The sequence below is a fragment of the Lonchura striata genome, chromosome 32 (assembly GCF_046129695.1).
Source record: "Lonchura striata isolate bLonStr1 chromosome 32, bLonStr1.mat, whole genome shotgun sequence".
In the NCBI taxonomy this organism is placed as follows: domain Eukaryota; kingdom Metazoa; phylum Chordata; class Aves; order Passeriformes; family Estrildidae; genus Lonchura; species Lonchura striata.
In genome coordinates, this window is record NC_134634.1 from 3,661,724 (window position 1) to 3,730,869 (window position 69,146).

Consider the following 69,146-nt stretch of genomic DNA (forward strand, 5'->3'; position numbering starts at 1 on the left):
GGGTGCGGGGCTGGCCCGGGGACACCGGCGGGGTGTGGGCACGTCCCGAGAGCCGCTGGGCCTGAACCCTCCCCGCGGGTCCTGAGCCCACCCCGCGGGTCCTGAGCCCACCCCGCTGCCCCTGAGCCCACCCCGCGGGCCCTGAACCCACCCCGCGGGTCCTGAGCCCACCCCTCTGCCCCTGAGCCCACCCCTCTGGTCCTGAGCCCACCCCGCGGGCCCTGAACCCACCCCGCGGGTCCTGAACCTACCCCACTGCCCCTGAACCCAACCCTCTGCCCCTGAACCTACCCCACTGCCCCTGAGCCCACCCCGCGGGTCCTGAGCCCACCCCTCTGCCCCTGAACCCACCCTGCGGGTCCTGAGCCCACCCCTCTGGTCCTGAGCCCACCCCTCTGCCCCTGAGCCCACCCCGCGGGTCCTGAGCCCACCCCTCTGCCCCTGAGCCCACCCCGCGGGTCCTGAGCCCACCCCGCGGGTCCTGAGCCCACCCCTCTGGTCCTGAGCCCACCCCTCTGCCCCTGAGCCCACCCCGCGGGTCCTGAGCCCACCCCGCGGGTCCTGAGCCCGCCCAGCACCGCGGGAGGGTCGGGAGGAACGGGCGGCACCATCCGCGCCCAGCCTGAGCTGGACCCTGAGGGATCCCCGGGCAGCGGAGCATGGCCAGGCTGCTCCTGCAGCTCCTGCAGCTCCTGCAGCTCCTGCAGCCCCTGCAGCATCCCCAAGTGCATGGCCAGGCTGTTCCTGCAGCCCCTGCAGCTCCTGCAGCCCCTGCAGCTCCTGCAGCCCCTGCAGCTCCTCTGAGTGCACGGCCAGGCTGTTCCTGCAGCCCCTGCAGCTCCTGCAGCTCCTGCAGCCCCTGCAGCACCCCTGAGTGCATGGCCAGGCTGTTCCTGCAGCTCCTGCAGCTCCTGCAGCCCCTGCAGCCCCTGCAGCCCCTGCAGCCCCTGCAGCCCCTGCAGCACCCCTGACTGCACGGCCAGGCTGTTCCTGCAGCCCCTGCAGCCCCTGCAGCCCCTGCAGCCCCTGCAGCACCCCTGACTGCATGGCCAGGCTGTTCCTGCAGCTCCTGCAGCCCCTGCAGCTCCTGCAGCCCCTGCAGCACCCCCGAGCCCGGGGCAGCCCCGGACCTCACCAACCATCGGAGTCGCTTCCCTGGATCCGCACCCCTCGCGGCTTCCCCTCCTCGCCCCAGCCCAGTTCCCCTTTCACTCCCGCAGGGCCTCGCAGCTGCTCAGGTGAGGCACGGCAGCAGGTCCAGGTGGGAACGAGGGGCTGGGGAGCTGCAGCATCCATGATATTCCCACATCCCTGATATTCCCACATCCCTGATATTCCCACTTTATCCAGGCGTTCATCCCTGATATCCCTGATATTCCCACTTTATCCAGGATTCATCCCTGATATCCCAAATATTCCCACTTTATCCGGGGTTCATCCCACATCCCTGATATTCCCGCATTATCCAGGATTCATCCCTGATATTCCCACTCTATCCAGGATTCATCCCACATCCCTGATATTCCCACTTTATCCAGGGGTTCATCCCACATCCCTGATATTCCCACATCCCTGATATTCCCACATCCACGATTCATCCCTGATTTTCCTGATCTTCCAAATTTATCTAGGATTCATCCCACATCCCTGATATTCCCATATTATCCAGGATTCATCCCTGATATCCCTGATATTCCCACTTTATCCAGGATTCATCCCTGATATTCCCACTTTATCCAGGATTCATCCCACATCCCTGATATTCCCACATCCCTGATATTCCCACATTATCCACGATTCATCCTTGATATCCGTGATATTCCCACATTATCCAGGATTCATCCCTGATATCCCAGATATTCCCATATTATCCAGGATTCATCCCACATCCCTGATATTCCCACATCCCTGATATTCCCACATTATCCAGGATTCAGCCCACATCCCTGATATTCCCACATCCCTGATATTCCCACTTTTTCCAGGATTCATCCCACATCCCTGATATTCCCACATCCCTGATATTCGCACATTATCCAGGATTCATCCCTGATATCCCAGATATTCCCATATTATCCAGGATTCATCCCACATCCCTGATATCCCCACATCCCTGATATTCCCACATCCCTGATATTCCCACATCCATGATATTCCCACATTATCCACGATTCATCCCACATCCCTGATATCTCCACATCCCTGATATTCCCACATTATCCACGATTCATCCCACATCCCTGGTATTCCCATATCCCTGATATTCCCACATTATCCAGGATTCAGCCCACATCCCTGACATTCCCACTTCTCCAGGAGTCCCTCCCTCCATCCCAGCTCATCACCCAGTGGGGAACCTCAGCCTCTCCCATTTTTTGGCCTCCCCATCCCTGGAAGTGCCCAAGGCCGGCTGGGATCAGCCTGGGATCGTGGCCACTTTGGGGATGGGATTATCCCTGAGGCCAGCCCAAAGCATTCCAGGATTCCCTTTCCCTCCCTCACTGCCCATTCCCCATTTTTGGGGGTGCAGCCGGCCCTGGCTGCCCCACACCCCGCTGATCCCCAGGATCCCAATTCCCCGATCCCGCCCGCTGGGCACCAAACATCGCCTTTATTTTAAAATGGGGCCAGGACAGCAGCCAAAGGCCGCGCGGCGCCCTCGGCGGAGCTCCCTGGCTCTGGAATTCCCCTTCCCAGGACGATTCTGCGCTGGCAGCAGCTCCGGGACCTGCTTTGTCCCTGTGAGCGCCGCGCACGCTGAAATTCCGCTGATCCTGGGGAGCCCCGACAGGCACAGGGGTGTTCCCCCCACGCCGTGCCCGGGGGGTTTGGGCTCTTCCCAGGAAAGGGGGAAAGCCACAAACCCCCAAATTTGTGCCGTGGCCACCAAACCCCTCCAGGTTTGCTCCCAAAAGAGGACAAGGGGTCACAGAATCACAAAATCCCAAACGGGGGCCTCACCCAAGCAGTGGTAAAGACACAAAATCCCAAATTTGTGCCGTGGCCACCAAACCCCTCCAGGTTTGCTCCCAAAAGAGGACAAGGGGTCACAGAATCACAAAATCCCAAACTGGGGCCTCACCCAGGCAGTGGTAAAGGCACAAATCCCAAATTTGTGTCATGGCCACCAAACCCCTCCAGGTTTGCTCCCAAGGGGTCACAGAATCACAAAATCCCAAAGTGGGGTCTTGCTCGGGCAGTGGTAAAGACACAAAATCCCAAATTTGTGCCATGGCCACCAAACCCCTCCAGGTTTGCTCCCAAAAAGGGTGAGGGGTCACGGAGGTACAAAATCCCAATCTGGGGCCTCACCCAGGCAGTGGTAAAGGCAAGAAATCTCAAATTTGTGTCATGGCCACCAAACCCCTCCAGGTTTGCTCCCAAGGGGTCACAGAATCACAAAATCCCAAACTGGGGTCTCACCCAGGCAGTGGTAAAGGCACAAAATCCCAAATTTGTGCCGTGGTCACCAAACCCCTCCAGGTTTGCTCCCAAAAAGGGTGAGGGGTCACAGAGGTACAAAATCCCCACGGGAGGAGCCGAGGGGTCCTGGGCAGGAGCAGGACAGGTCTGGGGACCCTGAGGCTGGGAAGGGACAGCAGGGACATCGCCGAGGTCACTGCTCCAAAACTGGCCTGGAAAGGGATCGGGGGTCCTGGAAAGGGATTTGGGGGTCCTGGAAAGGGATCGGGGAATTCTGGGATCACTGGGATCCTGGAAAGGGATTTGGGGGCCCTGGAAAGGGATCGGGGGACCCTGGAAAGGGATTGGGGGCTCTTGGAAAGGGATTGGGGGTCCTGGAAAGGGATTGGGGAATTCTGTGATTAAAGGGACCCTGGAAAGGGATTGGGGAATTCTGGGATCACAGGGATCCGGGAAAGGGATTGGGGGAACATGGAAAGGGATCAAAGGAATCCTGGAAAGGGATCAGTTGTCCTGGAAATGGACTGGGGGATTCTGGGACCAAAGGGATTCTGGAAAGGGATGGGGGATTCTGGAATTGGATCAGAGGGATCCTGGAAAGGGATTGGGGGATACTGGAAAGGGATTGGGGGATCCTAGAATCCGGGAGAGGATGGGGCTGAAATTCAGGAGAGGATGGGGCTGAAATTCAGGAGAAGATGGGGCTGGAATTCAGGAGAGGATGGGGCTGGAATTCAGGAGAAGATGGGGCTGGAATTCAGGAGAGGATGAGGCTGGAATTCAGGAGAGGATGAGGCTGGAATTCGGGACAGGGATGGGACTGGAATTCAGGAGAGGATGAGGCTGGAATTCAGGAGAAGATGGGGCTGGAATTCGGGAGAGGATGGGGCTGGAATTCAGGAGAGGATGGGGCTGGAATTCGGGACAGGGATGGGACTGGAATTCAGGAGAGGATGGGGCTGGAATTCAGGAGAGGATGAGGCAGCACAGGCAGTGGCTTTTCCCTGCTCCGGGATGTGTCAGACAGAGACACTTCCACGCCTTTTGGGGCCCTCTCCAGCCCCTCCAAACCTGGCTGCCGGCACCCTGCCCAGCCCAGCTGCTTTGCATCCCAAAAAATCCACTTTGCACCTTTATCCCCTAGCCCGGGCATGGATAAAAATGCAGTTCCAACATTATTTCCTGATCCCGAGGGATTGGAGCACTGGGATATCTCCCGTCATTCCCGGGCTGGGAGGAGAGGATGGATCAGATCTCAGATCCCAAGGGACTTGAGCACTGGGACATCTCTCCTGATTTCTGGGCTGCCAGCAGAGGCTGGATCCCATCCCGAGGGATTGGAGCACTGGGACATCTCCCCTCATTCCCCTCATTCCCGGGCTGGGAGGAGAGGCTGGATCCCATCCCGAGGGATTGGAGCACTGGGACATCTCCCCTCATTCCCCTCATTCCCGGGCTGGGAGGAGAGGCTGGATCAGATCTCAGATCCCAAGGGATTGGGAGCACTGGGATATCTCCCCTCATTCCCGGGCTGGGAGCAGAGGCCGGATCCCATCCCAAGGGATTGGGAGCACTGGGATATCTTCCCTCATTCCCGGGCTGGGAAGAGAGGCTGGATCCCATCCCAAGGGATTGGGAGCACTGGGATATCTCCCCTCATTCCCGGGCTGGGAGGAGAGGCTGGATCAGATCTCAGATCCCAAGGGATTGGGAGCACTGGGATATCTCCCCTCGTTCCCGGGCTGGGAGGAGAGGCTGGATCAGATCTCAGATCCCGAGGGATTGGGAGCACTGGGATATCTATCTCCCCTCGTTCCGGGCCGGCGGCAGAGGCCGGATCAGATCCCAAGGGATTGGGAGCACTGGGATATCTCCCCTCATTCCCGGGCTGGGAGCAGAGGCTGGATCAGATCTCAGATCCCTCAGGATTCGGAGCACTGGCATATCTTCCCTCATTCCCGGGCTGGGAAGAGAGGCCGGGTCCCATCCCAAGGGATTGGGAGCACTGGGATATCTCCCCTCATTCCCGGGCTGGGAGCAGAGGCTGGATCCCATCCCAAGGGATTGGGAGCACTGGGATATCTATCTCCCCTCGTTCCGGGCTGGGAGCAGAGGCCGGATCCCATCCCAAGGGATTGGGAGCACTGGGATATCTCCCCTCGTTCCGGGCTGGGAGCAGAGGCTGGATCCCATCCCAAGGGATTGGGAGCACTGGGATATCTCCCCTCGTTCTGGGCTGGGAGCAGAGGCTGGATCCCATCCCAAGGGATTGGGAGCACTGGGATATCTCCCCTCGTTCCGGGCCGGCGGCAGAGGCTGGATCCCATCCCAAGGGATTGGGAGCACTGGGATATCTCCCCTCATTCCCGGGCTGGGAGCAGAGGCTGGATCCCATCCCAAGGGATATCTCCCCTCGTTCCGGGCCGGCGGCAGAGGCCGGGTCCCAGCCCGGCCGTCGTGCGGCGATGAAAGGAGCAACCCGCGGCTGAGAGGAGCCATCGCCGCGGCCGCCTCCCCTCGCGGCCTCCCGGAGCAGCTCCGGGGGCTTTGCTCTGCCCCAGCCCCGCTCCGATCCCTCTCCCTCCTCCCCTCCCTCTCCAGTTGCCGCTCCGCATCTCCATCCCGCAGGGATTCCCAAGGCGAGGAGCCGGAGCGGGAATCGTTCCTCCTGCCGTCGCTACAACGTTTGGCAGCGATCCCCGCTGTCCTTCAGGCGCTCCGGGATTGATTTTGCATCAGCTGCATCTGCCCCGGCTCTGGGGCCCGGCAGGATCGCACGGACAGCCCGGGGAGGGAAGGGAAGGGAAGGGAAGGGAAGGGAAGGGAAGGGAAGGGAAGGGAAGGGAAGGGAAGGGAAGGGAAGGGAAGGGAAGGGAAGGGAAGGGAAGGGAAGGGAAGGGAAGGGAAGGGAAGGGAAGGGAAGGGAAGGGAAGGGAAGGGAAGGGAAGGGAAGGGAAGGGAAGGGAAGGGAAGGGAAGGGAAGGGCTGGAGAAGTGCTCAGCTCCTCTGGCTCCGGGCTTTTCTCCCTCTTGGAGAGGGGGAATCAACCTTCCCCTCTCCACGTTTATGGGGTAGATATATAATGATGGCTCGACGGAGGTTTTGGGGCTGTGTGTGAAAATCCGTGTAATTCCAGCCCTCAGGAATGGCCGGTGAGGCTCTGCAGGGATTCCCAGCCACAGACCTCAACTAAAACACCCCCAGATCAACCCCACAGATCCCGAACCCCAAATCCCCACCCCAAGCTGCAGCCCAGGCATGTCCCAGACCCGAGTACGGATTACTGAGCAGATCCAAGCCCAGCTTGCCAAGACTCCCAAATCCCCATCCTGGAGCAGGAGGAACCTCCCAAATCCTCATCCTAGATCAGGATCCTCCCAAATCCCCATCCTGGACTGGGACCATCCCAAATCCCCATCCTGGAGCAGGAGGAATTCCCAAATCCCCATTCTGGAGCAGGAGGAACCTCCCAAATCCTCATCCTGGATCAGGATCCTCCCAAATCCCCATCCTGGATCAGGACCATCCCAAATCCCCATCCTGGATCGGGATCATCCCAAATCCTCATCCTGGATCGGGACCATCCCAAATCCCCATCCTGGATCAGGATCCTCCCAAATCCCCATCCTGGATCGGGACCCTCCCAAATCCCCATCCTGGATCGGGACCCTCCCAAATCCCTATCCTGGATCAGGATCCTCCCAAATCCCCATCCTGGATCGGGACCATCCCAAATCCCCATCCTGGATCGGGACCATCCCAAATCCCCATCCTGGACTGGGACCATCCCAAATCCCCATCCTGGATCATGAACCTCCCAGATTCCCATCCTGAAGAAGGAGGACTGTCCAAAATTCCCCTCCTGGAGCAGGACGGTCCCAGATCCCCTCCCTGCTCCCTGGGCCGGGGGAAATTCGGGATGCGGGTTTGGGCTGCGGCTGCAGGAGGGGTTTTGGCCTCCTGAGCGTGCCCCGGGGCGAGCGGGCAGAATTCCAGCCCGGAGCGATTCCAGGCCCTGACGAGCTCCTGAATCCTTTTCCCGGATTTCTCCCCGCATCCTTCCCTGTGCGCGACTGACTCCTGCCACCTAGCGCTGCTCCCGGCCCCAAATCCCGCAAATCCCGCAATTCCCGAGCTTCCTGCAAATCCCGCAATTCCTGCAATTCCCGCAATTCCCGAGCTTCCTGCAAATCCCGCAATTCCTGCAATTCCCGCGATTCCTGCAATTCCCGCAATTCCCGAGCTTCCCGCAAATCCCGCAATTCCTGAGCTTCCCGCAAATCCCGCAATTCCCGAGCTTCCTGCAAATCCCGCAATTCCTGCAATTCCTGCAAATCCCACAATTTCTGCAATTCCCGCAAATCCCGCAATTCCCGCGCTTCTGCAATTCCTGCAAATCCTGCCATTCCCACACTTCTTGTAATTCCTGCAATTCCTGCAAATCCTGCAAATCCTGCCATTCCCACACTTCTTGCAATTCCTGCAATTCTGCAATTCCTGCAAATCCTGCAAATCCTGCCATTCCCACACTTCTCGCAAATCCCGTAATTCCCGCAATTCCCGCTCCCCACAAATCCCGGCTGTCCCGGGGGTGCCGGGAAAGGCTCCGGGACGGCACCGCCGGGAGCGGCTGCGGGAGAAACGCAGGAAGGGCACCGGGAATGGCCGGAGAGGCCAGCCACAGGGACCCCAAACCCATGGGTGACCCCAAACCGCAATGGGTGACCCCAAACCCCAATGGGTGACCCCAAACACCAATGGGTGACCCCAAACCCCAATGGGTGACACCAAACCCCAATGGGTGACCCCAAACCCCAATGGGTGTCCCCAAACCCCAATGGGTGTCCCCAAACCCCAATGGGTGACACCAAACCCCAGTGGGTGACCCCAAACCCATCTGGGTCATCCCAAATCCAGTGGGATGACACCTAAACCCATGTGGGTGACCCCAAACCCGGCTGGGGAACCCCCAAATCCAGTGGGGTGACCCCTAAACCCATCTGGGTGATTCCAAACCCAGTCGGGTGCCCCTCAGACCCTGCTGGGTGAACCCAAACGTGGCTGGGTGACCCCAAATCTGTCTGGCTGAACCCAGACCCACCTGGGTGACCCCAAACCCATTTGAATGATCCCAAACCCACCTGGGTGACCCCAAATCCACCTGAGTGACCCCAAACCCACCTGAGTGATCCCAAACCCACCTGGGTGACCCCAAACCCACCTGGGTGATCCCAAACCCATTTGAATGATCCCAAACCCACCTGAGTGATCCCAAACCCACCTGGGTGACCCCAAATCCATCTGAATGATCCCAAATCCATCTGAATGATCCCAAACCCACCTGAGTGATCCCAAACCCAGCTGGGTGACCCCAAATCCACCTGAGTGACCCCAAACCCAGCTGGGTGACCCCCACTGACACCCCCACCCTCGGGATGCCCCTCCCCATCCCAAGCCATCTCTCTCCAGGTGCTTTTCCAGGATAAGTGGGACCATTAGGTAAATTTGTTATTGACTGCATCACATTAAGCTGCATTTTTTTTCGGACTTTCATGGCAACAGGAATAATAAAAATGCACTTTATGCTGCCGGATTTATGGGTTTGTAAAGCAGCTTTGGTGCCCCCCTGGGAATGCGGGGATTGGAGGGGCATTAAACACCTCCAGCGAAAATTCCACTCAGGTGAAAAGGGGGGAATTCAAGGGCGAGGAGTGAAAATAAAAGTTTAATTTATTATCAAAGGCATAAAAGCCTCGTAAAAAAATAAAAAATAAAGAAAAATTTTTAAAAAACATTCTCACCAGGCAGGAGGAATCCATAATCCCACTGCTTGTGGATTCTGCCCGGGAACTTCTGGAGAGAGCAGGCACGGAGGAAAAGCGGGATCAAAACGTGAGGGGAGAGCGGAAAATTTGGGGGAAAACTCGTGAGCACCAACCCCTCCTCCCTCCCAGCCAAACCGATCTTCCTGCAGAGCCGGGGAGAATTCCAGCCGGGAAATTCCTGGATTTCCAGCACAGCTCTGTGCTGCGCCAGGAGGGGGGTGACAAAGGGCCCCAGGTGTCCCCAGGTGTCCCCAGGTGTCACCAGATCCGTGTTTTGATTCTCCTGGACACCTTGTCTGGCACCGGGATCACTCTGCTGTTAAACCATCCCAATTTTGGGAATTTGAGGTGAAAATATCCAGGGGAGACCAAACCTGCGAGGGAGTTTTGTTCCCGTAAGGAATCGCTTCCCGTGGGAGCTGAGCCATAAATCCCATAAATCCACACGGAGCCTCTGCTCGGGGCTGAAATCCCCGTCCCTGCAGCCGCTGATCCCACCCCGATCCCGAGGAGTTATTTGGGATTTTGGAGCATCCAGAGGCGAATCCCCAGCGCTCCTCACAAAGCGCTTCAGGATCCGCCGCTCCCACCTGAGCCCGGGTGTTCAAAATCGCTTTTCCAGGGATTGCAGCAAAAGGAGAAATTAACGGGGTGGTTTTTTCCATCCGCCCTGAATCCTGCTGGTGCCACAGCCTGGAATTCCTCCCTCGTCCCCCTGCAGCGTTTTGATGCCGTTTTCCTCCCCTCCTTTGGCGAGGAACCCTCGGAGAAGTTTTCCCAGTTTACAAACCCCTGGCTCGAGCCCTAATTAATCCTCGGAGGGCACTAATGGCACGGAAAGCTCCGGAGCAGCTTGAATTATCCAAGGAGAAGCCAATGAACACCCCCGGGGATGGGCAGAGCTGTTAAACACCCCGTAAATCTGCCGGCAGGAACATTCCCGGCTCCTCCTGAACGCAGCCGGGCTTGGGAATCCCCTCCAGGCTGGGATTCCCCTTTCCTTTTCCTTTTCCTTTTCCTTTTCCTTTCCTTTCCTTTTCCTTTCCCTTTCCTTTCCTTTCCTTTCCTTTCCTTTCCTTTCCTTTCCTTTCCTTTCCTTTCCTTTCCTTTCCTTTCCTTTCCTTTCCTTTCCTTTCCTTTCCTTTCCTTTCCTTTCCTTTCCTTTCCTTTCCCCTTCCCTCAATTTCCAGCAGGAAAAGAGAGGATTCCGCTCAGGATTCTCATTTTCACCACATGGAATTCCTTGCCAGACACAAGGCCTTTAATGATAATTATTTTAATTAACAGCAAACCCCGCCCAGCAGAAGCTGTCCCATGGCAGGGGGTGGGATGGGATTGAATCCCACCCAAACCATTCCATGATTCCAGGGCTGCTCTGAACTCCTCCCAGCACCTTTTTCCAGGAGAGTTTTTCCCTCCCTCTCCCCTTCTCCCCCTCCCTGGGCAGGCCAGGGAACATTTCCATCATTGGGCTTTAATTCTGGCAACGCCTCAATCACAGCCCGCTAATTACAGCCCGCTAATTAATCACAGCCCGGCCTGTGCGGGCCCTTCCTGGTAGAAAAAGGCATCAACCAGCCCTGATCCAGGTTGGAATGTGGCTGGGAATTCTCCTGTTCCCTGTTTTCCAGGGGGCCCATCCATGGGTGAGCCTTGACCTGGGGAATTGGAGGGGTTTTACCTGGGGGGGCTCAGAAATCCCCCCACGCCGTGCCCAGGGGGGGTTTGGGGCTGGTTTGGGCTCTTCCTGGGAAAGGGGGAAGCCACAAACCCCCAAATTTGTGCCGTGGTCACCAAACCCCTCCAGGTTTGCTCCCAAATAAGGGTGAGGGGTCACGGAGGTACAAAATCCCAAACTGGGGTCTCACCCGGGCAGTGGTAAAGGCACAAAATCCCAAATTTGTGCCATGGCCACCAAACCCCTCCAGGTTTGCTCCCAAGGTGTCACAGAATCACAAAATCACAAACTGGGGTCTCTCCTGGGCAGTGGTAAAGGCACAAAATCCCAAATTTGTGCCATGGCCACCAAACCCCTCCAGGTTTGCTCCCAAGGGGTCACAGAGGTACAAAATCCCAAACTGGGGTCTCACCCGGGCAGTGGTAAAGGCAAGAAATCTCAAATTTGTGCCATGGCCACCAAAGCCCTCCAGGTTTGCTCCCAAAAGAGGACAAGGGGTCACAGAATCACAAAATCCCAAACTGGGGCCTCACCCAGGCAGTGGTAAAGGCACAAAATCCCAAATTTATGTCATGGCCACCAAACCCCTCCAGGTTTGCTCCCAAGGGGTCACGGAGTCACAAAATCCCAAACTGGGGTCTCGCTCAGGCAGTGGTAAAGGCACAAAATCCCAAATTTGTGCCGTGGCCACCAAAGCCCTCCAGGTTTGCTCCCAAGGGCTCACAGAGGTACAAAATCCCAAACTGGGGTCTCACCCAGGCAGTGGTAAAGGCACAAAATCCCAAATTTGTGCCGTGGCCACCAAACCCCTCCAGGTTTGCTCCCAAAAAGGGTGAGGGGTCACGGAGGCACAAAATCCCCACGGGAGGAGCCGAGGGGTCCTGGGCAGGAGCAGGACAGGTCTGGGGACCCTGAGGCTGGGAAGGGACCGCAGGGACATCGCCGAGGTCACTGCTCCAAAACTGGCCTGGAAAGGGATCGGGGGTCCTGGAAAGGGATTTGGGGGTCCTGGAAAGGGATTGGGGGTCCTGGAAAGGGATTGGGGGAACCTGGAAAGGGATCAAAGGAATCCTGGAAAGGGATCGGGGAGATCCTGGAAAGGGATCGGGGGTCCTGGAAAGGGATTGGGGGAACCTGGAAAGGGATTTGGGGGTCCTGGAAAGGGATTTGGGGGTCCTGGACAGGGACTGGGGAAATCCTGGAAAGGGATCAGGGGAACCTGGAATTCATGAGAGGATGGGGCTGGAATTCAGGAGAGGATGGGGCTGGAATTCAGGAGAGGATGGGGCTGGAATTCAGGAGAGGATGAGGCTGGAATTCAGGAGAGGATGGGGCTGGAATTCAGGAGAGGATGGGGCTGGAATTCAGGAGAGGATGAGGCTGGAATTCGGGAGAGGATGGGGCTGGAATTCGGGAGAGGATGGGGCTGGAATTCGAGAGAGGATGGGGCTGGAATTCAGGAGAGGATGAGGCTGGAATTCAGGAGAGGATGGGGCTGGAATTCAGGAGAGGATGAGGCTGGAATTCGGGAGAGGATGGGGCTGGAATTCGGGAGAGGATGGGGCTGGAATTCGAGAGAGGATGGGGCTGGAATTCAGGAGAGGATGAGGCTGGAATTCAGGAGAGGATGGGGCTGGAATTCAGGAGAGGATGAGGCTGGAATTCGGGAGAGGATGAGGCTGGAATTCAGGACGGTTCCAAACGGCACCAGCAGCCTCTGGCGGGCGAGGCGCGCTCTGCAGCGGAGTTTGGTTTTATTTAATAAAGTTCCAGGTGAGCGCTGGGACTGGGCTGGGATGGGAAATTCTGGAGCATCCCAGCTTTCCCCGAGATGGGAATTTCAGCTCTCCTGCCTCCTCCGGCCCAGGCTGGGCTTAAATCAAGTTGAAACCAGCTTAAAGGGCTCTGGAGAACCAGCAGAGAGGAAAATCTGCTCAGGCTTTGGCTGTGATTTAGTGAGACCGGCTCAAATCCGTGTTTACGCAGCGCCGGGCTCAATAAATCCCGGAATTACTGCTCCTCCTTAGGCGTGATTTAAGTCACTTTAAGGGCTTGGAATTTGCAGCAGCGCAGCCAAAAGGGTTTTTCACAGCTGGGTGAGGGAAATGAGCAGACCCCAAAGGTCCCAGCCCCCCCAAACTCAGGATGTTCCTGCTCCAGCCCCCAAATCAGGATGATTTCAACCCAATTCCAGCATCTTGTGTCGGAGCTGGGGTCAATCCTCATTTTCCGAGCTCTCCTCCAGTGGAACAAGGATTTCATCTGGCATGGAGAGAGCTGGGAATCCTGGAATGGGGTGGGAAGGGCCTCCAAACTCACCCAGCGGCAGCCCAGGGTGCGGTGAGCGCATCTCCCTCCTCCAGCTCCGCCATGAATTATTTATTCCCGGAGTGCAGCAGCTCCGCTGAATTATTGAGGAGGATTTGGATCTGGAGGCCGATGGAGCAGAAACATGGAATGCCTGAGGGGAAATCCAGGCCCTTTTCCTGCTGGTTTTATCCCTGGAAAGCAGCAGGAGAGAGGCCTGAGCCGCCCTGGGGTGAATCCGGGCAGGCAGAGCCAGGCAGGCAGAATGGAGACAAGAATTGCACAAGTGGTGAGTAACGAGAGGAGGGGAGGAGGAGGAAAAGGCTGAGAAGGAAGAGGAGAGGAAACTTTTCTTCTGAAAAGGAGAGAAAACTTCTGCTCCAGAGTCCCTGGACTGGGGTGACACTGGGGTCGGGATATCTCACCCACGATATTCCCATTTCTGACCCAAATGTGACACCTGTTTTGGGATGAGAGTTTGGGATATTGGATATCTCATCCACCAGTATTCCCAGCTGTGACACCTGGGTTGGGATGAGAGTTTGGGATATGGGATTTCTCATCCACCAGTATTCCCAGCTGTGACACCTGGGTTGGGATGAGAGTTTGGGATATCTCATCCACCAGTATTCCCAGCTGTGACACCTGGGTTGGGATGAGAGTTTGGGATATGGGATTTCTCATCCACCAGTATTCCCAGCTGTGACACCTGGGTTGGGATGAGAGTTTGGGATATTGGATATCTCATCCACCAGTATTCCCAGCTGTGACACCTGGGTTGGGATGAGAGTTTGGGATATGGGATTTCTCATCCACCAATATTCCCAGCTGTGACACCTGGGTTGGGATGAGAGTTTGGGATATTGGATTTCTCATCCACCAGTATTCCCAGCTGTGACACCTGGGTTGGGATGAAAGCTGAGCCCAAAGCTGAGTCCTAAAGCAGAGCCCTCAGCAATCCCAAAGAAAACATCCCAGTGCTGAAATCCCAAATCCTTGCTCTGGCACTTTGGGATCAGCATTTGGGATCAGGTTTTGGGATCAGCCTTTGGGCTCAGGTTTTGGGATCAGCCTTTGGATTCACCCTTTGGATCAGTTTTTGGGATCACCCTTTGGGCTCACCCTTTGGGATCAGTTTTTGGGATCACCCTTTGGGATCAGTTTTTGGGATCACCCTTTGGGATCACCCTTTGGGCTCACCCTTTGGATCAGTTTTTAGGATCACCCTTTGGGCTCACCCTTTGGGATCAGGTTTTGGGATCACCCTTTGGGATCAGGTTTGGGGTAGCCTCACAGCCACTTTCTCCCCCCTTGGAAGGGAAATTCCCGTCCCCGCGGTTTTGGGAAGCAAACCCATCCTCCAAACCAGGAGAGCTGTGCCAGCCCCGTGTGTCCCCCCTGCCCAGCCCCAGGGACGTCCCTTCCCCGTCCCCCAGCCCTTCCCACCCCACATCCCGTGCCCGGATCTGTTGAAAATCCAGGTGGAAAAATCAAGGAACAATTTATTTCCCTGCCACCCCCGGGTGCCATCGGAGCCCTCCAGCCCCGTGGAGCCTTTGGAGGTTTTGTTTCCTTTTCCAGCCTCTGCCTCACTCCTCCCATCTCCCCTCATGGCTCTGTGGGGGAAAAAGTCATTAAATACACACCTACTTCTCGCTTTTATCACTGATCTGATTATCTTGTAATTCCCTCCCCGAGCAGCAAACGAGTGTGAACCGACTTCTATCCAATTTCACAATTTCAACGGATTTGTAAATAACCTGGGAGTAAGAAAAAAAGAAAAAAAAAATGGAGCGGGGGTGGGAGGGGGGAATCCTGTCTTTGTAATTTCTGCTTTTCCTTTATAGTGAAATATAAGGGATTTTATTCCATGTAGCCATGCAAATCCACTTAGGGCTGCGCCCAGAGGGATGGAGGAAGGAGGGGTGGGAGGGAAGAGGGAGGGACTCGCTCCCCACCTGAGCCACGCCCGGAACTTTTCCCTGCCGGAATTCCCTGCAGGGAAACAAATCACCCGTGGTTCACCCTCCATCTGCAGCCAAAGGACAAAAAGCAGATTTTTGTGATTTTTTAAAAAAATTATTTATTTATTTATTTATTTATTATTTTATTTTATTTATTTATTGTGGATGGGTTTTGCTGGAGGAATTTTGAAGCAGTTAAAACGTGGAATGTTTGCGGGGGGATTTTCACAACAGGTCAGGTCCCACCATGGGGAAATCCAGGTGGATCTGGGGAGGCATTTCAGGACCTGGCCTTCACCCCACGCTTCTCAAGAACCCAAACCTCCCCCGGGATCCTTCCCAGCTCCTCTCCAGGGCTCCCCTGCCCTGGGAACGCTCCCGGCTGACTCGGCAGGTGAAGCAGCACGGCGGCGGCAGGGGCGGCTGCAGGGGAGGGCACGGCACCGGAGCGAGCTCCACACGACTGGGGTGGGATCCATGGGATCCATGGGATCCATGGGATGGGATTGGGATCCTTGGGATGGGATCCATGGGATAGGATCCATGGGATGGGATTGGGATCCTTGGGATGGGATCCATGGGATGGGATGGGATGGAATCCATGGGATGGGATCAGTGGGATGGGATGGGATCCATGGGATGGGATCCATGGGATGGGATCGATGGGATGGGATCCATGGGATGGGATCCATGGGATGGGATCCATGGGATGGGATCCATGGGATGGGATTGGCATCCTTGGGATGGGATCCGTGGGATCCATGGGATGGGATCAGTGGGATGGGATCCGTGGGATCCATGGGATGGGATCAGTGGGATGGGATCCATGGGATGGGATCCATGGGATGGGATGGGATTGGGATGGGATGGGATGGATGGATGGATGGATGGATGGATGGATGGATGGATGGGGCAGCCAGACAGGGCAGATTCCAGCCCAGAGGATCCAGGCAGGGTGAGTTCCAGCCCAGGAGGAGCCGAGCACGTCCTCGGGGACAGCCAAGGGACAGCCAGGGGACACCGCGGGGCTCTTCCCCCGACCCCCCCACGGTGGTGGAATGCTGCGCTCCCAGGCCGGAGGATTCCTGGGAGCTGCCGCCGGCCCGGCTGGAGCGGATCCCTCCTGCTTGTGGTTTGCTATAGGAACACGGAGCTGGCTGGAGATGAATCAGCACCGTGCCCCTGGGCCCTTGCCCCTGCTGAACCCTCTCTGTGCTCACGGGAACTCGCTTTCTCCTTCCTCTCGTCCCCTCCTCCTTCTGTTCCTACTTCTATTTCTCCCTCTCCCTCCTCTTCCTTCTCCTCCTCCTCCCACTCCTCTTGCTTCTTCTCCTCCTTGTCTTCCTCCTCCTTCATTTCCTCCTCCTCACTGGCTCTTCTCTCTCCTCTCCTCCTCCCTCCCTCCTCCTCTTCCTCCTTCATCTCCTCCTCCCTCTCTCTCTTCTCCCACTTCTCCTTCTCTTCCTCCTCCTCCTTCTTTCTCTCCTTCTCCTCCTCCTCCTCCTCCTCCTTCTCTCTCTCCCCCTCCCTCTCCCCTTCCCCTTCCTCCCTTCACTTTGGCGTTCCCAAAATCTCCGATTCCAGCCGCGGGGCTGTGGGAGCGCTGCTCAGCCCAGCGGAGACACGGCGGGAGCTGCCAGGAAACGGCGTCCGAAAAAGGCAGGGGGAGGATCCGGCCTGCCGAGCGGCAGCGCCGTAAATCCCAGAAATCCCAGAAATCCCAGAAATCCCAAAAATCCCAGAAATCCCAGAAATCCCAGAAATCCCAGAAATCCCAGCAATCCCAGCCCCGCAGGACTGCTCCCGCTCCTGTCAAACCCCGGGAGGGAAGGACCGGGATTGGGGTCGTGCCTCCCGCCCGGTCCTGGGGCGCTGGCCCGGCTCCCACTGGGAGAGCGCCCAAATCCCAGAGCTGAGCTCCTCGGGGTGTGCCAGAGGCTGGAGATCCATCCCCATAAACACCATCCCAACCCATGGACACCATGATCCCAGCCCCATGGACACCATGATCCCAGGCCCATGGACACCATCCCAATCCCATGGACACCATGATTCCAACCCCATGGACACCATGATCCCAGCCCCATGGACACCATCCCAACCCCATGGACACCATGATCCCAGGCCCATGGACACCATCCCAACCCCATGGACACCATGATCCCAGCCCCATAAACACCATCCCAACCCTATGGACACCATGATCCCAACCCATGGACACCATCCCAACCCTATGGACACCATGATCCCAACCCATGGACACCATCCCAGTCCCATGGACACCATGATCCCAACCCCATGGACACCATGATCGCAGTCCCATGGACACCATCCCAGCCCCATGGACACTATGATCCCAGCCCCATAAACACCATCCCAACCCCATGGACACCATCCCAATCCCATGGACACCATGATTCCAGTCCCATGGACACCATCCCAACCCCATGGAGACCATCCCAACCTCATGGGACATGATGATCTCAATCCCATGGGACACCATCCCAACCCCATGGACACCATCCCAACCCCATGGACAACATGATCCCAGCCCCATGGACACCATCCCAACCCCATGGACACCATCCCAATCCCATGGACACCATGATCGCAGTCCCATGGACACCATCCCAACCCCATGGACACCATCCCAACCTCATGGGACATGATGATCTCAATCCCATGGGACACCATGCCAACCCTATGGACACTATCCCAACCCCATGGACACCATCCCAGCCTCATGGACACCATCCCAACTCCATGGAGACCATCCCAACCCCATGGAGACCACCCCAGCGCCATGGAGACCATCCCAACCCTATGGGACAAAATAATCCCAATCCCATGGGACACAATCCCAACCTCATGGACACTATCCCAACCCATGGGACACCATGATCCCAATCCACACAGGACACCATGATCTCAATCCAGTGGGACACCATGGCAACCCCATGGACACCATGCCAATCCCATGGGACATAATGACCCCAGTCCCATGGGACACCATCCCAACTCCAAGGGACACCATGCCAATCCCATGGGACACAATGATCCCAATCCCATGGGACATCCCAACTCCATGGGACGCACGGATCCCAATCCCACAGAACACCATCCCAATTTCTTGGGCACCCACCAGCCCAGTGTGAGACTGAACAGGGATGCTGGGATGGAATGGGAACCCTGGCCTGGAATGGGGGATCCTGGGCTGGAATGGGAATGCTGGGCTGGAATGGGAATGCTGGGCTGGAATGGGGATCCTGGGCTGGAATGGGGATCCTGGGCTGGAATGGGGACCCTGGGCTGGAATGGGGAATCCTGAGATGGAATCAGGGATCCTGGGCTGGAATGGGGATCCTGGGCTGGAATGGGGATCCTGGGCTGGAATGGGGAATCCTGGGCTGGAATGGGGGTCCTGGGCTGGAATGGGAACCCTGGGATGGAATAAGGGATCCTGGGCTGGAATGGGGACCCTGGGCTGGAATGGGGATCCTGGGCTGGAATGGGAACCCTGGGATGGAATAAGGGATCCTGGGCTGGAATGGGGGATCCTGGGCTGGAATGGGGATCCTGGGCTGGAATGGGGATCCTGGGCTGGAATGGGGGTCCTGGGCTGGAATGGGGACCCTGGGCTGGAATGGGAATGCTGGGCTGGAATGGGGGTCCTGGGCTGGAATGGGGATCCTGGGCTGGAATGGGGAATCCTGAGATGGAATCAGGGATCCTGGGCTGGAATGGGGATCCTGGGCTGGAATGGGGAATCCTGGTCTGGAATGGGGGATCCTGGTCTGGAATGGGGAATGCTGGGCTGGAATGGGAATGCTGGGCTGGAATGGGGATCCTGGGCTGGAATGGGGGTCCTGGGCTGGAATGGGGACCCTGGGCTGGAATGGGGAATCCTGGGCTGGAATGGGGACCCTGTTCCGGCTCAGGTGACCCTCCCTCCCCGCATACCGGACCGGGCCGCTCCGTGCCCGGGACGAGCCCAGATGTGCCCGGGACAAGCCCAGATGTGCCGCCAGCTGCCCGGCGGATTCCTGAGCGCTGCGTCAGCGCCCCGGCCCCGGGGCAGGCGGAAAACTCCGGGCAGGAAAAGTCCGGGTAGGAAAATTCCGGGCAGGAAAAGTCCGGGCAGGGAGCGGCTCCCCAGGTGAGGGGGAGGAGGCGAACACCCCCACCCAGGGCCGGTGGGCAGGGACGGAAGGGACGTGGCGATGTCGCTGCACCTCCAGCCCCGCTCCAGGCTGCCAGCGAGCAACGGGAAGGACACGGAGCCTGGAAAACCAGGAACGGGACAGACCTCACCTGCGGCACAACCCGCTTGGGCGACAGAAATCGGGGCCCAGCCCCAAGGGATTGAGCAGAGACCTTCGGGGTTTTCCTTTAGAGCGTCCCTCGCCCTCCAGCGAGCCCAGGAGGGGCCAGGTCCCCCTTGGAGCAGCAGCTCCAGCCCCCCGAGCGGGTTGCCGCGGGTCGGAGGCCCGGGGATCGTGTCCCCGGTGGTGCCACCGGGAGCGGCTGTGGCGTGAGCACAGCCCAGCCCGGGATTTTGGAGCCTCTGCTCAAAGTCCTCGCTGCGAATCAGGCAGAACAGGAACTTCAGCCCGGACCTTTCCCGGCTCCCGGCGGCTCCCCCGGGCCTCGGCTCCATTCCCGCAGCGCTTCCCCGGCGCCGCCGGAGCCCGGACCCGCCCGCGGGCCCCTCTCCCTCCGCATCCGAGCAGAAATCCGCGCTCCCGGCCCAGCCGCGGCCCGGGGCGCGGAGGAGGGGCGGGGGGCGCGGAGGAGGGGCCGGGGGCCGGCGCACAAAGCCGGGGGCTGCGCCGGGGCGGGCCCGGTGCGCGGGGTCCAGGCTCCTCCTCCGCCGCCGCGCCGGGGATGCTGCGGCCGGGCCGGCTCCCGGAGCCCCGCGGAGCCCCGCGCCGCGCCGAGGAGCCAGCGGCCACCCGAGGTGGGCACGGGGGGACAGCGGGGGGCCGTGCCCGGGGGGCTCCGGGCAGGGCCACGGCGGGGACGCGCGGGGGAAGCGCTGGAGGCGCCGGGGGACGCTGCCCGGGGAGCTGCGGGGACACTGACGGGACACCCAGGGGACCCGGAGGGGCTGAGACGCTCGGTCGGGGCTCCCCACAGTGCGATGGTTTCGGGGTGACCCCCCCGCCGGGCACAGCGGCCCCGGGGGTGCCCCTCACCGGCCCTCCCCCGGCCCGGCACCGCGGGGACCGGGCTCGGGGCTCGGGGACCGGGCTCGGGCCGCTCACAAAGGGTCGGGATCGCCCCGGCAGAGCGGCTGGACTCGCCCCCTTTGCCGGCTCCCATCCCTCTGGCCGCTCGGAGCCGCCCGCGGCTCCCCCGGGGGCTCGGCTCTGGCTTTTCGCTTCCCTCTGAAGTCTGGAAAACTTCTTTTCACACGGCAGCGAGAAAATTCTGCCTGTTCAGCACCTCGGTGCGGGCTGCCTCGGGTTACAGAGCCCCGCGCTGCCCGGCCGGGAGGGGAAGGAAGGGAAGGAGCGGATGCCTTTGGTTTGTTGTCATCAGCTCGGAGCCATCCCGGCGAGGGGCTGCCTGCTCCTGCAGGAATTCTGCGCCGCTGGAGCTGCGCGGGCAGCGCCGGGTGCGTGGGAGGGGAGGAAGGAGCGCGGGGGGGAAACGCCGACCGCACCGGGAGGGATGCGGCAGCCCCGGCCCGCCGCCTCTGCAAGGGCTCCGGCTTTCCCCGGGGCCACGAGGGGCTGGCCCCGCTCCGGGCCGGCTTCTGCAGCCCGGGGAAGGCGTGCGAGGGAGCTCGGAGCTGCCCGGAGGCCGCGCAGCTCCTGGAAAACCGGGGATTAATCTCGCCTGGAAAAGCGGCGCTGGAGAGCTGCCACGGGCAGAGGCAGCGCCGGGCTGTCAGCGCTCCGCCGGTGACACCGAGTGCTCGGGGGCAGATCCGGTGCTGCACGGCGGGGCCGAGCACGGGGACGGGTCCTGGCAGCGACATTCCCGTCCTGGCTCGCGACATTCCCGTCCTGGCACGCGACATTCCCGTCCTTGCTGAGCCACCTGAGCTCTGTTTGCGCCGTGACATCCCCCGAGGGTCCTGGGCTCCCCCTCCTGCTTCAGGGGTCCCTCCCACGGGGCAGGTCCCCCCCGCGCCTGGCAGGAGGGTCCCACACCCACAGGAGGACCCGAGGTGCTGCGGGACCCCCAGTGCTGATCCCCCCCTACCCCAGGGATGTGCTCCCATCCCTCGGTCCCGGCTGCGTCCCTCCTGTGCATCCCTGTCACCCGGGGAGCAGGGCTCGGTGTCCTGCTGTCCCCTGGTGCCACCAGCCCCCCGTGGGCACCCCCTTGGCCTGAGGGGTTTCTGTCTCTGTCCTGTGCTCACAGTGGGGTCCATGCGCCTCGGGGAGCCAGGAGGGACCAGCGCTGGCCTCATTTTTGGGAACAGGCCCGTGCGTTTCCACAGGAGAAACAAAAATCCTCCCCAGAGCTCCTGCCCTGCGCCGGAGGCTGCAGCGAGGGGAAAACGAGTGGGGAAAAAAACTCCCCCACCATCAACCGGACACCGATTTACCTTCCCTGGGAAGCTCCGCCAGGGATTCCTGTCCAGCCCAGCCTCGCACAGTGTCACACCCTGTCCCCTGCGTGTGTCCAGCTCAGCTCTGTGGCCCCAGCCAGGCTGTTCCAGTGTCCCCGTGTCCCCAGCCAGGCTGTTCCAGTGTCACACTGTCCCCAGCCAGGCTTTTCCAGTGTCACACTGTGCCCTGAGTGTGTCCCCGTGCCCCCAGTCAGGCTCTTCCAGTGTCACACTGTGCCCTGTGTGTGTCCCCGTGCCCCCAGCCAGGCTTTTCCAGTGTCACACTGTGCCCAGCCAGGCTCTTCCAGTGTCACACTGTGCCCTGTGTGTGTCCCCGTGCCCCCAGCCAGGCTCTTCCAGTGTCACACTGTCCCCAGCCAGGCTTTTCCAGTGTCACACTGTCCCCAGCCAGGCTTTTCCAGTGTCACACTGTCCCTTCCGTGTGTCCAGCTCACCCCCGCGCCCCCAGCCCGTTTTTCCCGCGGCTGCAGCGCCGCTCCGCCCAGGCCATTAATTACCAGGGTCATTAATGAGCGGCACAAAGAGCTGGAAGTGCGAGATCCTCGCAATCGGCGTTGGGGGCAATTAATGGCAGCTGCAAAAGCGCCAAAAAAGCGCACAGAACCGCGGCTCCGGGGATGCTCCCGGCCCTCGCTGCGGGACCCCCGGAGCCCCCGGCTGAGCCCGGCCGAGCCCCCCAGGCCCGGCGGGGCTGCGGGATCGGCCCGGAGCCGCTCCGTCCCTCCCACCCGTTAGTCACCGCTCCTGGCAGGCAGCGCTGCCGAGGGGGGAGGCGAAGGCAGGCGAGCTCCGGCAGCAGAACGAGAGCTGCAGAGCAGCCCCGCACCCCGCGGAGCAGCCCCGCACCCCGCGGAGCAGCCCCGCACCCCGCAGAACAGCCCCGCACCCCGAGGAACAGCCCCGCACCCCGCGGAGCAGCCCCGCACCCCGAGGAACAGCCCCGCACCCCGCGGAGCAGCCCCGCACCCCGCAGAACAGCCCCGCACCCCACGGAGCAGCCCCGCACCCTGCGGAGCAGCCCCGCACCCTGCAGAGCAGCCCCGCACCCCGCGGAGCAGCCCCGCACCCCGCAGAACAGCCCCGCACCCCGAGGAACAGCCCCGCACCCCGAGGAACAGCCCCGCACCCCGCGGAGCAGCCCCGCACCCCGAGGAACAGCCCCGCACCCCGCGGAGCAGCCCCGCACCCCGCGGAGCAGCCCCGCACCCCGAGGAACAGCCCCGCACCCCGCGGAGCAGCCCCGCACCCTGCAGAGCAGCCCCGCACCCCGCGGAACAGCCCCGGCAGAACCCTCCGGCCGCGGGCACTGCCAGGGCTGCGCTCCCGTGCCCAGGGCAGGAGGGGCAGCGGGAGATGCTCCGCTCTGGAGGGGACAGGGATCTGCCCCAGGGATCTGCCCCAGGGATCTTCCTCAGGGATCTGCCCAGGGATCCGTCCCAGGGATCTGTCCAGGGATCTGCCCCAGGGATCTGTCCAGGGATCTGCCCCAGGGATCTGCCCAGGGATCCGTCCCAGGGATCTGTCCAGGGATCTGCCCCAGGGATCTGCCCCAGGGATCCATCTCAGGGATCCACCCCAGGGGCTGCCCCAGGGATCTGCCCCAGGATCTACCCCAGGGATCTGCCCCAGGGTCTGCCCCAGGGATCTGCCCCAGAGATCTGCCCCAGGATCTACCCCAGGGATCTACCCCAGGGATCTGCCCCAGGGATCTGCCCCAGGGTCTGCCCCAGGGATCTGTCCCAGGGATCTGCCCCAGGGATCTGCCCCAGGGGCTGTCCCAGGGATCTGCCCCAGGGATCTGCCCCACGGATCTGCCCCAGGGATCTGTCCCAGGGATCTGCCCCAGGGATCTGTCCCAGGATCTGCCCAGGGATCCGCCCCAGGGGCCGCCCCAGGGATCTGCCCCAGGATCTACCCCAGGGATCTGCCCCAGGGATCTGCCCCAGGGATCTGTCCCAGGGATCTGCCTCGGGCATCTGTCCCAGGGATCTGTCCCAGGGATCTGCCCCATGGGCTGCCCCAGGGATCTGTCCCAGGGATCTGCCCCAGGGGCTGTCCCAGGGATCTGTCCCAGGGGCTGTCCCAGGGATCTGTCCCAGGATCTGTCCAGGGATCCGCCCCAGGGGCCGCCCCTCCTCCTGCAGCCCGCGCTCTCTCCTCGGCCCCAAATCCCTCTCTCCGCTCTCTGGGAAAGGCTCTGCCCGCAGCGGGCAGGTCCGGTCATGCTCAGGTGAGGCTCAGGTGAGGCTCAGGTGAGGCTCAGGTGAGGCTCAGGTGAGGCATCCTCGGCACGTAGAGATGGGCAGTGCACAGCAGCAGGGCCCGGCCGGGGCTGGGGCGGGAATCTGATCCTTGGGAGCATCCCCAAAAATCCCTGAGAGCCAGAGCCGAGCTCCAGGGTCCCTTCCCGGGACACCGAGTCACCCGGGGCCGCCGGCAGAGCTGGGTGCCTGCGCTGCGTGGCCAAGTGTGAAACCGTAGTAGCACTGCAGCTATTCCGGGAGCTGCTGCGAAACCTGCTGCGAAACCTGCTGCGAAACCGCTCCTGAAGCTGCTCCCGGAGCAGCCCAGCCTGGCACAGACACGGCTCTGGCCCCGCATGGCTCCGTGTGGCACCTTCATCCTGCAGGGCTCAGGGAAAGCTCAGCCCCCGCAGGAAATCTGGAAGGGATTTTTCCTGGCCCCCCCTGACCACTGCCTGGCGTCTTTATAAATATCCCTCTCTCCTGGGAGGCCCCAAATCCACCCCCTGCCTGATTTATTCGGTGTTCCACGCTGGCCAGCTGCCCTTGGGGGGATTTTTCCAGGAGCTGCAGAGCAGCAGGGAAGGAGCAAGGCAGGAGCCCCGAGCAGGGTTTCCATTCGGGATTAGTTAAAAATAGCAGGGAATGCACAAAGATCCGGCACGTGGCTCATCCACCGAGGCTTTCCTTGCCGCAAGCCGGGCTTTTGTGCCGCTCCCTGGGCTGGGAGAAGCCCGTGCGAGCAGCAGGGCCGAGCAGTTCCCGGGATTTTTGTGGGAAGCTCTGAGTTCCCTGGATTTGAGGAGCCAAACCCTGCGGAAGGAGCAGCGCTGGGGTTGCTGCAGCGGCAAACGTGCAGCGTTCCCAGCCAGACCTTCCTCCTCTTCCTCCTCTCCCTCCTCTTCCTCACAGCCAGGACTCGTCCTGCTGGGCTGAAATATTCCCGTTTTCCCCCCATGGCAGCAGCAGGCCTCGGCCAAGGCAGCTCCTGCCTGAAAGGAGTTTTTATCATTTTTGAGAGAGCTTCATCCCCGAGCTCTGCCTTTGGGAGGAGAGAGGATCCTCCGAGGCCTGGGAGAGGGAGAGGACAGAGCTGGGAGATCCTGGGAAGGGAAAACCTCCCAAAAATCCCGGCTGCCATCCCGAGGTGTCCCCTTGGAGCTCTCCTGCATGCAGGGCTGTGCATTTGGCCCCTTGCCCAAGGCAGGATCAGGGGTTCCAGCTCGGGATCCAGGAACATCGGGATCTTTACCTGCCCCTTTTTCCAGCAGCCGTCTCCTCCTGCTCCTCCCGATTTTCGGAACAACTCGGTGACATCTCCGTGAGCCACGTAGGGAAGAGCTCCTTTAAAGGTTAATTAAATATTCCCTGCAACTTTGATGCACATTTCCCTGTTGGGAGAGCTGCTCTATTTGGCAGCCAGGCATTAAAGGGGTGGATTTCACCACGGGCCAAGTCTGGAAAGGAGAGGAAGAGGAAAATGGGAAGTGAGAGCTGAATTTGCCTTTTTTTTTTTTCCCCACTTCTGCTGCTGCATTGGAGCATTGGGATGGGATGTGACACTCTGGGAAGAGGAGAGGAGCTGGGGATGAGGAGACAGCGGCAGCAGATGCTCCTCACAGCCAGGACCCAGCTTGGCTGCTCCTCAAGGAGCACAAGTTGCCTTTCCTCAGCTCTGAGTGCCAGGCTGGGGACAAAAATCCCCAAATTTAGACGAGCCGGGTGTAAGTGGTGCCACAGATGGGGAAGGGCAGCACAGGAGGAATCACAGCAAAGCCCAGCCTGGACCTGGCACGGGTTTCGTTTGAGGAGGGTCTTTAGGCCCTGCCTGGGAGAGGTTTTCCCTCTGCCTCTCACAGTCTCCTCAGGCTGGGGCACAGATTTGGGGGTTTCAGTGACTGCCCCTCCTGTTTCTCAGGCAGTGTCCAGCCCTTGGCTGAAGGAAAAAACCCCAAACCAGCCCAATTCCAACCCTTGTCCCCCTTCCTGGCCGTCCCCAGGGCGCAGGGAGGAGGGGACAGCAGAGGGTGGCCCCGTGCCCCTCCCGGTGCCCATCTGAGCCCAAATTTGCTTTCTGCTCCCCAGAGAGGCCAGGAGGTGCCCCAAGTAGCCCTGAGGCGCTGAAGGAGCAGAGGGGGCACCCAGGGGTGGTGGGCTGGCCGCTGCGGCCACCAGGAGCAGGGGGGCAGTGCCAGGGGGGCGATGCCAGCGAGGCAATGCCAGCCCTGCCGCTCCTGGCTGCTTTTCAGCCGCTCGGCAGAGGGGGGGAGAGACAATAAAAGGCGCGGAGATTGCAAACACAGCCCGGTCTCCATGGCAGCCTGAGCACCGCTGCTAAATTTTGCCTGTACATGGAGAGGATGCTGCTCCCCTCCTGTGCCCGGGGGAGTTGTGCGGCACAAAGAGCCTCGGCCCAGGTGTTTCCGGCAGGTTTTGGGGAGCTCGGTGCCTCGTGGAAGGAGCCCTCGGTGCCAGCAGCTCGTTGCACGCTGAGGGAGATGGGTTTGGTGTCCCTCACCCCGCTTTTATCCATAATTGAGATAATTCAGGGCTGGAGCCGCGTGAGCAGCCCGTGGAAGCGGAAAGCCGGGAGGAGAAATATTTCGGGCTCGCGTTGAGTTACACCGAGTTCCTGCTATTTTTAGGCGTGCAGACAAAGCCTTCCCAGCAGGCAGAACCCGCGGGAGGCTGCGGGACCCCAGCCCCGGCGGGCAGGGATTCAGGGATCCATTCAGGGATCCATCCCGAGCCTCCCGGGATGGAGCCGGGATGGGGCAGGGATGGGGCCGGGGATGGAGCAGGGATGGAGAAGGGATGGAGAAGGGATGGAGAAGGGATGGAGCCGGGGATGGAGAAGGGATGGAGAAGGGATGGAGCCGGGATGGAACCGGGGATGGACCAGGGATGGGGCCGGGATGGAACCGGGATGGAGCCAGGAAATGGAGCCGGAATGGGGCCGGGATGGAACCGGGATGGAGCCGGGGATGGAGCCGGGGATGGAGCCGGGATGGAGCCGGGAATGGAACCGGGGATGGACCAGGGATGGGGCCGCGATGGAACCGGGATGGAGCCGGGATGGAGAAGGGGAATGGAGCCGGGGAATGGAGAAGGGATGGAGCCGGGATGGAGCCAGGAAATGGAGCCGGGATGGAGCCGGGGATGGAGCCGGGAATGGAGCCGGGGATGGAGCCGGGATGGGGCCGGGATGGAACCGGGATGGAGCCGGGGATGGAGCCGGGGATGGAGCCGGGAATGGAGCCGGGGATGGAGCCGGGGATGGACCAGGGATGGGGTCGCGATGGAACCGGGATGGAGCCGGGATGGAGCCGGGGATGGAGCCGGGATGGAGCCGGGATGGAGCCGGGGATGGAGCCGGGGATGGAGCCGGGATGGAGCCGGGATGGAGCCGGGATGGGGCCGGGAATGCTGCCGGGAATGTCGGCTCCCAGCGCGCAGATTGCGCGGGGCAGGCTCGGGAAGGGAAGCGCGAGCAGGGCCTGGCGGCTCCCGAGAGAAAGCCGGGCTCAGCTGCCACCGCCCCGGCACCACCTGCCAGCCCCAGACGGCTCCCAAAGTATCCCAAAATACCCCAAAATATCCCCCCAACCCCGCGCGGGGGGGCGGGCAGGAGGGGCCGCCCCACACCTGCAGGGATGGCACCTCAGGCGAGGTGTCCCCTCTGGGGACAGGAGCCCCTGTCCCCCACAGCATCCCCGGGAGGCCAAATTGTCCCAAATTTGGCGCTGTGGCTGCTGGCCACGGCTCGAGGGCGCCTGGCACGGGAGGGGGCGAATCCCCCGGGCTGGACTCGGCGCCGCTGTCACCCTTCAGGTGTCCCCAAAGCAGAGCAGGCAGCGGGCGTTTCTGCCTTGCCAATTAGCAGGGCTCTAATTGCCGTCTCAGTCGCTCATTAGCGCGAAAAGCCAGATGCTGGGAGGAATTACGGGAGCTGAAAGGATCTTTCTCTCCGCCCCAGGAATATTTAACGGTGTCTCACACGCGTTCCCTTTGTAGCCGAGCATGACTGACGCGGCTCGTGTGGGTGCTCTGTGAATCACTGAGCCCCCGAAGCAGCGGGGACCGAGCTGGGCAGCGCTGGGTGGCACCGCGAGGCTCTGGTGGAGCCAGCTGGGGGGCTCGGAGTGGATTTAACCCCCCAAAAAACGGGAGGAGGAATTGGGGTTCTGCTGTCACAGGCAGGGCTGAGCGTTGTTCACACAAATGTTGGTGTTGGGAGGATGGAGAAGAGCTGGAGACCCCGCAGGGGGGTAGAGCAGGGGTCTCCAAGCTCCTGGGGTGTTGCCAGGCTGTTCTGCACCCAGGAGGGAGCACCCACCCCGCGGGGCAGCTGGAGCCGGGGCCGGGGCCGTGTCCAGCCCAGCTCCCCGATTTTCTGGGCCCTGCAGCTCCCAAACTGCACCTCCGAGGGGACAGCCGGGGGGTTTGGCCTCCAGAAATCCCTCCTCGCTCAGGGGCAGCTCCAGGGCCAGCCTGGGAGAGGCAGATTCCCAAAATGACTTTTGGGGACGCGGTTCCAGGCTGGCAGGCGGGAGGTGGGAATGTTCAGTTCCTCGTCGCTCACCATCTGCTGGCAACCCGGTTCTTTCGGGATCACCGAACGTCCTGAGCTGGGAGGGGCCCACGGGGATCAGAGCCCCAACCCTGATCCCACAGGGATCAGAATCCCACAGGGATCAGAGTCCAGCCCTGATCCCACAGGATCAGAGTCCAGCCCTGATCCCACAGGGGTCAGAATCCCACAGGGATCAGAGTCCCAGCCCTGATCCCAGCCCCGATCCCACAGGGATCAGAATCCCACAGGGATCAGAGTCCAGCCCTGATCCCAGCCGTGATCCCACAGGGATCAGAGTCCCCAGCCCCGATCCCACAGGGGTCAGAGTCCCCAACCCTGATCCCAACCCCGATCCCGCAGGATCAGAGTCCAGCCCTGATCCCAGCCCCGATCCCACAGGATCAGTCACCCTGATCCCACAGGATCAGAGTCCAGCCCTGATCCCAGCCCCGATCCCACAGGATCACAGTCCCCAGCCCTGATCCCAACCCCGATCCCACAAGGATCAGAGTCACCCTGGTCCCAACCCCGATCCCACAGGGATCAGAGTCCCCAGCCCTGATCCCAGCCCCGACCCCACAGGATCAGAGTCCAGCCCTGATCCCAGCCCCGATCCCATGGGATCAGAGTCCAGCCCTGATCCCAACCCCGATCCCACAGGGATCAGAGTCACCCTGATCCCAGCCCCGATCCCACGGGATCAGAGTCCAGCCCTGATCCCAGCCCCGATCCCACAGGGATCAGAGTCACCCTGATCCCACGGGATCAGAGTCCCCAGCCCTGATCCCAACCCCGATCCCACAGGGATCAGAGTCCCCAACCCCGATCCCACAGGGATCAGAGTCACCCTGATCCCACAGGGATCAGAGTCCCCAGCCCCGATCCCACAGGGATCAATGTCCCCAGCCCCGATCCCACAGGATCAGAGTCACCCTGATCCCAGCCCCGATCCCACGGGATCAGAGTCCAGCCCTGATCCCACAGGATCAGAGTCACCCTGATCCCAGCCTCGATCCCACGGGATCAGAGTCCAGCCCTGATCCCACAGGATCAGAGTCACCCTGATCCCTGCCCAACCCTGATCCCACAGGATCAGAGTCCAGCCCTGATCCCAACCCCGATCCCACAGGGATCAGAGTCACCCCGATCCCACAGGGATCAGAGTCACCCCGATCCCACGGGATCAGAGTCCAGCCCTGCACTGACACCCCGACAATCCCATCCCGGCGCCGCCTCGGGGCCGTGCCCATCCCCTGGGCAGTGCCCGCGGCCCTTTTGGGGCAGAACCTTTTCCAGCCGCTCCCAGCCCAGGCCTCTCCTCAGCCCGGCTTTCCCGAGGGCTCTGACTCCCTGCAGGATCCCGGCGGCTCCATCCCAGGGGATTCTGGCGCTGCCTGGATCTTCACCTGCCCCTTTCCCCAGCCACACCTTCCTCTTCTTCCTCCTCTTCCTCACAGCCAGGACTTGTCCTGCTGGGCTGGAATATCCCGTTTATCCCCCCGCGGCAGCAGCAAGGCAGCTGCTGCCTGAAGGGAGGTTTGATCATTTCTGGGACAGCCTGGGGCGGACCCCCGGAGCCGCCGCTGGCCGCGGAGCCCCCCGTGCCCCCCGCCCCGCCCCGGCTCCGCGCCCCCTGCGCGGCCGCGGAGTTCCGCGGTGATTTTTGCCTTCCTAAGTGGCCTCGGCCTGAGCCACCGTCCCGCCGCAGGAACTGGTGCGATGCAAATTGCTTTTTTTTTTTTTTTCCTTTTCTTCCCCCGCTTTTTGTTTCCTGTTGCATTTTTCATTTCCCCCCCCCCCTTTTTTTTTTTTTGCATTTCCCCCTTTTATTGCCCCTTCTCCCCCTTTCTATTTGACTTTTTTTCTTTTTTCCCCCCTTCTTTTTGACTTTTTTTCCCTTCTTTTTGCCTTTTTTTTTCATATTTTCCTCCTTTGTTTCCTTTTCCCCCTTCCCCCCTTTTTTTTGCCTATTTCCCCCCTTTTTTCCGTTTTTTTCCGCCTTTCCCCCCTTTTTTTTTATTTTTTCCTCCTTATTTTTTCCCTTTTTTGCCTTTTTTTTGCCTTTTTTTTTTCATTCTCCCCCTTTTTCCCCTTTCCCCCCCCTTTTTTTTTACTTCTTTTTTCTCTTTTTTTTCCCTTTTTTGCCTTTTTTTTTGCCTTTTTTTCTTTTGTTTAGTTTTTTTTGTTTGTTTTGTTTTTGTTTTTTTTTTTCTTTTTTTTTTTGTTTTTTTTTTTTTTTTTTTTTTTTGTTTTGTTTTTTTTGTTTTTTTTTTTTTTTTTTTTTTTTTGTTTGTTTTTTGTTTGTTTGTTTGTTTGTTTGTTTTGTTTTGTGCTTTTGGTTGTTTTTTTTTCTTTTTTTTCTTTAACTTTTGAGCACTCGCACCTCCACCCGCGCCCCGCTCGCGGGCAGACCACGACGCCGGCTCCTTCCCCACGCGTGTCCCAAGCCCTCCAAAGGCAAATCGGGGCGGGCAGCGCTTTGTGCCGGCCCGCGACCAAGCGCAGCGCGGGATGTCGCCGGGGCAGCGGCGACAACGGTGGCACCGAATGAAAACCTTGTCGCGGGCCCCGAGGCTCGAAGGAGCGCGGCCGGGCCGAGCCGGGCCGAGCCGGGCCGGGCTCAGCCCCGGCAGCGCCGGGCGGGACTCGGGCACGGCCCGGGGCTCGGCCGGGAGGGAGCTCGGGGAGAGAAGAGAGAGGGGTTTGGGGGCAAAAATCACTCTGGGGAGCAAAACCGGCAGCGTTTGGGGAGGAAAACCGGCAGGGTTTGGGGCAAAAATCACTCTGGGAAGGAAAACCGGCAGCGTTTGGGGAGGAAAAATCACTCTGGGGAGGAAAACCGGCAGGGTTTGGGGCAAAAATCACTGGGGAGCAAAACCGGCAGCGTTTGGGGAGGAAAAATCACTCTGGGGAGGAAAACCGGCAGGGTTTGGGGGGCAAAAATCACTGGGGAGCAAAACCGGCAGGGTTTGGGGGCAAAAATCACTCTGGGGAGCAAAACCGGCAGCGTTTGGGGAGGAAAACCGGCAGGGTTTGGGGCAAAAATCACTCTGGGGAGCAAAACTGGCACGGTTTGGGGAGGAAAAGTCAGTTTGGGGAGGAAAACCGGCAGGGTTTGGGGAGGAAAAATCACTCTGGGGAGGAAAACCGGCAGGGTTTGGGGAGGAAAACCGGCAGGGTTTGGGGAGGAAAAATCACTCTGGGGAGGAAAACCGGCAGGGTTTGGGGGGCAAAAATCACTCTGGGAAGGAAAACCGGCAGGGTTTGGGGGCAAAAATCACTCTGGGAAGGAAAACCGGCAGGGTTTGGGGGCAAAAATCACTCTGGGGAGCAAAACCGGCAGGGTTTGGGGAGGAAAAATCAGTTTGGGGAGGAAAACCGGCAGCGTTTGGGGGGCAAAAATCACTCTGGGGAGGAAAACCGGCAGGGTTTGGGGAGGAAAAATCAGTTTGGGGAGGAAAATCAGCAGGGTTTGGGGGGCAAAAATCACTCTGGGGAGCAAAACCGGCAGGGTTTGGGGAGCAAAAATCAGTTTGGGGAGGAAAAATCAGTTTGGGGAGGAAAACCGACAGGGTTTGGGGGGCAAAAATCAGTTTGGGGAGGAAAACCGGCAGGGTTTGGGGAGGAAAAATCAGTTTGGGGAGCAAAACCGGCAGGGTTTGGGGAGGAAAACCGGCAGGGTTTGGCGAGGAAAAGTCAGTTTGGGGAGGAAAATCAGCAGGATTTGAAGAGTAAAACCAGCAGGGTCTGGAGAGTAAAACCAGCAGGGTTTGAAGAATAAATCCAGCAGGGTTTGGAGAGTAAAAATCAGTCTCAGGAGCAAAACCAGCAGGGTTTGGAGAGTAAAAAATCAGTTTGGGGAGTAAAACCAGCAGGGTTTGGAGAGTAAAACCAGCAGGGTTTGGAGAGTAAAACCAGCAGGGTTTGAAGAGTAAAAATCAGTTTGGGGATTAAATCCAGCAGGGTTTGGAGAGTGAAACCAGCAGGGTTTGGAGAGTAAAATTCAGTTTGGGGAGTAGAACCAGAAGGGTTTGGAGAGTAAAAATTAGTTTGGGGAGCAAAACCAGCAGGGTTTGGAGAGTAAATCCAGTAGGATTTGGAGAGTAAAACTCAGTTTGGTGAGTAAACCCAGCAGGGTTTGGAGAGTAAAAATCATTTTGGGGAGCAAAAGGAGCAGGGTTTGGAGAGTGAAGAGCAAAGATCAGGGTTTGGAGAGTAAAAATCAGTTTAGGGAGTAAGACCAGCAGGGTTTGGAGAGTAAAACCAGCAGGGTTTGGAGGGCTAAAAGAGCAGGGTTTGGGGAGTAAAACCATCAGGGTTTGGGGAGTAAAAGGAGCAGGGTTTGGAGAGTAAAAGGAGCAGGGTTTGGAGGGCTAAAAGAGCAGGGTTTGGAGAGTAAAAGGAGCAGGGTTTGGAGAGTAAAAGGAGCAGGGTTTGGAGGACTAAGAGCAGGGTTTGGAGAGTAAAAGGAGCAGGGTTTGGAGGACTAAGAGCAGGGTTTGGGGAGTAAAAGGAGCAGGGTTTGGAGAGTAAAAGGAGCAGGGTTTGGAGGACTAAGAGCAGGGTTTGGGGAGTAAAAGGAGCAGGTTTTGGGGAGCCCAGCCCCAGCTGGGCGCAGGGAGAGCAGCAGGAGCCGGAGCTGAGCCGGGCAGATGCTCTCACTCAGCGTCCCCAGCCCAGGGGGGCTCAGCAGCGTTTGGGGGTGCTGCAGGCTCAGCCGGGGTCTGGTGCCGCTCCAAGCTCTGCGCTGAGCCGCTCCCTTCACTAAAGCCCAGCTCAGATGCTCCGGGCAGCACTTCTGGCCGTGGAAATGCCCAGGCTGCCCCTCCAGGGCCACGTTCCCGGTGTCCCCAAGGCCGGGTGGGACACGGGCACGGCGCCTGGCAGCGCTCGGGGGAGGGAGCGAGGCTCAGGCGGAGCCCCGGGGCTCTCGGCAGCTGCTCCGCGCTCCCCTGCATCTCCCAACAAACCCCCAAACGTGTGGGAGCATCTGCGCGGCGAGGATGAATAAGAAAACGATCCGGGAGGGGAAACGCGGGGGCCGGGAGCTGGCGGGGAAGGAGGAAGCGCTGGCATCGCGGAGGGGAGGAGAACAGGATCGGCGGGGAGCGGGGCAGCACCGCGGGGAAACCGCGGCTCCTGCCGGGGGAAGGCGCGGGGGGCACGGGGAGAAGCTCCAAAGGCTGAGCGAGAAGAGATCGAGGGAGATCGGGCTGAGCTCCGGGGGGAAGGAGGCAGGGCAGCGCGGCGCTCCCACGTGCGGGGTAGCACGACTGCGCTGATGAGATGCCATTCATTTTATCCCCCCTCGCTCCGCACAAGCCCGAGTGGGTGAATCCACGTGTCCCCCCCCATATCGCGGGGCTCAGCCCGCGCTGCTGCTCGGGATCTGCCCCCCAGCACCCCCCGGGCACTCAGTGTGCCCCCGGGCGCGGTTCCGGGTGAGCCCCACCGTGACCGGTCCGGATTCCGTGATCCGGGGGCAGCTGGGAGCCCCTGGCAGGGTCACGGACCTGCTCCGTAACCTGCTCTGCCCCCCAGCACCCCCCGGGCACTCAGTGTGCCCCCGGGCGCTGCTCCGGGTGAGCCCCACCGTGACCGGTCCGGGATTCCGTGATCCGGGGGCAGCTGGGAGCCCCTGGCAGGATCACGGACCGGCTCCGTGACCTGCTCTGCCCCCCAGCACCCCACACCCCCGGGTGCTCCTCTGGGTGAGCCCCACCGTGACCGGTCCGGGATTCCCTAATCCAGAGGGAGTTGGGAGCCCCTGGCAGGGTCACGGACCTGCTCTGCCCCCCAGCACCCCACACCCCCGGGTGCTCCTCTGGGTGAGCCCCACCGTGACCGGTCCGGGATTCCGTGATCCAGAGGGAGCTGGGAGCCCCTGGCAGGGTCACGGACCTGCTCTGCCCCCCAGCACCCCACACCCCCGGGCGCGGCTCCGGGTGAGCCCCACCGTGACCGGTCCGGGATTCCGTGATCCGGGGGCAGCTGGGAGCCCCTGGCAGGGTCACGGACCTGCTCCGTGACCTGCTCTGCCCCCCAGCACCCCACACCCCCGGGCACTGTTCCGGGTGAGCCCCACCGTGACCGGTCCGGATTCCGTGATCCGGGGGGAGCTGGGAGCCCCTGGCAGGGTCACGGACCGGCTCGGGGAGGGGACACGGGGGTCGCGCTGCTGCCACCGCGGCGGTGCCGACAAAAGGGACGTGAGGGGCTCAGGGCAGGCGCGGAGCGACAGGGGCGCGCTCCTTCCCGGCCGCTCGGGGCTCGCTAATTGATCGGGGTAATCACCTCCGGGGCTGGGCGGGGACAGCGCGGGGCCCGCCGAGGACACCGGGACCGCCCCGCGGCTCCGGGCTCCCCTCACTGCCGGGGGCTCCCAGCTCCCAGCCCGGACTCGACCTCCAGGGCCTTTGCTTCTCCTCCTGCGGCCTGGGGACCTCCGGCCGTGCACAGCCCTCAGGCACGCGGTGCGCTCCAGCTGTGCTCCTCTCCAGCTGTGCTCCTCCTCTCCAGCTGTGCTCCCTCTCCAGCTGTGCTCCTCCTCTCCAGCTGTGCTCCTCTCCAGCTGTGCTCCTCTCCAGCTGTGCTCCTCCTCTCCAGCTGTGCTCCCTCTCCAGCTGTGCTCCTCTCCAGCTGTGCTCCTCCTCTGCAGCTGTGCTCCTCTCCAGCTGTGCTCCCTCTCCACCTGTGCTCCTCTCCAGCTGTGCTCCCTCTCCAGCTGTGCTCCCTCTCCAGCTGTGCTCCTCTCCAGCTGTGCTCCTCCTCTCCAGCTGTGCTCCTCTCCAGCTGTGCTCCTCTCCAGCTGTGCTCCTCTCCAGCTGTGCTCCTCCTCTCCAGCTGTTCTCCCCTCTCCAGCTGTGCTCCTCTCCATCTGTGCCCCCCCTCTCCAGCTGTTCTCCTCTCTCCAGCTGTTCTCCCTTCTCCAGCTGTGCTCCCTCTCCAGCTGTTCTCCCCTCTCCAGCTGTGCTCCCTCTCCAGCTGTTCTCCCCCTCTCCAGCTGTTCTCCTCTCCAGCTGTTCTCCCCTCTCCAGCTGTGCTCCTCTCCAGCTGTGCTCCCCCCTCCAGCTGTGCTCCTCTCCAGCTGTGCTCCTCCCCTCCAGCTGTGCTCCTCTCCAGCTGTGCTCCCCTCTCCAGCTGTGCTCCTCTCCACCTGTGCTCCCTCTCCAGCTGTGCTCCCTCTCCAGCTGTGCTCCTCTCCAGCTGTGCTCCTCTCCAGCTGTGCTCCTCTCCAGCTGTGCTCCCTCTCCAGCTGTTCTCCCCTCTCCAGCTGTGCTCCCCCTCTCCAGCTGTGCTCCTCCTCTCCAGCTGTGCACTCCCAGCTGTGCACCCCCCCAGTTTCACTTTTTGCACTCTCGTGACCATTTCCTGTTTTTCCTTTTATTTTTTGCACTTCCCGCGATCCCGGCTCCCACCTCCCACCCCCTGAATCCCCAACCCCGGCGTCTCCCCTCAGTTCTCCCGTGGCAATGTTCGCCCTGCTGGGGTTTGGGGCTCAGCGAACCCCCCCGGCTCCCTGCCGTGCCTCAGTTTCCCTGCACGGCACCACGGAAGGCGCCGAACACGGACGGGGACAGCTCTGACCCTTTCTGGGCTCCTCTGCCATCACCCAGAGCCTTCCTCTGCTTCCCGAGAGTCCCAACTCCCTCACAGCTCCCAGAGCGCTCATTTTTTAGACGGAAAAAGAAGAAAAACGTGCCCAAATGTCGGAATCTGTGGTATTGATGATTCTGAGATTGTAAAAGTCTCTGTCTGTCAGCCCCCTGCCAAAGCAGAAGCCATAATTGGTCTGTGCTGGTTTCCAGGTTGTTTATTCTGTTGATCTCTCACATGTTCTGCTGCCCTGCCCAGCTCTGTCCTGCAGGGCAGCGTGTGGGGCTCTGCCCTCAGTGGGATGTGACAAACATTCAATACCAGAAACTCCCTGGGCTGGATTTACAAGAACGTGCCAATATCTGTCACCTCCGTTGGACAGTGTGTCCCCAGCCTGAACCAACAGAAAAATGCCAACACCACAGTGAGACATGGAGGGCATGAAGAAGGAGAAAAAGGACAAGGCACACCCAATTTCCTCAGCTTGTCCCCTTTGCACCCCTCATCCAGAATCCTAAAATTTTACTTTTGCACCCGTACCACACCAATTATTACTGATACCAAACCCTCAGAGCTGGTAATTCATCTTGTAAGGTTGAAAATTCTTTTCCATGGACAGAGATCAGAGACACCCAATTTCCTCCATCTTGTCCCCTTTGGACCCCAAATCTAGAATCCTAAAATTTCACTTTTGCACACTTAAATATTACTGATATCAAACCCTCAGAGCTGGTAATTCATCCTGTGAGATTGAAAACTGAGCTGGGCTGAGCTGAACTGGGCTGAGCTGGGCTGGGCTGAGCTGGGCTGGGCTGGGCTGGGCTGAGCTGCTCGGGGACGCTGCGGTCGCAGGTGGCACCTGTGGCATTGTCACAGCACCTTCCACCCCCACAGGCACTGCCACGTGTGGGGCAATTGTGGGGCAATTGTGGGGACAATTTGGGGACAGTTGTGGGGACAGTTGTGGGGACAGTTGTGGGGACAATTTGGGGACAGTTGTGGGAACACTTGTGGGGACAGTTGTGGGGACAGTTGTGGGGACAATTTGGGGACAGTTGTGGGGACAGTTGTGAGGACAGTTGTGTGGACAGTTGTGGGGACAATTTGGGGACAGTTGTGGGGACAGTTGTGGGCACAGTCGTGGGGACAGTTGTGGGGACAATTGTGAGGACAATTTGGGGACAGTTGTGGGGACAGTTGTGGGGACAGTTGTGGGGACAGTTGTGGGGACAATTGTGGGGACAATTTGGGGACAGTTGTGGGGCAATTGTGGGGACAGTTGTGGGGACAGTTGTGAGGACAATTTGGGGACAGTTGTGGGGACAGTTGTGGGGACAATTTGGGGACAGTTGTGGGGACAGTTGTGGGGACAGTTGTGGGGACAATTTGGGGACAGTTGTGGGAACACTTGTGGGGACAGTTGTGGGGACAGTTGTGGGGACAATTTGGGGACAGTTGTGGGGACAGTTGTGAGGACAGTTGTGTGGACAGTTGTGGGGACAATTTGGGGACAGTTGTGGGGACAGTTGTGGGCACAGTCGTGGGGACAGTTGTGGGGACAATTGTGAGGACAATTTGGGGACAGTTGTGGGGACAGTTGTGGGGACAGTTGTGGGGACAGTTGTGGGGACAATTGTGGGGACAATTTGGGGACAGTTGTGGGGCAATTGTGGGGACAGTTGTGGGGACAGTTGTGAGGACAATTTGGGGACAGTTGTGGGGACAGTTGTGTGGACAGTTGTGGGGACAATTTGGGGACAGTTGTGGGGACAGTTGTGGGGACAATTTGGGGACAGTTGTGGGGACAGTTGTGTGGACAGTTGTGGGGACAATTTGGGGACAGTTGTGGGGACAGTTGTGAGGACAATTTGGGGACAGTTGTGGGGACAGTTGTGTGGACAGTTGTGGGGACAATTTGGGGACAGTTGTGGGGACAGTTGTGGGGACAATTTGGGGACAGTTGTGGGAACACTTGTGGGGACAGTTGTGGGGACAGTTGTGGGGACAGTTGTGGGGCAATTGTGGGGACAGTTGTGGGGACAATTTGGGGACAGTTGTGGGGACAGTTGTGGGGACAGTTGTGGGGACAATTTGGGGACATTTGTGAGGACAGTTGTGGGGACAGTTGTGGGCACAATTATCGCGGCCCCCGCAGCGATCCCTCCCCTCGTCTTCCCAAACTTGCGCCGGATCAGCGGAGTCCCGGCAGCCGCTCCGGCTTTTCTCGCTTCCCTGATGTCCCAAAAATGGATTTGGGGATTAGGAGGGGACTCTGCTCCCTGGGCTGCCTCGTCCGTCCCGGTCCTCGGGGCACGGCGAGAGGAAAAGAAATAAAGGGAGGGACTGGGAGCAGGCAGGGATGGGAGAAGGGGGGAAAGAGAAGAGGGAAATAGAGGAGTGGGAAAGGAGAGGAGTGGGAAAAGAGAGGTGGAGCAAAAGAGAGGAATGGGAAAAGAGAGGAGGGGGGAAAGGTAAGGGGGAAAAATAAGGAATGGTTAAAGAAGAGTGGGAAGAGTGGGAAAAGAGAGGAGTGGGAAGAGAGAGAATGGGAAAAGAGAGGAGGGGGAAAAGATAAGGGGGGAAAAATAAGGAATGGTTAAAGAAGAGTGGGAAGAGAGAGAGGGGAAAATAGGAGTGGAAAAACAGGAATGGAAAAAGAGAGGAGGGGAAAAGAGAGAAATGAGAAAAGAGAGGAATGGGAAAAGAGAGATGGAGGGAAAGATAAGGGGGGGAAATGAATGGTTAAAGAGGAGTGGGAAGAGTGGGAAAAGAGAGGAGTGGGAAGAGAGAGATGGGGAAAATAGGAGTGGAAAAACAGGAGTGGGAAAAGAGAGGAGGGGGAAAAGAGAGGAATGGGAAAAGAGGGGGGGAGATAAGGGGGGGGGGAAAGGAATGGTTAAAGAGGAGTGGGAAGCGAGAGAAGGGGGGAAAATAGGAGTGGAAAAGCAGGAGTGGGAAAAGAGAGGAGGGGGAAAAGAGGGGTGGGAGATAAGGGGGGGGAAAGGAATGGTTAAAGAGGAGTGGAAAGAGAGAGATGGGGAAAATAGGAGTGGAAAAGCAGGAGAGGGAAAAGAGAGGAGTGGGAAGAGAGAGAACGGGGAAAAAAGGAATGGTTAAAGAGGAGTGGGAAAAGGAGAATGGGAAAAGAGAGGAGGGGAAAGGAGGAGTGGGAAAAGAGGAGTGGGGGAACAGAAGGGTGGGGAAACAGAGGCCGGGCTCTGGGACTGAGGATGGGGCAGGGACGAGGCCCTGGCACCGCGTTCGTGCACCCCTTCCACCCCCCGACCCTCTCCCACCCCCTCCACCCCCCGACCCTCTCCCACCCCCTCCACCCCCCGACCCTCTCCCACCCCCAGTTTAACCCCCAAATTCCTGCTTGGACCGCGGGAGCTCGGCCTGGGGAGCCCTGGAGAGGGCTGGAGCACCCAGCGGGAGCTGAGCTGCTCCAAACACAGCACGGAGCAGAAACCTCCCCTCCCTCCTCCAGTGCCAACAGGACCCCGACCATTTTATTTACCTTCCTTCGCCCTCCTCCCGGCTAATTATCGAGGTGGACCCATTAGAGCCGAGAGTCGCAGAGGCCACCAGGAGCCGGGGTTTCATTTTATTTCTGTTTTCGCCCTCACAACAAAGCGGATGAGCGGAGAGCCCCGCGTGCCTCTGATGGCAGCACTCGGCTCTCGTCCCCTCGAGGGCCATTAACGCTAATTAAGCTCGCGGAGCCCCTTTCCAGGCAGGGTGAGAGGAGCGCTGGGGAGCGGAGAGGGATCCGGGAGAGGCTGTGGAGCCGGGATCTGTCCAGGAACGGGCAGGAGATGCTGGGGCTGGTTGGGAATCCACCTGCCAGGCACCTAAAAATCGCCACAAACCCCTTTTCCTCCTGCGGGCATTTTTAGAGAACATTCCTGGCTTTATCCAGGATGGAGAAAAAGCCATTTTTAATTAATTAAATATTTAATAAAAACCATTTTAATTAATAATAAATTAAAGCCATTTAAAGCCATTTTCTGGCATTATCCAGCATCTCCCAAGCACAGACTCCCAGCCGGAGCCTGGCCAGTGCCCAACCACCCTCGTGGGCAGGGGAAGAACCTTTCCCTGGTGCCCAGCTGCGTTGTAAATGCAGGTGAACCCAATGGGAAGAAATGACCGTGTCTGAGTCAATTCAGAAGGATGAATTATTTCTTTATTATAACTACGCTAAAATACATTAATATACTAATAGGATACTAAATAGGATACTAAAACTACATACTACTTTCTCTGACTCTAACTCCAGCACAACTTGTGACCCTCTCTGGGCAGTCCAGCCCCAGGTGGGTTGGATTGGATTGGATTGGATTGGGTTGGGTTGGGTTGGGTTGGATTGTGTTGGATTGGATTGGATTGGATTGGATTGGGTTGGATTGGATTGGATTGGATTGGATTGGATTTATGGATTCAATTGGGTTGGATTGGATTGGATTGGGTTGGATTGGATTGGATTGGATTGGATTGGGTTGGGTTGGATTGGATTTATGGATTGAATTGGGTTGGATTGGGTTGGATTGGGTTGGGTTGGATTGGATTGGATTGGATTGGATTGGATTGGGTTGGATTGGATTGGATTTATGGATTCAATTGGGTTGGATTGGATTGGATTGGGTTGGATTGGATTGGATTGGATTGGATTGGATTGGGTTGGGTTGGATTGGATTTATGGATTGAATTGGGTTGGATTGGGTTGGATTGGGTTGGGTTGGATTGGATTGGATTGGATTGGATTGGATTTATGGATTCAATTGGATTGGATTGGGTTGGATTGGATTGGATTGGATTGGATTGGATTGGGTTGGGTTGGGTTGGATTGGATTGGGTTGGATTGGATTGGGTTGGATTGGATTGGGTTGGGTTGGGTTGGGTTGGATTGGATTGGATTGGATTGGGTTGGGTTGGATTGGGTTGGATTGGGTTGGGTTGGATTGGGTTGGGTTGGGTTGGGTTGGATTGGGTTGGGTTGGGTTGGGTTGGATTGGATTGGATTGGGTTGGATTGGGTTGGATTGGATTGGATTGGATTGGATTGGATTGGATTGGATTGGCCACCAGGCTCAAACAATCCTCACCAGAATCCAACCAAGCATCACCCCAGGTAAACAATCCTCCAAACACATTCCACATGGGAAAACCAAGGAGCAGAAACAGAAATTGTTTTCTGTTTCATTTCTCTGTGCTCCTCTATGAAATTCCTGAGAGGGAGAGAACTTTGCCTGCCCCAGCTGGTCCCGTGGCAATGTGGGGATGGGACGTGCCCCCGGCTCCGCTCCGTGGCTCCCGTCCCTGCCACACAGAGCTGGGCGCGGGGCCGAGGTCCCCCCGGTCGCTGCCCTCGGTTCCCACCTCACGCCCCCAAACCGGGCGGCTCTGCCACCGTGCCCCGGTGGCTTCTCCCGGCTGACGCCGTCCCCGTGTCCCCAGGCTCGGCGCTCCCGGCCGCCCCGCGGGCTCTGCTATGATCGGTGGGCGCCGGGAGCAGCATGGGCAGCGTCAGCAGCCTCATCTCCGGCCACGGCTTCCACAGCAAGCACTGCCGCGCCTCCCAGTACAAGCTCCGCAAGTCCTCGCACCTGAAAAAGCTCAACCGCTACTCGGACGGGCTGCTCCGCTTCGGCTTCTCGCAGGACTCCGGCCACAAGTCCGGCTCCAAGAGCAGCAAGAATGAGGATTTCTTCTACATCAAGGTCAGCCAGAAGTCGCACGGCTCGCAGCGGCCGGACTACACCGCCCTGGGCGGCGGCGAGCGGGGCGCGCCCGCCGGGACCAGCGCGCTGGACTTCGGCGCGCCCACGCCGCAGAAGCTGATGCCTTTCCCCGGCCAGCTGGAGGTGGTGAGTGGGGAAAAGCGGCCCTGGGAGCGGGGGGATGTCCCAGCGGAGCCCTTCTGTCCCCAGAGCGTCCGCAGGTGCCACCGCGGGGGATGCTGCTATCCCTCCCAGCCCCTAAATGATCAGGCTAGCCCAGAGATACGAGGCTTTGAGGGGAGGAACATCAGGAGACGGGCAGAGACTCAAAAGGGGCTCTCACCCTGATGCGGGTGTCTTGTTTCTTTATTCCATGAGGTCCGGGGGGAAGAGAGGGGGAAATACAGCAAACAGGAAGGGTCAGGGGTTTATCTAGCTCTGGACAGGGAGGGCTCCTCGGCTCTCCACCAAGCCCGTCGGGGCACGAAGGAGGGCACCAGGCTTGTCTGATCAGAGGCGCAGGGGTGGCGGGGAATGGGGAAGGGCATGGTTGCGAAGGACATGGTTGTGCTGGGCGCGGTCCGTGGAAGCTCAGGGCGAGCAGGGGCAGCCGGGGGCACTGTGCCCCCTCAGCTTCTGGGAGCTCGGACCGGCAGCACGGCCCGAGGGATTCGCATCCCTTAATTGCTCCCCACCCCGAGCATCCCCCCCGAGCCCTCGGGGCTGTCCCACGGGGGGCAGAAGGGGCGGGAGGACACGCGTGGGGCTGGCCCGGTGCTGACGGGCTCTGCTCTCCCCGGCAGGGCGGGGAGAAGCCGCTGCCTCGTCCCACGGCCTTCAAGCCGGTGCTGCCGCGCCCCGGGGCCATCCTGCACTCGAAGCCCGAGAGCGGGGGGCCCCTGGGCCAGCAGCTGCACCCCCCGGAGAAGGGCAAGGAGCAGGAGCTGCGGCCGCTGCCCTGCTCGGGGGGCCTGTCCGACTCCGGCCGCAACTCCATGTCCAGCCTGCCCACGCACAGCACCAGCAGCAGCTACCAGCTGGAGCCCCTGGTCACCCCCATGGGCCCCATCAGCCGCTTCGGGGGCTCTGCCCACAACATCCTGCAGTGCGCCGTCATCCAGGACAGCAACATGATGAGCCTCAAGGCCATGTCCTTCTCCGACGGCGGCAACAAGATCCTGAACCCCGGCAAGGCCCCCCAGCACCGCCCCGCCGCCGAGAAAAGCGCCTGCCTGCGCTCGCCCATCGCCACGGATGAATCCACCATCCAGGAGCTGGAGCAGAAGCTGCTGGAAAGGGAGGGCGAGCTGCAGGAGCTGCAGTCGAGCTTCGAGGAGAAGGAAATCAGCTCCTGCCAGGCCTACGAGGAGAAGCAGCGGCGCTGCAAGGAGGAGCTGGAGGGGCTGAAGCAGAAATGCAACAGCAAGCTCAAGCAAACCTCGCAGAAGACGCAGCGGACGCAGCAGGTGCTGCACCTGCAGGTGTTCCAGCTGCAGCAGGAGAAGCAGCAGCTGCGGGAGGAGCTGGAGAAGCTCATGAAGGAGCAGAACCTGCTGGAGACCAAGCTGAGGTCCTACGAGAAGGAGAAGACCAGCTTCGCCCCGGCGCTGGAGGAGACGCAGTGGGAGGTGAGGGGCAAAAGGGGGCAGGGGGGGCGTGGAGGGGGAGAGCTCCGAACCCCCCCGGCCCTTCCCATCCCGTTCCTGGAGCATCCCAGGCCGTGGGGAATGGATGGGAACGGCCAGCAGAGCCCCGCGCTGTCCCCGGGGCAGCGGGGCTGAGGCTCTCGCTGCCCCCCTGAACCTTCCCCTCGCCGAGGGAGCCAGCACAGCACAAACCCCTGGGGCAATGAAATAACTCGGCATTCCCGGCCTCCAGCTGTAAAGCTGCCTGGGCACAAGGAAATAGGAATTCCTTACGCTTGCCATGGATTTTTTTAGGGAGCTCTAAAACCTTCCACTCTCTGCTTAAGGTTAATTTACTCACTCCTTGGTATTGCCGAGAAAACACCATCGATGTGCTGGGAATTCCAAAGTTTAGTATTGCCCAGCAAACACCATCAATGTGCTGGAAATTATAACAGTAAGAGGTGTATGAATTATAAATTAATATTAATAATGAATAATAATATGTACTATTATTTAATGCCATATTAATTATAAATAGTAATTGTAATTAAAGTATAATTATAAAAAATAGTGGTAAAAAGGTTAAATTCGGGGTCTCCACGTGCTGCACTCCAGCTGTGCCCAGCTCCCACGGGGTGCCCTGGGCTTTCCCCGCCCTAACCCAGGTGTTCACCCCCGCCAGGTGTGCCAGAAATCCGGGGAGATCTCGCTGCTGAAGCAGCAGCTGAAGGAGTCGCAGACCGAGCTGACCACCAAGACCACGGAGATCCTGAGCCTGAAGGCGCAGCTGAAGGAGGTGAGGCTGAAGATGGAGGGGCTGGAGATGAAGACGCAGGAGCTGGAGGTGTCGCTGCGCACCAAGGCCATGGAGCTGGAGGTGTGCGAGAACGAGCTGCAGCGCAAGAAGAACGAGTCGGAGCTGCTGCGGGAGAAGGTGAACCTGCTGGAGCAGGAGATCCTGGAGCTGCGCTCCGAGCTGGCCGTGCTCCGCGAGCAGCTCAGCGAGGCGCCGCGGCCGGGCGGGGACGATGCCCAGGCCCTGCAGGGGCAGCTGGAGCGGCTGCGGGCCGAGCTGAAGGCCGAACGCGACAGCAACGAGCAGATGAGCTGCAGCTTCCAGCACGAGCGGCAGACGTGGAAGGAGGAGAAGGAGAAGGTGATCCACTACCAGAAGCAGCTGCAGCAGAGCTACCTGCACATGTACAAGAGGAACCAGAGCCTGGAGAAGATGCTGCAGCAGCTGGCGGCGGGCGAGGACGGCAAGGAGCCCATCGAGCTGGAGATCCCCGGCGCCGACGTCCCCTACGAGGACATCATCGCCACCGAGATCTGAGCCGCTGTCCCCTCCCGAGGCGCTCGGCCCCGCCGTGCCGCCCAGCCGTGTCCCCCCGTCCCTCCGTCGTGTCCCAGAGGTGACAAAGCCACTCGTGCCCATGGTGACGTGCCCGCAGCTCCCCCGCCCCGGCACCGCCCCGAGGAGGGCAGGGATCAGCGCTCCGGGGAATGCTCTGCCATCCGTGCCCAGCGCCCAGGGGTGCTCTGCGCCAGGCTTGGGCAACACGGCCTGGCCCTGCTTGGGGGTGGCACAGCTCCTGGGGTGGCCCAGCACCATCCTGCCCGCTGATGGTGGCAGGAATCAATCCCAATGTGTGCCCAGCTGCCAGGATGGCCCAGCTCCTGGGATGGCAGAGATCCTGGGATGGCAGAGATCCTGGGATGGCACAGCTCCTGGGGTGGCCCAGCTCTTGGGATGGCAGAGATCCTGGGATGGCAGAGATCCTGGGATGGCACAGCTCCTGGGATGGCCCAGCTCTTGGGATGGCCCAGCTCCTGGGCACTGTCCTGCCTGCTGATGGTGTCAGGAATCAGCCCCAGTGTGTGCCCAGCTCCTGGGATGGCAGAGTTACAAGGATGGCACAGCTCCTGTGATGGCCCAGCACCATCCTGCCGGCTGATGGTGGCAGGAATCAGTCCAAGTGTGTGCCCAGTTCCTGGGATGGCAGAGCTCCTGGGATGGCAGAGATCCTGGGATGGCACAGCTCCTGGGATGGCCCAGCACCGTCCTGCCCGCTGACAGTGGCAGGATTCAGCCCTAATGTGTGCCCAGCTGCCAGGATGGCCCAGCTCCGTCCTGCCCGCTGCCCATGGCAGGAATCAGTCCCAGCTCCCTGGAGGAAGCTCCTGCTCCTCCTCACCCTCCGTCGGCGCCGATGCCAGGGCGCCGCGCGAGCACGGAGCCACCTCTGCCACTGCCACATCCACCCTGCCAGCCCGTGAGGGCCTCAGGAAGGTCCCCACCTGCTCACACCCCCCGGTACAGCCCAACCTCCCCAAATCCCCCTGCAATCACCCCAAAATCCTCGTTCAGTCCGAGCACAGCCCCCTGCACCGCACCCACAGCACCCACAGCCCTCCCGGCACCCCCACGGGCTCCGGCCCTGCAGCAGCTGCGCCCCAGAGTTCACAGGAATGTGCCAGCCATGCTCTGACCAAGGAATGGGGTTCGTGCTCACCCCACAGCCCCCTGCACTCGCTAGGGCTGTCCCTCCCGGGACCCCCGGCTGCCTTATCTCCTCCCGCGCCCCGATCCCATGGGATCCGGCCGAGGGGAGCTGGTTAAACACCCCAAACCAACCACTTCCACCTTAATTTCTACCCCAGCTCTTAAAAGTTCCTCCTGCCGCCAGCGAGTGGCTCCACAGATGAGGAGTGGCGCTGCTGGTGACCCTCGTGTCCCCCTGCGTGGGGAGGGAACCGCAGGACCCAGTTTGTGGGGTGGGGGCTCCAGCCGAGACCCCGTTGTGCCAGTGCAATGATATTTTTGCTGCAATTATTTACCCACTGCCCCATTCCAGGGCTCCTGGGGGGTCTTGCACAATCCCAACGCCGCCAATTTGGCCCCGGGCTCTGAGCTGTGCAAAATTCCGCGTCCCTCGCGCCACTCCAGCCTGGAAAGCGACACACGGGAACCAGTCTGTGCCTTCTGCACCCGGCCCTGAGCACCCCAAACCTCTGCCACAGCGCTCCCAGCTGGGCCTGGCACTGCCCGGCTGGGCCTGGCACTGCCCAGCTGGGTCTGGCACTGCCCAGTTGGATCTGGCACTGCCCAGCCAGGTCTGGCACTGCCCAGCCAGGTCTGGCACTGCCCAGTTGGATCTGGCACTGCCCAGCTGGGTCTGGCACTGCCCAGCCGGATCTGGCACTGCCCAGCTGGGTCTGGCACTGCCCAGTTGGGTCTGGCACTGCCCAGCTGAGTCTGGCACTGCTCAGCCTGTCCTGGCACTGCCCAGCCGGGTCTGGCACTGCCCAGTTGGGTCTGGCACTGCCCAGCCGGATCTGGCACTGCCCAGCCTGTCCTGGCACTGCCCAGCCAGGTCTGGCACTGCCCAGCCGGGCCTGGCACTCCCCAGTTGGATCTGGCACTGCCCAGCCAGGTCTGGCACTGCTCAGCCCGTCCTGGCACTGCCCAGTCGGATCTGGCACTGCCCAGCCTGTCCTGGCACTGCCCAGCCCATCCTGGTGCTGGCACAAGCGATGCTCACCCCCAACCCGCTGGAAAAGCCAACCTCGGGCTCCTGCGGGTGCCCCCCGGGCCAGTCAGGGCCAGTCTGCCCAGTCCCTGCCCAGTCCCTGCCTGGTCTCTGCCAATTCCTTGCCCATTCTCTGCCCGTTCCCTGCCCGGTCTGTGCCCATTCCCTGCCCATTCTCTGCCCAATCCCCGCCCGGTCCGTGCCCGGTCCCTGCCCATTCCCTGCCCAATCCCTGCCCATTCTCTGCCCGTTCCCTGCCCGGTCCGTGCCCGGTCCCTGCCCATTCCCTGCCCAATCCCTGCCCATTCTCTGCCCGTTCCCTGCCCAGCCCCTGCCCGGTCCGTGCCCGGTCCCTGCCCATTCTCTGCCCAATCCCTGCCCGTTCCCTGCCCATTCTCTGCCCAATCCCTGCCCGTTCCCTGCCCGGTCTGTGCCCGGTCCCTGCCCAGCCCCTGCCCGGTCTGTGCCCGGTCCCTGCCCAGCCCGTGCCCGGTCCGTGCCCGGTCCCTGCCCAGCCCCGCCGAAGGATATTTTTGGAAGCTGAAGGATCAGGGCCGGGATTTGGGATTTTGTGCGTCCCTCAGTGAGCACAGCCCGGCCGGGCTCTGCGCCCGCCGGACCGAGGGCAGCAGATCCCGGCCCGGCAGCGCCCTGTTCCCGCTGGCCCGGTGGCACCGTCCCTGTCCCGACAGTGTCCCCTCGGTGGCACCGTCCCTGTCCCCTCGGTGGCACCATCCCTGTCCCTGCAGTGGCACCATCCCTGTCCCAGCCATGTCCCTCGGTGGCACCGTCCCTGTCCCAGCCTGTCCCCTCGGTGTCACCGTCCCTGTCCCGTCCCTGTCCCCTCGGTGGCACCGTCCCTGTCCCGTCCCTGTCCCCTCGGTGGCACCGTCCCTGTCCCCTCGGTGGCACCGTCCCTGTCCCAGCTGTGTCCCCTCGGTGGCACCATCCCTGTCCCAGCCATGTCCCTCGGTGGCACCGTCCCTGTCCCGACAGTGTCCCTGCGGTGGCACCATCCCTGTCCCCGCGGTGGCACCGTCCCTGTCCCGTCCCTGTCCCGTCCCTGTCCCCTCGGTGGCACCGTCCCTGTCCCCTCGGTGGCACCGTCCCTGTCCCAGCCCTGTCCCCTCGGTGGCACCGTCCCTGTCCCCTCGGTGTCACTGTCCCTGTCCCCTCGGTGGCACCGTCCCTGTCCCCTCGGTGGCACCGTCCCTGTCCCCTCGGTGTCACTGTCCCTGTCCCCTCGGTGGCACCGTCCCTGTCCCCTCGGTGGCACCGTCCCTGTCCCGTCCCTGTCCCCTCGGTGTCACCGTCCCTGTCCCAGCCTGTCCCCTCAGTGTCACTGTCCCTGTCCCCTCGGTGTCACCGTCCCTGTCCCGCCTGTCCCCTCGGTGGCACCGTCCCTGTCCCGCCTGTCCCCGCGGGCCGTGTCCCCCAGCTCTGTGCCGTGACCAGAGGCCTCGCCGTGCTGCCTTTGCACAACCGCGCTCTGTGTGCCCGTCGCATTCCAGGTGTGTCGCTCCAGGCCCCGGCCTGGACAGAGAATTATTTTTCTGCAGGTTTTCTTTTTTTTTTTTGGTTTTTGTTTCTTTTTTGATGTTCTTTCTGGTGACTGATGTAAACTACTGGTTAATTTTATGTTTTTATTTATAAATAAATTTTTTAAAACTTCCCCAGCATCTCTCTGCAGGTTCTTGGCGGCGTTCTGGGCATTTTCCGTGCCTGAGCCACCAGAATTAGATTAGATATTAGGAAAAAAAATTTTTCACTGAAAGAATAATGAAATACTGGAATTGTCTTCCTAGGGAGCTGGTGGAATCACCATCTCTGGATATGTTTAAAAAAAGACTGTGTTGGAATATGTGATATTGATGATTCTGAGATTGTAAAAGTCTCTGTCTGTCAGCCCCCTGCCAAAGCAGAAGCCATAATTGGTCTGTGCTGGTTTCCAGGTTGTTTATTCTGTTGATCTCTCACATGTTCTGCTGCCCTGCCCAGCTCTGTCCTGCAGGGCAGCGTGTGGGGCTCTGCCCTCAGTGGGATGTGACAAACATTCAATACCAGAAACTCCCTGGGCTGCATTTACAAGAACGTGCCAATATCTGTCACCTCCGTTGGACAGTGTGTCCCCAGCCTGAACCAACAGAAAAATGCCAACACCACAGTGAGACATGGAGGGCATGAAGAAGGAGAAAAAGGACAAGGCACACCCAATTTCCTCCAGCTTGTCCCCTTTGGATCTAGAACCCTAAAATTTTACTTTTGCACCCGTGCCACACTTAATTATTGCTTATATCAAACCCTCAGAGCTGGTAATTGATCCTGTAGGATTGAAAACTCTTTTCCATGGACAGAGATCACAGCCAGTGTCTCTGGGGCTCTGTCCAGGGGGTTCCTGAGCCCTGCCAGGGTCCCAGGGCAGCCAGAGGGAATTCCTGGACTCCCACAGACTGGACATGGCACGTGGTGCTCTGGTCTAGTTGAGGTGTCAGGGCATGGGTTGGGCTTGATGATCTTAGAGGTCTCTTCCAACCTCATTATTCTGGGATTTTGTGATTCTGTGTAATTTATCTCAGCCCAGCAGGGTCCCCTCTGGGGACGTCCTTGCACCTGGCCCTGCTTTTTCCAGCCCGGAGTTATCTCTGCTCTGCAGCTGGGCCAACCCGAGCACGGAGCAGCAGGGATTGGGCTCGGGGAGCCCAGGGAGGGTGGGATAATCCACCCCCAGATCTGGTTTTCACCCTGGGCCCATCCCAGCATCCCTGAGGGAGAGCTGAAGCTGCTGGAACAAACCCGAGGTTCTATTTTGACTATTTTAGTTCTTTTGCTCCAAACGGAATCAACTCCACAAGAAAAACCAGCGTGGGGGAGGTTGGGGAGTAGAAAATGGGGAAAACTCTCAAATTTCAGGAAATTCTGCTCATTGTGCCCCATCTGGCTGCACCCACGCAGCAGGGGCAGGATCTGGGCACCCCAAAAATGCACCTGGCAGCTTCCCAGGGAAATTTGGCTGTGCTCCCGCTGCCCCAGGAGCGAGGGAAATTGATTTTTAGAGTTTATTTAGTTTTTAGTTTATTTTGAAACTGCTGGGGAGGCAAGGGACAGGAAATCCCCGGGAGGGCTCTGTGCCCTGAGGGTCCCTCCTGTCACAGCTCGGCCAGGGGTGCAGCCCAGCCTTTCCCAGCCTTTCCCAGCCCTTCCCAGCCCTTCCCAGCCCTTCCCAGCCTTTCCCAGCCTTTCCCAGCCCTTCCCAGCCTTTCCCAGCCTTTCCCAGCATTTCCCTGCCCTTCCCAGCCCTTCCCTGCCTTTCCCAGCCTTTCCCAGCCCTTCCCAGCCTTTCCCTGCCCTTCCCTGCCCTTCCCAGCCCTTCCCAGCCCTTCCCAGCCTTTCCCAGCCTTTCCCTGCCCTTCCCTGCCCTTCCCTGCCCTTCCCAGCCTTTCCCAGCCCTTCCCAGCCCTTCCCAGCCTTTCCCAGCCTTTCCCAGCCCTTCCCAGCCCTTCCCAGCCCTTCCCAGCCTTTCCCAGCCCTTCCCAGCCTTTCCCAGCCTTTCCCAGCCCTTCCTTCCCGGGAATCCAGGCCAAGGGAGCAGCGAGGAGAGCCCTGAGCTCCCAGCTGTGCCCCGGAGAACTTCCAGGGAACATCTCTGTCCCTCAGAGGTCACAGCCCAGCCCAGCAGCACCAGCAGGGTCCTGCAGCATCCCTGAGGGCACAAACACCCCCAGGAATTCTTAGGAATGCCCAGGAAAAGCGAAACCTTATCCCTGGAGAGCCAAAATTGAAGCCCTGAGGGCCCTGGGCTGCTTCTCCCAAAAAGCAGGGGATGGTGCTGCCTCTTTTCCAGCAAAGCCCTCCTGAGACTGCGGCTGAGCTGGGCACAAACCGGGCAGGGGAGAGCCCCGGGGTGTGAACAGCTCCCGGGAGAGCTCCGAGGTGTGAATTATTCCTGTCCTGGGAGAGCCCCGAGGTGTGAACAGCTCCCGGGAGAGCTCCGAGGTGCGTCCTGAGAGAGTTCCAGGATGTGAATTATTCCTGGGAGATCCCCAGCGTGTGAGCTGCTCCTGTCCTGGGAGAGCACCGGGATGTGAATTATTCCTGGGAGATCCCCAGGGTGCGAACAGCTCCCGGGAGAGCTCCAAGGTGTGAATTATTCCTGTCCTGGGAGAGCACTGGGATGTGAATTATTCCTGGGAGAGCTCCAGGATGTGAGCTGCTCTTGTCCCGGGAGAGCACCGGGATGTGAGCTGCTCTTGTCCCGGGAGAGCACCGGGATGTGAGCTGCTCCTGGGAGAGCTCCAAGGTGTGAGCTGCTCTTGTCCCGGGAGAGCTCCAGGGTGTGAATTATTCCTGGGAGATCCCCAGGGTGCGAACAGCTCCTGGGAGAACCCCAGGATGTGAATTATTCCTGGGACAGCTCCAGGATGCGAATTATTCCTGCCCTGGGAGAGCACCGGGATGTGAGCTGCTCCTGGGAGAGCTCCAAGGTGTGAGCTGCTCTCGGGACAGCTCCAGGGTGTGAATTATTCCTGGGACAGCCCCAGGACCCCAGGGTGTGAACTACTCCTGTCCTGGGACAGCCCCAGGGTGTGAATTATTCCTGGGACAGCTCCAGGGTGTGAATTATTCCTGGGACAGCCCCAGGGTGTGAATTATTCCTGGGACAGCCCCAGGGTGTGAATTATTCCTGGGACAGCCCCAGGGTGTGAATTATTCCTGGGACAGCCCCAGGACAGGCTGGGACTCTCCTCTGCAGGAGGCAGAGCAGGAAGGAGCAGCAAGGCCGGATGATCCCAGGGGAAAATCATTCTCTGGTGACAGGCAGAGCTCCCTCAGGCCAGGCTCGGCAGGACCGGGGGCTGAGGCGGCCGGGCTGGTTTTTGGGGGGCAAAAGGGAGGAGGAGCCCAGCCGGAGCACCCCCCGGGCCGGGGGCCCTGCTCGGCTCCAGCGCCGCTGCAGCTGCCGCGGGAGCTGCGCGATCGTTGGGCTAATGAGCGCATGCAAATGAGCCCCGGAGAGAAATGCTCATTTGCATCTCATTTAAACGCCCCGGTGGCACCGCACGCGTGTCTGGCTGTGCGCGGGGCAGAGCCAGCCCTAAACCCGAACCCAAACCCGAACCCAAGGCCAGACCCGAACCCAATCCCAAACCCAATCCAAATCCCCCCGAGCGCAAACCCAAACCCAATCCCAAACCCAGACACGAACCCGAACCCAATCCCAATTCCCCCGAACCCAAACCCAACCCCAATCCCCGCAAACCGGAACCCAGACCCGAACCCAAACCCAGTCCCAATCCCAATCCCAAACCCAAACCCAATCCAACCCCCCCGAGCCCAAACCCAAACCAAATCCCAAACCCAGACACGAACCCAAACCCAAACCCAATCCCAAACCAAATCCCCAACCCAATCCCAATCCCCGCAAACCTGAACCCAGACCCGAACCCAATCCCAGACCCAAATCCCCCCGAGCCCGAACCCAAACACGAACCCGAACCCAAACCCAATCCCAGTCCCCCCGAACCCAATCCCAATGCCAAGCCCAGACCCGAATCCAAACCGAAACCCAGACCCAAACCCAAGCCCAGTCCCAATCCCAATTCCCCCGAACCCAATCCAAAACCTGAACCCAATCCCAAACCCAATCCCAATCCCCGCAAACCCGAACCCAATCCCAAACCGAAACCCAATCCCAATCCTAAACCCAAACCCAATCCCAGTCCCCCCAAATCCGAACCCAATCCCAAACCCAAACCCAATCCCAATCCTAAACCCAAACCCAATCCCAATCCCCCCAAATCCGAACCCAATCCCAAACCCAATCCCAATCCCCGCAAACCCGAACCCAATCCCAATCCCAAACCCAATCCCAATCCCCCTGAACCAATCCCAATCCCAATCCCAAACCCAATCCCAATCCCCCCAAACCCGAACCCAATCCCAAACCCGAACCTGAACCCAATCCCAACCCCAATCCCAAACCCAATCCCCCCAATCCCAAACCCAATCCCAAACCCAAACCCAATCCCAATCCCCCCAAACCCGAACCCAATCCCAAACCCGAACCCAATCCCAATCCCAATCCCAAACCCAATCCCCCCAATCCCAAACCCAATCCCAAACCCAATCCCCCCAAACCCGAACCCAATCCCAATCCCAAACCCAAACCCAATCCCAATCCCCCCAAACCCGAACCCAACCCCAACCCCTCCTCCGCGGCGCGGACGGGGAATCGGACGGAGCCACTCGCGCTCGCCGCGCCGGGTTTGGTGAGTAAAAAGCCAAAAGCCGCTTTTGATGTGCAAAAGAGCCCCGGGCGCCCTGGCCACCAGCCCGGCGCTGGCCCTGCCTCGCATCTGCCGCGGGCCCGGAGCCCCGGGGCAGGGGCACTGTCCCGTCCCCTCGCAGCGAGGGGACAGCTGGCGTGTGCCCGCGGCCGGCACCGGCTGCCAGCCCCCGGGCGCTGCTCGTTACTCATTATGGGATCAAAAATCTGAATTTAAAAAGCAGCCGGCCTGCAAGCGCCCGGCAGCGGCAGCTGGGAGAGCAGCGCGGCCCTTTGAGCCGGTACCCGCTGTCCCCTGGCCCCGGCCGTGCCAGGAGCTGCGGCGGCGCCGCAGGGACGGACGGACAGACGGACAGACCCAACGCCTTTGTTCGCCCCGCAGCGCCGAGCGGCTCGGGGGGAACGATGCGCTGAGCCCCGGGGCTGCGGGGAGGGGAACCACGGCTGGCTGTGCCCATTCCCGGGTTTGGTGTGCCCATTCCCAGGTTTGGTGTGCCCATTCCCAGGTTTGGTGTGCCCATTCCCGGGTTTGGTGTGCCCATTCCTGGGTTTGAGCATTCCCAGGTTTGGTGTGCCCATTCCCAGGTTTGGTGTGCCCATTCCCGGGTTTGGTGTGCCCATTGCCGGGTTTGGTGTGCCCATGCCCGGGTTTGGTGTGCCCATTCCCGGGTTTGGTTTGCCCATTCCCAGGCTTGGTGTGCCTATTCCCAGGTTTGGGTTTGAGCATTCCTGGGTTTGTTTTGGGCATTCCTACTTTTGTCCATTCCCAGGTTTGTGCATTCCTGGGTTTGATTTGCTCATTACCAGGTTTGACTTGGCCATTCCTGCTTTTGTTTATTCCTGGTTTGGTCATTCCTGGGTTTGATTTGGTCATTCCTGGGTTTGGTTTGCCCATTCCCAGGTTTGTTCCTTCTGGGTTTTGCCCATTCCCAGGTTTGTTCATTCCCATGTTTTCCATTCCTGCATTTGATTTGTTCATTCCTGGGTTTGGTTTGTTCATTCCCAGTTTTGATCATTTCCAGGTTTGACTTGGTCATTCCTGGATTTGCCCAGGTCATTCCTGCGTTTGTTCATTCCTGGTTTGGTCACCCCTGGGTTTGATTTGGTCATTCCTGTGTTTGCCCATTCCCACATTTGGCCATTTCTGGGTTTGGTTTGTTCATTCCTGTTTTAGTTCACTCCTGGGTTTGCCATTCCCGGGTTTGGTTTGTTCATTCCTGGGTTTGATTTGGTCGTTCCTGGTTTGTTCATCCCCGGGTTTGGTTTGTTCACACCCAGGTTTGCCATTCCTGGGTTTGGTTTGTTCATTCCTGGAGTTTGGCTTGTTCATCCCTGGGTTTGGTTTGGTCACTCCTGGGTTTGGTCATTCCCAGATTTGGTTTGGCCACTCCTGGGTTTGATTTGGTCATTCCTGGTTTCGTTTACTCCTGGGTTTGCCATTCCCAGGTTTGGTTTGTTCATTCCTGGGTTTGATTTGGTCATTCCTGGTTTAGTTCACTCCTGGGTTTGCCATTCCGGGGTTTGGTTTGTTCATTCCCGGGTTTGATTTGGTCATTCCTGGTTTGTTCATTCCTGGGTTTGGTTTGGTCATTCCCGGTTTGGTCAGTCCTGGGTTTGATTTGGTCATTCCCGGGTTTGATTTGGTCATTCCTGGTTTAGTTCACTCCTGGGTTTGCCATTCCCGGGTTTGGTTTGTTCATTCCTGGGTTTGATTTGGTCATTCCTGGTTTAGTTCACTCCTCGGTTTGCCATTCCCGGGTTTGGTTTGTTCATTCCCAGATTTGATTTGGTCACTCCTGGCTTGCCCATTCCTGGTTTTCCAGGCCCTGTGCCAGGCTCAGGCTGTCCCCAGCTGGGACAGGCTCTGTCCTAACCCCGGACCCTGCCCAGGGCTGAGGAGGGGTCTGGGGTCACTGGCTGACCCCCCCCAGTGCTGACCATACCCAAAATCACAGCCAAAGCGGGGCCTAAAGCTCATTTTCCAGGAGTTTAAGGTTTCCAGGCCTCCCCCAGCAGAGGGATCACATTCCCTGCACATTCCTGCAAAGCCTTTCCCCGTGACTGAGGCTGAAGGTCAGACCCTCCTCCTCCTCAGTCACCAGCTCCAAGGACAGTGGGGGTTGCTCCAGTGACCTTTAATCCTCCCTGAAGCTGCTCCATTCCCATTCCCTGGGGACAGGAGGACTCTGCTGAACAGCCCAAGTGGTTTTTCACCCCAGAATCACCGAAGCTCCCCTTGGTTCAACACCTTCCATATTTAATTTATTTAGAGATTCTCTACATTAAAGTGTTTTCATGCCAACGCTTCCGCCCTCGCAGCCTGACCTCGGGGAAAAGAGACTGGACACAGCTTTGGGTGGAATGCACTGGAATAAAGTCGCTGCTGCAGCCACAGAGAACACGGAACAAAGCAGAGAACTGCACATGGAGACATTGGGAAAGCTGGAATTAGCACATTCCAGTCATGTTAGCACCTTCCCAGACGGTGCAGGGAGGTGCAACATGCTCTGCTGAGCCAGAGCAGAGCTCAGACTACAGGAAAGCCTGGGAAAAGCGTGGAATTGTGCCAGCAGCAGCAGCAGCAGCGGGCCCGGAGCCTCGGCTGAACCCGTTGGAAAAGGAACAACACGGAATCGCCCAGCCAGGATTGCAGAGTTTGGGAATGCTGAGCTCGGGGCTGAGGCAAATCCATGCCTGGAGTGCAAACCACAACAGCTCCAGCCAGGGCACGGGCCCAGCACGCCTGGAGCAGGTTTGAAATATCCTTTCTCACCTTAAAAGCTGCCTTTTTCGTTAACTCCTGCTGCCTTGTGTGCACAGGCCAGGTTCAACAGCTGAGCTCACGCCAGCACACCTGGGCCAGGTCTGAGGTTGGTTTTCACCTCGCAGCAGCAGCAGCACAAAGCCTTGAACCGCCAGGAGTCTGCTGAGCCCAGACTGAGCTGCTGGCTCTGTCTGGCATCTCCAGAATCCAACCAGAAAAGGGCGAAGGAGGAAATTTACTCTGCAAACTTCAATTTACAAGCTGTAATTCAGTAATTAAGCTTTATCCTGCTGCTTTCAGGTAGCACCTCACTGGCCTTGGTCCTCTGAAAGGACAAGGACTTCTCCACCTTTGCTGGTGGGGAAGTCCCTGGTGTCACCTCCACATCCTCATTTCACACAACCCTTTCAGAATGTGCAGCCCTGGTTAAAAACCTGCATTTTTAACCAAGGGATGTCATCCTGCAAGTCACATTTCCTCTTTCACGTTTTCTAACCCATGGTTTCAAAGCAAAGGTTTGCAATTTCTGCTCAGGCTCAGCCTTGAGAACCTCCACAAAAAGCTAATTTCAAACCCCAAACCTCGTGGTGGCTATTGCACATTTTCAGAGCATCCTCCTGGAGATGCAAGCTGTGGGAGAAGGGATATTTTCCAAGCTGCTCCCAGTGGGAACACTGCCACAAAGCGTCACCTGCTGCTGGCTTGGAGCTGGGAGGGCGACAGGGAAACACCAACACATGGAGAAGGAAACCAAACCACGGAGCAGGGGCGCAGGGAGCCGGGCTAGTGCTTGGCATCCCGAGGGTAGAACTCGGCCAGCGTGCTCTGGGGGATCCTCTTGAGCATCTCCTTGGGGAAGATCCGCAGCAGCTGCCAGCCGATGTCCAGGGTCTCGAACACCGTGCGGTTCTCGTAGGGCCCTGCGGGGAGGGACAGCGCGGGGCTGGCGGGGCAGGGCACGGCCTGGCACCAGCCCTGCCCCGCTGGCGGCTGCTGCCATCCTTACCCTGAGCGATGAAGTTCTTCTCAAACTTCTGCAGGAACTCCAGGTACAGCAGATCGTCCGAGGTCAGGGCCTCCTCGCCCACCACGGCCTTCATGGCCTGCACGTCCTTGCCGATGGCGTAGCAGGCGTACTGAGGGGGGAGCAGGGCTCAGGGAGCCTGGCAGGGCCCTCAGACATCCCCTCATGCCACCCCTGCCACGGCAGGGACACCTCCCACTGCCCCAGCTTGTCCCAGCTCGTCCCAGCCTGGCCCTGGGCACTGCGGGGATCCAGGGGCAGCCACAGCTCCTCTGGGAATTGCCAGCCCCTCCTCGCCCTCACAGCCAGGAATTCCTTCCCAAAATGCCACCTAACCCTGCCCTCTGGCAGTGGGAGCCGTTCCCTGTGACCTGCCCCTCCCTGCCTTGTCCCCAGCCCTTCTCCAGCTCTCCTGGAGCCCCTTCAGGCTCTGAGCTCTCCCTGGATCCTTCTCCTCTCCAGGTGAGCACCCCCAGCTCAGCTGTTCCCTCCTCTGATCATCCCCAGCTCCTCTTCAAACTCAAACCCTCTCACTGAACACTCGTGGAGGCATTAAAGCAGCCTCAGGGATGCTGTGGATCCCAGCCGGGCAGCCACGGGTGTGCTGGAGGGGTTTGGTACCCACCAGCTGGTTGGACACGTCTGCGTGGTCCTTCCTGGTCATGCCCTCGCCGATGGCCGACTTCATCAGCCGGGACAGGGAGGGCAGGACGTTGATGGGGGGGTAAATCTGGGGGAAAACACCCAGAATTAACAGGAATCCTTAAGGAATTACAATAACCCAAGCACCCTGTGAGCATTGAGGCACACACCTGCCTGTTGTGCAGCTGCCTGTCCACGTAGATCTGTCCCTCAGTGATGTATCCAGTCAAGTCAGGGATGGGATGAGTAATATCTGTGAAAAAAAGAGTTTTTAACATTTTCAGCCCTTTTATATCCACTTCAGCAATGAGCTGCAGCTTTTTGTTGCCAGGTGACTTCAGCAATTATTCCCTCCACAAATCCCAAATGCTCTTGGATTTGAGCGACGAGCACCAAGCTTGAGCCCTCAAAGGGCCAAGCATTTTTAAAAGAAGGCAGCCAAAACCCAGACTAGGAAGGGAACCTGAAGGCCACAGGACTGCTGTGCTGCTGTGTGCCCCCGGGGCAGCTCTGGGAAGTTTCCCTGGCCGTGACTCACCGTCGTTGGGCATGGTGAGGATGGGGATCTGGGTGATGGAGCCGTTCCTGCCCTCCACGCGCCCGGCGCGCTCGTAGATGGTGGCCAGGTCAGTGTACATGTAGCCAGGGAAGCCACGGCGCCCAGGCACCTCCTCCCGAGCTGCTGACACCTGGGGCAGCCACAAAAACATCCCCAAGGAGTCAGAGCCAGCCCAGGGAGCTGCTGCCTGCACTGGGCACTTGCACCCCTGAGGTGTTTGTCAGCACAGCCATGTGTGACAGGACAAGGCAAACCCAGAACTAGGGTATCAAACTGCTGATTCACGGAATTATGGCATGGTTTGGGCTGGAAAAAACCTGAAATATCATCCAGCACCACCCCCGCCACAGCAGGAACACCTCCCACTGTCCCAGGCTGCTCCAAGCTCTGTCCAACCTGGCCTTGGACACTCCCATGGTGGAACTGCCACCAGTGAAATAAAACCCAGCCAACCAAGGATCAGCTACAATCCTCCTCCCAACCATCCCAGTGAATGTTAATCCCAACAGCTGGAGCAGCAGCTTGGCTCCTCACTTCACAGCACGCCTTTCTGCCAACAAGCACGTTAATTAACACCTTAACGAGCACCCACCTCTCGGAGAGCCTCGGCGTAGGAGCTCATGTCTGTCAGGATGACCAGCACGTGCTTCTCACACTGGTAGGCCAGGAACTCGGCCGTGGTCAGGGCCAGGCGGGGCGTGATGATGCGCTCGATGCTGCAACACAACCCTGCTGTCACCTGCCACGGACACCTGGGAGCCAACGGGGCTGCCAGGCACCACCTGCAGCCCCAGCATTGCAGCTGCAGCCCCGGCGCTGCATCTGGAGCAGCACTTCAGCTGCAGCACCAGCATTGCAGCTGCAGCTCCAGCACTGCACCTGGAGCAGCATTTTAGCTGCAGCACCAGCACTGCACCCAGAGCTCCTCCAGCATTGCACCTGCAGCTCCACCACCACCAGCATTGCAGCTGCAGCTCCAGCACTGCACCTGGAGCAGCATTTTAGCTGCAGCACCACCATTGCAGCTGCAGCTCCAGCACTGCACCTGGAGCAGCATTTTAGCTGCAGCACCAGCACTGCACCCAGAGCTGCTCCAGCACTGCACCTACAGCTCCAGCACTGCACCTCGAGCAGCATTTTAGCTGCAGCACCAGCATTGCAGCTGCAGCTCCAGCACCGCACCTGGAGCAGCATTTTAGCTGCAACACCAGCATTGCAGCTGCAGCTCCAGCATTGCACCTCAAGCAGCATTTTAGCTGCAGCACCAGCACTGCACCCGCAGCTCCACCACCAGCACTGCACCCGCAGCTCCTCCTGCACTGCACCCGCAGCTCCTCCAGCACTGCACCCGCAGCTCCTCCAGCACTGCACCCAGAGCTTCTCCTGCACTGCACCCGCAGCTCCTCCAGCACTGCACCCGCAGCTCCTCCAGCACTGCACCCGCAGCTCCTCCAGCACTGCACCCGCAGCTCCTCCACAGCACTGCACCCGCAGCTCCTCCAGCACTGCACCCGCAGCTCCTCCAGCACTGCACCCGCAGCTCCTCCACAGCACTGCACCCGCAGCTCCTCCTGCACTGCACCCAGAGCTTCTCCTGCACTGCACCCAGAGCTCCTCCAGCACTGCACCCGCAGCTCCTCCAGCACTGCACCCGCAGCTCCTCCACAGCACTGCACCCGCAGCTCCTCCAGCACTGCACCCAGAGCTCCTCCAGCACTGCACCCAGAGCTCCTCCAGCACTGCACCCGCAGCTCCTCCAGCACTGCACTGCACCCGCAGCTCCTCCTGCACTGCACCCGCAGCTCCTCCAGCACTGCACCTGGAGCTCCTCCAGCACTGCACCCGCAGCTCCTCCTGCACTGCACCCGCAGCTCCTCCTGCACTGCACCCAGAGCTCCTCCTGCACTGCACCCGCAGCTCCTCCTGCACTGCACCCGCAGCTCCTCCAGCACTGCACCCGCAGCTCCTCCTGCACTGCACTGCACCCGCAGCTCCTCCTGCACTGCACTGCACCCGCAGCTCCTCCTGCATCGCTTCACTTGCAGCGCTGCAGCCTCAGAACCCCTCCCCAAGCTGACCTGCACCAAGCCCCACGCCAGGCTCCCTCCGCCCGGGCTGGCTGTCCCCCTCAGGGGGCGGCCACTCACGTGGGGTCGTTGGCCAGGTTCAGGAACAGGCACACGTTGTCCATGGAGCCGTTCTCCTCGAAGTCTGACTTGAAGAACCGAGCGGTTTCCATGTTCACCTACAGCACAGTTCTGCGTTTGGCTTGGCACATTTCCCAGCCAATTAAGGGCTGATGACTCATTAATAACCCACAGCAAAGACCTCCATCCATCAGGTTCCTCTACGCTCCCAGAGTGAGCAATTTCTGGAATTCCAGGCTGGAGAACAAGTCTGAGATACTTGATCCCGATCAGCCACGCTTTGTTAGATTCATGGAATGGTTTGGGTGGGAAGGGACCCCAAAAACCTCCAGTGCCATGGGCAGGGACACCTCCCACTATCCCAGGATGCTCCAAGCCTCATCCAGCCTTGGACACTCGCAGGGATGGAGCAGCTACAGCTTCTCTGGGCAGGCTGTTGCAGAGGCAGATCCCAGCCTCTGGGATTCTCACCCATTTTTTAATTCCACACACACAGAAGCTGCTCAGACTCTCAGAATCTCACCGATTCCTCCAGCCCCACCTTCCCCCAGCACTGTGGGCTCACCCCCATGGCAGCAAAGACGATGGCAAAGTTCTCCTCGCTGTAATCCATCACATCTTTGGATTTCTTCACCAAGCCAGCCTGGCGACAGATCTGAGCTGCAATCTAGGCAAGAAATAGTCCAGGGTTTGCACCTGATGCTGTTCCACACCCAGAATTAAATTTACTTCTGGCTCCCAGCGGGTTTAGAGCAGCTCTGAGGCCTCACCTCGTTGTGGGGCAGCCCAGCAGCTGAGAAAATGGGGATTTTCTGCCCCCTGGCAATACTGTTCATGCCATCTATGGCAGAAATCCCAGTCTGGATCATCTCCTCTGGATAGATCCGACACTGGGGGTTGATGGGCTGGCCTGTGGGAATTTGGGAGAGAACACAAAGTCATTGCCTGGATGTGCTGGGAGCTTTATCAAACACCCTGAGCAATGGGTGCAACCCCCAGTGTGCCACCAACAGAGCTCTGGTGCTCCTGGTCACACCTGAGCCTTTCAGAGCCCAAGATTGGTGTTAAATGTTCCTGCCAGTGGTCAGAATGACCTAAAACCCTGCCAGGTTACCAGCACTTCACCTTTAGGTGTTGCAGAATTAAGTTTACAAATAACAAGGAGCATCTTCCAAACACTGCAGAAAATTTTCTGCTCCCTTAGGTCATTTTATTAATTAGAATTGGATGCCATACACATACTCAAAATTGAGATGAAGCTCCTCCCAAGTAAGATCTTGTGTTCTAAACCAAATATATAAATTCAAAAAGCTGGAACACACCAGGTTTGGCTTTACCCCCCCCTCAGAAAAGGATTAAGAACAAACCCATGATGTCCAAGAAATCCTCAGCCAAGACAATGGGGCCTCTGTCGATGGGTTTTCCTGACCCATTGAACACTCTGCCTATAGAAAACAACAATAAAAATGAGAATTATTGTGGAAAGCAGTTCATTTTAAACAAACAAATCTGTTCACTGCTCAGGTGCCCAGGTAAATCCTCACCCAGCATGTCCTCCGAGACCGGGGTCCGCAGGATGTCCCCGGTGAACTCACAGGAGGTTTTCTTGGCATCAATCCCTGAAGTGCCTTCAAATACCTGCAAATGCAGCAGGAAAAATAAAAATAAACCACGGGACAGGAGTTTTGTGCTTCACAAAGTAAAGCCAGAGTGCTGCTTCACCTGCAGCCCCTGGGGCACAAAGCAGGAGCTGCTCTGGAAGGGCTTCAAGAGCTGAAAACACCACAAAACCCTGCTTTACCAAAAATCATTAATTCATCAGCAACAACCACCAAACCTGGTGCAACTCCCTTGATCCCAAGTGTTTTCCCCCTGCAAAGTTCTCCAGGTGCAATAAAGTGAACGAGAAGCAGCTTTCTGGGAGAAATACCAGCAGCCACCCAGCACAGGGCTGGTCTGGGATCCAGCACTGCAAATTCCAGGGGATTCCTTGAATCCAGCAGCAAAGGAATCCAGTGGGGTGGAAATAATTCCAAAGTGGGGTGGAAATAAATCCAAAGTGGGGGATGGAAATAAATCCAAAGTGGGGGGTGGAAATAAATCCAAAGTGGGGGTGGAAATAAATCCAAAGGGTGGTGGAAATAAATCCAAAGGGGGGATGGAAATAAATCCAAAGGGGGGATGGAAATAAATCCAAAGTGGGGGTGGAAATAAATCCAAAGGGTGGTGGAAATAAATCCAAAGGGGGGATGGAAATAAATCCAAAGGGGGGATGGAAATAAATCCAAAGTGGGGGTGGAAATAAATCCAAAGGGGGGGGGTGGAAATAAATCCAAAGGGGGGATGGAAATAAATCCAAAGGGGGGGGGGGGGTGGAAATAAATCCAAAGGGGGGGTGGAAATAAATCCAAAGGGGGGTGGAAATAAATCCAAAGTGGGGGTGGAAATAATTCCAAAGGGGGGTGGAAATAAATCCAAAGGGGGGGTGGAAATAAATCCAAAGTGGGGGTGCAAATAATTCCAAAGTGGGGGTGCAAATAATTCCAAAGTGGGGGTGGAAATAAATCGAAGGTGAGGGGTTGGAAATAAATCCAAAGGGGGCGTGGAAATAAAAATGTCACTATGCACTGTCAGAAATGTCCTAAAATTGTTGATGCCACCTGCACTGGGAGGAAGCAGGTGATTTGTTGTTTTCATTGGAAAAGAACTGATCTCCAGACAGGTTTTTGGCTCATCCTGACTAGCCAGTGATGGAAAAAGAGCCTCCAGCTCCTACCTGCACCACAGCTTTGGAGCCACTGACTTCCAGCACCTGCCCACTCCTCCTGGTGCCGTCGGGCAGGGTCAGGTGCACGATCTCGGCGTACCTGGGGAACTGGGGCAGGAGGGAAGGCATCAAACTCCAGCCAGAAAACAACAATCTCCAGCTCCCAGCCTGGAAACAACTCGGTTTTTGAGAATAATTTCATCATCAGAACGCAGGATATTAAATCTCCCAGGTTAAAGGCGTTTTTTATGGGAATAAACAATATTTGCACGGTTGGAGCTGCCAGAATCAGTTCTAAAAACTCCAAACAGTGGCAGAAAGCCCCGGTGCAGCCTCTGATAAGAAGAAAAACCTGCAGCAGTTCTGACCTTAAGAGCAGCCTGAAAAGAAGCCAGGAGTGCCCACAGCTTCCTTTTCCAGAGCACTGATGTGGAAACAGAAAGGTCAAGAACAAAGCAAGCAGCTCCTCTTCAGCCTGGAATTTCACCAGCATTCCAGGGGTTTGGTAAAACTCAAGCTCTGCTTCCTTTCCTTCCCCAAGAACTGCCCCTTTCCTCCAGCCTTAGAGGAATTTCCACGCTCCCGTTCATCCCAGCAGTCAGAAATGTTATCAGAACGGCTCTGGGCAATTTCCCAGCAGTCTGGATTTGAACTTCCCCAGCTTTTCCTGGCAACTCTCTCTCCAAAATCTCCATGGACAGGTGAGAATTTACCTTAACCTGGTCCAGGATAACCAGGGGCCCGTTCACACCCGACACGGTTTTGTAGGCTGCAAAAAACACAAGGCAGGAGTCAGGCACTTCCTCAGGAATATCCCATTTTCCATTCCATTTCCCATTCCACCCCTTCCCTACCCCCAGGCTCAGATTTGGGCCTGATTTCTGTTTATTAGGAACTCCACAGGAAGGATTAGGGACAGCATTGGGTGTCCAGCATTTTTCCTGCTACCTGGAGGTGATCCCACTGTTTATTCCCCATGAGAGGAATTCCTGGTGCATTTTCCCTGCTCCTGGAGGTGATCCCAGTGTTTATTCCCCATGAGAGGAATTCTTGGAGCATCTCTCCTGCTCCCAGAGGTAACATTGACATGATCCAAATTTTTCCCTCTCCATGACAGGAATTTATGGAGCATTTCCCTGCTCCTGGGGGTGACACTGATGTGATGATCCCAGTGTTTATTCTCCATAAGAGGAATTCTTGGAGCATTTTCTTGCTCCCTGGAGGTGATCCCAGTGTTTCCCTCTCCATGACAGGAACTGGGAATGGGATCTGGGAACTGGAAACAGCAACAGGGAATGAGATTGGGAACTGGGAATGGAAACAGCAACAGGAAATGGGATTGGGAACAGGACTTGGTATGGGGAACGGCAACTAGGAATGGGATTGGGAAGAACAACAGGGAACGGGAACTGGGAATGGGAAGAGCAACAGGAAATGGGATTGGGAAGAGCAACAGGGAACAGGAACAGCAACAGGGAATGGGACTGGGAGTGGGAACAGCAACAGGGAAAGAGATTGGGAATGGGGAAAGGGAATGGCATTGGGGATGGCAATAGGGAATGGGATAATCTGGAATAGGAATGGGATATAGGGAATGAGATAGGTAACGGGGAATGTATTGGGATTAGTAACAGGGAATGGGATCTAGGGAATGGGGCTGGGATAATCAGGAATGGGATTGGGAACCTGGATATAGGGAATGGTACATAGGGAACAGGGCCAGGATAATCTGGAATGGGAATGGGATATAGGGAATAGGATAATCAGGAATGGGACTGGGAACCAGGAAAAGGACATAGGGAATGGGAACCAGGAATGTGGCCAGGATATAGGGAACAGGGAATGGGGCAATGGGAATCAGGAATGGGAAACAGGGGATGGGATTGGGATATTGGGAATGGGGTAATGGGAGCCAGGAATGGAGGCAGGATATAGGGAATGGAAAAGCTGATCCTGAGTGAGGCATTTCACGTGGAAAAGCTGTCCCTGAGTGAGACATTTTGTGTGGAAAAGCTGTCCCTGAGTGAGACATTCCATTGGAAAAGCTGTCCGGGGTTAGGCATGACCCTGAGTGAGGCATTGCACCCCGTGACTGTCCCATGAGCTCCTTCCCCGATCGGCCGCTCGGCACTTCCTCGGCAAACCCAACGCAACCCGGAACATTCCTCAGCGCCCGTTCAGGGAAAATCCAGCATCTCCATGGAAAACGCTGCAGTCAGCCTGGCTCCAGCCCTGCCAGCAGCCTCGGCTCCCGAGTGAAGGGCTGGAGCGCAGGGCTGGGCTCGGCTTCCGAAGGATCCGGAGATTCCCAAGGGATCCTGAGAGTCCCAAGGGATCCGGAGATTCCCAAGGGATCCTGAGAGTCCCAAGGGATCCGGAGATTCCCAAGGGATCCGGAGAGTCCCAAGGGATCCGGAGATTCCCAAGGGATCCTGAGAGTCCCAAGGGATCCGGAGATTCCCAAGGGATCCGGAGATGAGTCCCAAGGGATCCGTGCCCCGGGAGCTGCAGGGCAGGGCCCGGTGCCGTTCAGGGCCCGGGGAAAGCCGTTTGATGGCACTGCAGCCCGAAAAACCCCGTCAGCCGCGCTGCCCTCTCGGGATGTGACCACGGCCGGCACTTCCCCTTTCCCACCCCATTTCTCAATCCAGCCTTAAAGCACAGACTCCATCCCACCCCCACCGCCTCCAGCTCCCGCAGCAGGCTGCGCTTCGCGGGCTAATCACGGCGTTAATGAATTACAGCCCGAGCTGCTCTGAGGGGGCGGGCGCTGCGGCCTGGCCGGGCCCGCGGCCCCCGAGGCGGGCGGACCCCGCAGCCCCCGCAGCCCCCGGGCCCCCCGCACTCACTGAGGCGCGGCTGGGACAGGAAGTCGCGGGTCAGCGCCGCCGCCTGCTCGCGGGGCCCGCCGGGCCCGGCGCCGTTCACGGCCCCGCGCAGCGCCCGCACCGCCGCCATTTGCACCGCTCTGAGGGGCGGCCGCGCAGGCGCGCTTATAGCGCGGCGGGACACGCCCACCACGCACGGGACACGCCCATCACGCACGGGTCACGCCCATCACGCACGGGACACGCCCAGTGACGCACGGGTCACGCCATCACGCACGGGACACGCCATCACGCACGGGACACGCCATCACGCACGGGACACGCCATCACGCACGGGACACGCCCATCACGCACGGGACACGCCCATCACGCACGGGACACGCCCATCACGCACGGGACACGCCATCACGCACGGGACATGCCCACAGGCGGAGGGGGGCGGGGCCGGAGCTGTCCCGGGTTCTGAAAGGGAAAAGGAAAAGGAAAAGGAAAAGGAAAAGGAAAAGGAAAAGGAAAAGGAAAAGGAAAAGGAAAAGGAAAAGGAAAAGGAAAAGGAAAAGGAAAAGGAGAAAAGGAAAAGGAAAAAGGAAAAAGGAGAAAAGGAGAAAAGGAGAAAAGGAAAAGGAGAAAAGGAAAAGGAAAAGGAAAGGAGAAAAGGAGGAAAGGAAAAGGAAAAGGAAAAGGAAAAGGAAAAGGAAAAGGAAAAGGAAAAGGAAAAGGAAAAGGAAAAGGAAAAGGAAAAGGAAAAGGAAAAGAGAAAAGGAGGAAAGGAAAAGGAAAAGGAAAAGGAAAAGGAAAAGGAAAAGGAAAAGGAAAAGGAAAAGGAAAAGGAAAAGGAAAAGGAAAAGGAGAAAAAGGGAAAGGAAAAGGAAAAGGAAATTTGGTCCAATTCTGTTTTAAATTGACATGTTATGAAATAATAGGAATCTGTCCCTACTCACTATCAGATACCTAACTGGCTTGTGGCTATCCTATGTCCCTGGCTATCATCTAATTTATTTATTTTAAAAAATACAAGATAGTAAAAAAAAAAAATTATATAACAATACAAAAATAACATAACAAAAAAACCCACAAAAGCAGAGTACAAAAAGAAAGAAACAAAACTCATTTATCCTGGTCAACATAATTTTCTGGCCCTAGTGGCAAACATGTTGTCCTGGCTGTGAGATCAGCATGGATTCCATTTCCCATCTGCTGGAGGTGGGGCAGGTTCCTTGTCTCTCCCAAGAACAATGTCTCCCTGGGGAGAGATCTTCTGTTCATGGCCATTAATGACTCCCTGCATGGCTGGGAAAGTTCCATCAGCCCATGGGGAGATGCTCCGCCCAGAGGGAGGAGCCAAGCATTCCTACCTGCAGAAAATCAGCATTTTTGGGACACCAGGGCAGCCCTTGGCTGGATCCCCAGAGGAGCAGCTTCTTCCTGCTGGATCCCCAGAGGAAGACCAGGCCCAGCTCCTCCATCCCCAGACTCCAGAGAAAACTCCACCCTTCTCCAGATCCCCGCTCCAGCAGCATTCCATCTGCCCCTCCAGAGGAGCAGCCACCATTTCACTGGGCTGTTCCCAACACCCTGACTCCTCAGGGTGGCAGGGCTCTGACTCCAGCACTAGTTGTGTTTGTACTAATTACATTTTAAAAATTATTTTTATTTAGTTTTTCTCCTAGTAAAGAACTGTTATTCCCGTTCCAATATCTTTGCCTGAGAGCCTTTTTTAAAATTGTGTTAATTCAGAGGGAGGGGGTTTACCTTTTCCATTTCGCAGGAGGCTCTTGCCTTCCTTCACAGACTCCTGTCTTTTCATACCAAGACACGTATGTACGATGTCCACAGATGACAGCAGCGCTGCCGTGGAAAGAGTCTCTGCAATTTTTACTTGCATAGATTTGGAGAGGCCAAGACTGTTAAAAAGTTCCAAGTTCCCTTGGTGCCATTTCTCCCGCGCTCCTGGGGGAAAGCCCATAAAGATAATGTCCCTTGTGTTGGTGAGGTTTCTTACCTCCATTTCCAGGTGTTTGTACTTGTTCACTTTCTCTGCAGGGGCTGTCTCCAGCCATGATTTGGCTGTTTTGTATCATACTGTCACATCCACGACAAGTGCACGGGTGTCTTTCACAAATACCAGAAATATTCCTTGTTGGAATCCCTTATGTGTGTGTCTTGGTTTGAAAAGCAAAACCAGTGAGAGGCTCTAAGTCAGAAATACAATTTATTAGGAAAATGGAATAAAGAACTAAATACATACAATAGCACAAAAGAAGAACCACAGACAGAGTCAGAGACACAACCTGACACTCGCTGGCTGGGGCCGTGGTGGCAGATGTGGTTCTGTCCAAGCGGTGCTCCTGCAGACTGATGGAGTTTCCCTCTGGAGGTCCAGTGTGTGGGATTCCATAAAATCAGAGGGTTTTGGGCACGCTGCAAAAGGCCTCAGAGGCAGCAGGATGGTGATTAGAGCTAAGCAGTAGCTGTAAGATTTGTCAGCAGAAAAATTATACAAGAAGTAGAAAAGGACAAATAGAACAATGGTTTGTGTATTAATGTGTGGGTAGAATTACTCCCTAAGTTGCAGAAAAGTTTATCTGGTGAGATATTAGGAAGGTCTAAGCTTAATAATGGAGCTCTGTGCATTGTATCTTGAGGCTGATAAGCAAGTATTGTGTTCAAAATAAACGAGCATTGTTCTAACCAAAGGTACGTGTGCTTATAGTGATTGGATAGAACTACTGTCAATATGCTTTTGCTTTGTGTGACTGGTCAAAAAGTTTATAAAGTAAGTTGTAACATTAAGTTCTTGGTCTGCTGCCTGGGATGTGAGCTGCTGGCACCTTCCCATTGTCACAACCATGGAATGAGACTGGTGCTGGGAAATAAAGAGCTCGAGACGCGTTCCTCAGCAGCCCCGTCCCGTTGGGATTTGTGCACAGCCCCCGGCCCGCGATACAGCATAGAGAAGGTCTCAGCTGTTCCCCTTGGAAGAGGGGATCTCCTTGCTGTCTGCAGAACCCATGATATCCTTGATGGCATCGTTTGGCTCCTCCCTCTGGGCGGAGCCTCTCA

General features: G+C 58.5%; 2 protein-coding genes across 2 annotated transcripts; one reads left to right on the plus strand and one right to left on the minus strand.

Annotated features, from left to right (window-relative positions):
* The first annotated feature begins 20,076 nt into the window (after positions 1–20,076).
* Positions 20,077–48,741, plus strand: LZTS1 (leucine zipper tumor suppressor 1). The gene is made up of 4 exons (XM_021543065.3): positions 20,077–20,154; positions 41,649–42,058; positions 42,715–43,539; positions 44,222–48,741. The coding sequence occupies exons 2-4, from the start codon at positions 41,708–41,710 to the stop codon at positions 44,870–44,872; spliced, it is 1,827 nt and encodes a 608-aa protein (XP_021398740.2). The 5' UTR covers positions 20,077–20,154; positions 41,649–41,707; the 3' UTR covers positions 44,873–48,741.
* A 6,847-nt stretch (positions 48,742–55,588) lies between these two features.
* LOC110477347 (V-type proton ATPase subunit B, brain isoform) lies at positions 55,589–66,241 on the minus strand. The gene is made up of 14 exons (XM_021543064.3): positions 66,105–66,241; positions 63,969–64,024; positions 63,265–63,363; positions 62,033–62,126; positions 61,856–61,933; positions 61,259–61,398; positions 61,054–61,155; positions 60,489–60,586; positions 58,934–59,057; positions 58,321–58,471; positions 57,953–58,035; positions 57,766–57,870; positions 57,123–57,252; positions 55,589–57,036 (listed from the first exon to the last, which is right to left on the minus strand). Exons 1-14 carry the CDS (start codon positions 66,211–66,213, stop codon positions 56,900–56,902), a joined length of 1,506 nt encoding a protein of 501 aa, XP_021398739.1. The 5' UTR covers positions 66,214–66,241; the 3' UTR covers positions 55,589–56,899.
* Positions 66,242–69,146: the final 2,905 nt, after the last annotated feature.

Coding starts and splice junctions, on each gene's coding strand:
- LZTS1 (XM_021543065.3), top strand. CDS start 41,708: ATGGGCAGCGTCAGCAGCCTCATCTCCGGCCACGGCTTCCACAGCAAG. Junction 42,059..42,714: donor TCCCCGGCCAGCTGGAGGTG/GTGAGTGGGGAA, acceptor TCTCCCCGGCAG/GGCGGGGAGAAGCCGCTGCC. Junction 43,540..44,221: donor TGGAGGAGACGCAGTGGGAG/GTGAGGGGCAAA, acceptor CACCCCCGCCAG/GTGTGCCAGAAATCCGGGGA.
- LOC110477347 (XM_021543064.3), bottom strand. CDS start 66,213: ATGGCGGCGGTGCGGGCGCTGCGCGGGGCCGTGAACGGCGCCGGGCCC. Junction 61,934..62,032: donor GGTCTCGGAGGACATGCTGG/GTGAGGATTTAC, acceptor TGTTTTCTATAG/GCAGAGTGTTCAATGGGTCA. Junction 59,058..60,488: donor AACCTGGCCAACGACCCCAC/GTGAGTGGCCGC, acceptor GTTGTGTTGCAG/CATCGAGCGCATCATCACGC.